This window comes from Scyliorhinus canicula, unplaced genomic scaffold, assembly GCF_902713615.1.
Source record: "Scyliorhinus canicula unplaced genomic scaffold, sScyCan1.1, whole genome shotgun sequence".
Lineage (NCBI taxonomy): Eukaryota > Metazoa > Chordata > Chondrichthyes > Carcharhiniformes > Scyliorhinidae > Scyliorhinus > Scyliorhinus canicula.
The window spans coordinates 3,108-75,196 of record NW_024055928.1 but is presented as its reverse complement, the minus strand read 5'-3'; the positions used below and the strand labels follow the sequence as shown (position 1 = coordinate 75,196).

At 46.9% G+C, this 72,089-nt stretch overlaps 1 protein-coding gene, 1 long non-coding RNA gene and 1 pseudogene across 2 annotated transcripts; 1 reads left to right on the top strand and 2 right to left on the bottom strand.

Moving 5' to 3' along the window:
* Positions 1-11,886: 11,886 nt before the first annotated feature.
* Positions 11,887-13,236, top strand: LOC119961340 (annotated as a pseudogene).
* A 7,391-nt stretch (positions 13,237-20,627) lies between these two features.
* Positions 20,628-21,632, bottom strand: LOC119961341 (zinc finger protein 229-like; the record flags this gene model as incomplete). Its single annotated transcript, XM_038788729.1, has 1 exon — positions 20,628-21,632. A coding segment is annotated over one exon (1,005 nt), but the record flags the coding sequence as incomplete, so codon positions are not given.
* Positions 21,633-47,199: 25,567 nt separating this feature from the next.
* Positions 47,200-56,149, bottom strand: LOC119961339. The gene is made up of 2 exons (XR_005459643.1): positions 56,108-56,149; positions 47,200-47,749 (listed from the first exon to the last, which is right to left on the bottom strand). It is a non-coding gene; the product is annotated as an uncharacterized LOC119961339 (long non-coding RNA).
* Positions 56,150-72,089: the final 15,940 nt, after the last annotated feature.

Genomic DNA, 72,089 nt, shown 5'->3' with positions numbered 1-72,089 from the left:
GCCGGAATGTGGCGACTAGGGGCTTTTCACAGTAACTTAATTTGAAGCCTACTCGTGACAATAAGCGATTTTCATTTTTTCAAAACACTGGAAGCAACATTCTGGTTTAGTTAGGAAGCTTCCCTTTGATTTTGTTGCTAATTTTGTCTTCTTTCAGTTTGTTTGGACCACTTATTTGGGGTAACAAGCAATAAAAGATTAGTCCACAGAAACTGGAATTGTCTATTCTGAATTTCTATTGCTATACAGTGATGATGTTTGTAAACTTCTTTTACAGGGTATTAGGAGAAAGAATTTTGCAAGTGGAAACTCAAACAAAACAACGCAGAGATGTAACAGAATCATTCACTACATCAAAATCTGAATAACTTCGGAGAATGTGGAAGGAGAAATGTTTCTCTGTTCTATTGGTGGGAAAATATTTCAAACAGCAGTGTGATTGGAAAGCACTGAGATACACACACACCCAAGTGAGAGTGTTCCAGTGAACTGACTGTGGAAACATCAGTGTGATTGGAAAAGCACCGAGACCCACACAACACACACCCGAGTGCGAGTGTTCCAGTGGACTGACTGTGGAAACATCAGTGTGACAAACATCAGTGTGACTGGAAAAGCACCGAGACCCACACAACACGCACCCGAGTGACAGTGTTCCAGTGAACAGACCGTGGAAAGTTTTACCCAGTTACACAACTGATCATCCAACCTGGGGAGAGACAACAATTCCAGCACCATGGAAAAACCGTGGACGTGTGAGGACTGTGGGAAGGGATTCAATTATCCATCCCTGCTTGAAAATCATCGACGCAGTCACACTGGGGAGAGGCCATTTATCTGCTCCGTATGTGGGAAGGGATTCATTCAGTCCTCCCACCTGCTGACACACCAGCGAGTTCACATTGACGAGAGGCTCTTTAACCCCTCAGGCTGTGATAACAACTCTAAAAGCTCCGAGGACCTGGTCACACACCAGGTTGTTCCCACAGAGAGACAATTCAGTTGCTCTCACTGTGCAAAGCAGTTCATACGATCACAGACACTCATCGAACATGAACGTACTCACACTGGGGAGAGGCCATTCACCTGCTCTGTGTGGGAAAGGATTCACCCGATCAGCCTACCTCACTACACACCGACTAGTTCATACGGATAACAGACCTTTCGAATGTACTGAATGTGAGAAGAGTTATAAAACCACAAGTGAATTGCTGATACACCAGAGAGTCTACACTGGGGAGAGGCCATTCACCTGCTCTAAATGTGGGAAGGGATTCTCACGATCATCCTACCTTGCTAAACACCAACTGGTTCACACGGATAAAAGACTTTTCAAATGTTCTGAATGTGAGAAGATTTACAAAACCTCAACTGATCTGCTAACACACCAGCGAGTTCACAATGAGGAGAGGCCATTCAGGTGTACTGTGTGTGGGAACGGATTCACTCTGTCGTCCAGCCTCCAGAAACACCAGCGAGTTCACACTGGGGAGAGGTCATTCACCTGCTCCACGTGTGGGAAGGGATTTATTCATCCATCCAATCTTCTGACACACCAGCGAGTTCACACTGGGGAGAGGCCGTTTCTTTGCTCTGACTGTGGGAAGACATTCGTCCACTCGTCCCACCTCTTGAGACACCAGAGAGTTCACAAGCAACAACTGGAATTGGATTCTGTTGTTAATGCTGCTGTTAATCACATCCAGGACTGAACATGTTCATTCTGACAGTTGGAGAATGTTCATGCTGATGTTAATCACCCCACAACTTGTTGCAGTTTAATATTCTGATATGTGTCAAATAAATTTATATTGTTTCAGACACACAGCCGGGACAGTAATTTCTCCAGGATAAGAGGAAACTAATTGGTGTCCTGTTCCCGACTGCCCCATTTTAGGATCTTTTCTCCTTTTTAATCCAGTTCTCATACCTTCAGTTACTCCCATGGACAGGTCCGAGCTCCCCATACCTTCCAGAGTGTTTCCTGACCCTCGGATCCAGGGAAGGTATCGGGAACACTCCCGGGACCACTAAACATGAGCCAGTCTTTTGGACTGATGTATTGAATCTCATCATTAAGGGTGGGATGTTTGCAAAGCCTCCTCTTCCTGTGGTTACACTTTGGGCTGAAATTAATGAAGCCGCAGATCTCTGTTTGGGAAGTGGATCATTGTAAACAGGAGTTTAGGGTTACATTGTGCAGGAAGAGAAACAGAAACCAAAACCGCACAAGAGGCTGAGTTGTTGCTGATTTTAGTGAACTCCTTTCCCAGGATATTCTAAACTAACTGGTCTGTAATTGCTGGAACAGTCCTTTTTGAACAAGTGCATAACATTTGTAATTCTCCAGTCCTCTGGCACCTCCAGGAATGACTGGGAGATTATTGCCAGCACTCCTGTAATTTACATTCTCACTTCAAAACGTCCTCAATTTTGAGCCGATCTAGGGACAGGGTTTCCTAATCTGTCTCCATGGGCTGGGTAGTGTTCTAACTCTACAGGAGGCCCAGGGATCTGCAACCTCAGAGCCCCTGTGGCCTCACCTGAGTATTATTTACCTAGGTGAGGTGAGGGGGAGCTGCCCCACCTTTTCCAGGGACTGTTGGAACATAAATATCCCGCCCCAGGTGTGGGCCGGCGTGGAAGGCCCTTTGGTAAGTAGAAGGTGTAAATAGTAAGAGGAATAAATCTAAACTTTTCTACAGTCATCGCTTCCGAGTGGTCGCTTGCCTGAGACTTTACAGATAGCATCTATCTCCTTGGTAAAGACAGTGAGTTTAGTTTGATTTTGAACAAGGTGACAGTTACTGTGACACGATCTTTGAAAGCTCCTTCTTCATGAGGGGGATGAGAAAAATATCAGCCATGATTGAATGGCGGAGTAGACTCGATGGGCCAAGTGGCCTAATTCTGCTCCTATGTCTTATTTCTTATCATCATTGATGATTTCAAAGTAATACCTGCCTCTCTAGAACATTTAAACCTGTTGTCTTTATTTCAAAAACGATTTATCTTATGGATGTTGTTTGGAAAGTTAACCAGGGTTATCTATATCAGGATTGGTAGTTGATAAATTGTTCACTGTGTGTTTATAAAATGTTAACTGGATTCATAGAATAAACATTGTTTTGTTTTAAACATACTTTAGCTCTCTGTTGCGTCACACCTGTAAAGTGGGCCCTTGTGCTCCCCATAACCACAATCTATTTAAAGTTGTGGGTCAGATGAACTCCATGATGTACTTTGGGGTTCTCTAAACCCTGGACCATAATAGGCTGGATTCTCCGATCGCCAGAATCGCATTCGGCGATCGGCCGGACAATCCATTTTGACGCTGGAATCAGAGGGGGCACCGTTTTTCCGATGCTCCGCCCCCTAAAATGGTATTCTAAAGCCGCACGGCATATGGACGGCCCCAGGACATCACTTGGGACCCTCCCCCGATGCTCCACCCCGATTGGCCGACTCCCTGATGGTGTGGGACACGTGTCCTCACAACTTTCAGGGACCATGCGTGGCGGCTGCGGACTGTGTCCAGCGCTGTCACTGTCGGGGGGTGGGGGAGCCATTCCGCTGGCAGGGGAGGCTTCGGGGGGGGGGGGGGGGGGGGGGGCTGGGGGGATGGTCTGGGGGTGGCGAGGGGGGTTATAGGGGGGCAGATTTGAGCAAGCTGGGTCCGCACGTGGCCAGTGCCATGTTGTACACCGCGTCCGTCACAGGCCACAGCCCTGTGCATGCACGGCCATTGACCCAGCCATTCTGCAGCATATCCACAGGTAGAGCCGGCGGCTTTACGCGGAGTGGCTGCTGACCCCCACCGGGCAGAGGATCAGTGTGGGGGCGGCGCCGGCTTTTGGTCATAACGGATCCTGCGGACAGAGAATCCAGCCCATAATCGTTCATCACCAGAAAATGCTGGACATATTCGCTGCTCTTATATGCTGTGTCTCACTTAATATCGATGTCGTGAACATAGAACATACAGTGCAGAAGGAGGCCATTCGGCCCCTCGAGTCTGCACCGACCCATTTAAGCCCTCACTTCCACCCTATCCCAATAACCTCTCCTAACGTTTTTGATCACTAAGGGCAATTTATCATAGTCAATACACCGACCCTGCACATCTTTGGACTGTGGGAGGAAACCGGAGCACCCGGAGGAAACACACACACAGGGAGAACGTGCAGAATCTGCACAGACAGTGACCCAGCCAGGAGTCATCCTGGGACCCTGGAGCTGTGAAGCAATTGTGCTAACCACTATGCTACCGTGCTACCCTGTGTGCCTTTTCAACCACCTCATCTACCTCTCCTGCTGCATTCAGGGATCTGTGGGCCTGCACTTCAATCTCCCTCTGTGCCTCTACACTTCTCACTCACACCAGTAATATTATTTCTCTTTGCCTTGTTTGTCCGCCTCAAGTGTATTTATTACTTTACAATGCTACAGATTAATCTCCGTTTGTTACTTGTCTTACCACCTGATCAGTCGGCTGATATTTTCCTGCAGGTTACAGCTTTCTTCCTCACAATCGCAAGATTGTCACTGTCTTAAACATATCCCCTGTCAAAGTTTAAATCATTGATATATACCACACAGAGCATGGAATCTTATCCTGAGAAATACTCCTCTTTGCTTCCTGCTGCTGCAGCTGATGACATTTCCTGCACGCGTGATTGTCCAGCCTATGAGAAAGATGCTGCTTTTCCCACAGGGAACTGGATGCGCATTCCACGGGACTAGGATGCCCTGCTGTGTCTTTGTTTATCTGATTATTAACTGACTGAACCAGAATCAATTTGATATTAAAATAAATGAAGGTTCATCAGCTACTCACCAATCAGCTTCTTCCATTGTGCTGAAGTCACCTTGTTTTATAGAATTAACTGAAATGATTATTATTATCTAAACACCTCAGAATTTAGTTTACTGAAAAAATGAGATTTCCAACTGTTACAATCCTTTGTTAGTTAGTGTTATCTTTATCCTCTAGATTTGATTAACTGAACAATGAATGTAACTATATGATAAATTATGAATTTATTTTAAGATTTACATTAGTTGATTCATATATCCTTACTTTATAGTTGATTCATGTAGTGACCAGAACTGTACTCAGCAATCTAGCTGTGCTCTATGTTTTATAAAGTTCAAACATAATCTCCCTGTTCTTTCATTCTGTGCCTCAGACAAGAAAGAAGTGTCCCAAATGCCTTCTTGACCACCTGATCTACCTGTCCATCCACCTTCAGGAATCTGTGGTTTTTGAATCCAAGGTCATTGTTCCTGTATAATTCTCAGCATCATTCCGTTTATTCTTCATTCCCTTCTCTTCTTTACCCTCCAAATTCTTGATGTCATACTGCTGCAGATTGAATCCCATTTGCCATTTTTCTGTCCATCTGACCCAGTCCATTGATATCTTCTTGCTGTCCATGGGTTTGTTCTGCATAATAATAATCTTTTACTGTCACAGCAGGCTGACATTAACGCTGCCACACTATGTCGCCTGTTCAGTACATTGAGGGAGAATCCAGAATGTCACCTTTAACAAGCACATCTTTCGGGACTTGTAAGAGGAAACCGGAGCACCCGGAGGAAACCCACGCATTGTCAAACACATGAAAAACTTCTGTACCTTCTGCCAACTTCTTAATCGTTGCTCCTACATTTAACTCAAAATCATTGATATATACCACAAAACTGTGGAATCCCACATGAAATAGGTGCACAAATAAATTTCACTTCTGCATGTGATTAACATTAGGGGCAGCAGGGTAGCATGGTGGTTAGCATAAATGCTTCACAGCTCCAGGGTCCCAGGTTCGATTCCCGGCTGGGTCACTGTCTGTGTGGAGTCTGCACGTCCTCCCCCTGTGTGCGTGGGTTTCCCCCGGGTGCTCCGGTTTCCTCCCACAGTCCAAAGATGTGCGGGTGAGGTGGATTGGCCATGCTAAATTGCCCGTAGTGTCCTAATAAAAGTAAGGTTAAGGGGGGGTTGTTGGGTTACGGGTATAGGGTGGATACGTGGGTTTGAGTAGGGTGATCATGGCTCGGCACAACATTGAGGGCCGAAGGGCCTGTTCTGTGCTGTACTGTTCTATGTTCTATGTTCTAACAGCAGCAATAACAGCAGAATCCAAACCCTGATGCTGCCTGTGAACCTGCTGGTGTCTGAGCAGGTTGTTTGACTGAGCAAATGCCTTCCACACGTGGGGCAGTTGAATGGCCTCTACCCAGTGTGAACTTGCTGGTGTTTCAGCAGATTCTGTTTACTTTCAATTCCCTTCTCACAGTGCGAACATTTAAACGGTCTCTGATCAGTGTGAACAAGTTGGCGTATCAGAAGGTTGGATGAATCAATGAATTCCTGTCCACACACAGGGCAGGTGAACGGTCTCTCCCCAGTGTGAACTCGATAGTGTCTCAGACGGTGAGCTGAGTGAATCCCTTCCTACACATCGAGCAGGTGAATAGCCTCCCCCAGTGTGTGTGTTGGTGTTTCAGAAGATCCCGTTTGTTTAAAAGTTTTCTCACAGTCAGAACAATTAAATGGTCTCTGATCAGTATGAATACGTTTGTGTGTCAGGAGATGGGATGACTGAGTGAATCCCTTCCCACACACGGAGCAGGTGAATGGCCTCTCCCCAGTGTGAGTGCGTTGGTGCAACAGTAAATCTTTTCTGCTTTTAAAGCTCTTCTCACAGTCAGCACATTGAAACAGTTTCTGATCAGAGTGGCCGGATGGTTGGATAAAGCAACCCAGACAGGTGAATGGCCTCTCACCAGTGTGAACATGCTGGTGTGTGTACAGGCTGGATGACTGAGTGAATCCCTTTCAACAAGCAGAGCAGGTGAATGGCCTCTACCCAGTGTGACTGCATGGATGATTTTCCACTTCAGATTGTTAATTGAATCCCTTCCCACAATACCCACATTTCAACTTTTTCTCCGTGGGGACGGTGTTCTTATGTCTGTCCAGGGTGGATGATGAGTTGAAGCCTCGTCCACACACAGCCTGAGTACGGTCTCTTCCTGATGTGAAGCCTGGGCCACTCACACAGCCTGAGTACGGTCTCTTCTTTATGTGAAACTTGGGCCCCACACACAGCCTGAGTACGGTCACTTCCTGATGTGAAACCTGGTCCACACACACAGCCTGAGTACGGTCACTTCCTGATGTGAAACTTGGGCCACACACACAGCCTGAGTACGGTCACTTCCTGATGCAAATGGTACAACATGTTTTCAGGCTCTCTGATTGGTTAAAGCTCTTTGCGCAGTCAGTATGCTGGAATAATCACTCAGTGTGTGTGTGCCTCAGTGCTTTTCCAGTCACACTGATGTTTGCAATCTTTGATCCCTGGCAGGACAAACATTTCTCCTTCCACATTGAAAGGCTGATAATTTTCAACACCTGATGAATCGATAGACTCTGTTAGAACTTGACATGATGTTTGGTTTCAATCTCCCATCTGCAATCTTAATATTGTGTAAAATAAGTTTACATTGAATTACTTAGATTCTACAATGCACAAACAGGCCAGTTGGTCCAACTGTTCTGCTGCTGATTATACTTGACACATCGCCTTTCATCCCATCCATCTCATCTCAGCCTGTCAGCTGATCTTTCCATTCCCATTCTCATGTGCTTGTCCCATTTCCTTTTGGAAACATCCCAGCACTTTCCTCAACTCCCTCCTTGGTAACAAGTTGCACATTCTAATCCAGTGAATAAAGAAAGGTGTCCATATCCCCCTCTTGGATTTATTAGTAACTCTCTTGTATTTATGACCTAGTTTATAATAATAATATTCATTATTGTCACAAGTAGGCTTATGCAAAGAAGTTACTGTGAAAAGCCCCCAGTTGCCATATTCCAGCACCTGTTCGGGTTCACAGAGGGAGAATTCAGAATATCCAATTCACCGAACAAGCACATCTTTAAGGATTTGTGGGAGGAAACCCGAGCACCCAGAGGAAACCCAAGCAGACACGGTGAGAACATGCAGCCTTTGCACAGACAGTGACCCAAGCGGGAATTGAATCTGGGATCCTCCCACTGTGAAACAACACTGCTTGTCAGCCTCCTTAGTGTCAAGCGCGAAATCAGCAAATCCAGCACCGTTTCTCAGTGCTAACCACTGTGCTACCATGCCGCCCATGTTTATTCCTGGCTCCTAGTTTTCGACTCCTTTACAATTGGCAGCATCCGCCCCACATCTCCCCTGTCCAACCCACAGATCATTTTAAAGACATGTGCCAGGTCACGACTGAGTGACTTGTTTTCTCAAGAAAATAAGGCTCAATCTGTTTAATTTTTGCCTGATAGCTGTAATCTCTGTTGACAAAAATCATCACTATGCATCCAGGTTAGATATGGAGGAGAGGAACCTTTCTTTCTTTGTTTATGTTGGCACGTGCGCCTGCGCGGTTGCTTCTTCTGTGAAGATCCGGAACCCGAGAGCCCCGCCCCTCATTCACTGATTCCTCCAACCAATCTCCTTCTCCTCCTATTGTTCCGGAGCTGCCGTCAATCATTGCCCGGGCATTGTGACGTGTCAAGTGAGAGGTCAGTGCCGGGGGGGCGGGGTTTACAAATCCCGTAAATGTGAAACAATGTTATTGTCAGCCTGAGCCTGTGGACGCGCTCACCGTCTGTAACCGTCACAATGCCCGGGTAATTGACGGCAATTCCCGACCAATAGGAAGAGGGGAGGCGGAACTGGAGGACCGACCGGGAACAGCTGGTCCTCCAACCAATCGGAGTGAATGAGGGGCGGGGTCCGCTGTGATTGAAGCATGCGCAGTGTGGGTAATGGCGAAGGAGAAGGGCTGCGTCTTCACATCCGAAATTGGTAAATGGCGTTTTACAATCTGGAGGAAGTGAGAGATCGCGGGGTGCGCGGAAATGTTGTGTAAAGTTGTTGTAAGCCGCAAACTTCGGAAAACTTTACGGGACTCCGTTTGTACCGAGCGGAGCTGCAGCTCCTCATATTCTGCTCGGGTTAACGGCCGCCATCTTTATTGGATGTGCAGCAGGGCGCATGCGCGTTTCTCATCTTTGTCGGGGCGATGTTTCAATGAGTGGGAGGAGCTTAGAACATAGAACAGTACAGCACAGAACAGGCCCTTCGGCCCACGATGTTGTGCCGAGCAATGATCACCCTACTTAAACCCACGTAACCCGTATACCCGTAACCCAACAATCCCCCCATTAACCTTACATTACGGGCAATTTAGCATGGCCAATCCACCTAACCCGCACATCTTTGGACTGTGGGAGGAAACCGGAGCACCCGGAGGAAACCCACGCACACACGGGGAGGACGTGCAGACTCCACACAGACAGTGACCCAGCCGGGAATCGAACCTGGGACCCTGGAGCTGTGAAGCATTGATGCTAACCACCATGCTACCGTGAGGCTTGTTCCCCATTGTTCAGAATGGAGACAACTTGTTCATCAAACTGGATTAGTCTTTGAGTCCCAATGTAGAACATAGAACAGTACAGCACAGAACAGGCCCTTCGGCCCTCGATGTTGTGCCGAGCCATGATCACCCTACTCAAACCCACGTATCCACCCTATACCCAGAACCCAACAAACCCCCGCCCCATAACCTTACTTTTTAGCACACTACGGGCAATTTAGCATGGCCAATCCACCAAACCCGCGCATCTTTGGACTGTGGGAGGAAACCGGAGCACCCGGAGGAAACCCACGCACACACGGGGAGGATGTGCAGACTCCACACAGACAGTGACCCAGCCGGGAACCAAACCTGGGACCCTGGAGCTGTGAAGCATTTATGCTAACCACCATGCTACCGTGCTGCCCTTATTGATCTTATGTTTTATTGATGATGCAAAGCGATGGCAGAGATGGAAAGAAAAGGAAGCCAATCCTAGTGAATGAAAGAAGGACAAGTGTATTGATTAGAATGAGGGGCAGCACGGTAGCATGGTAGCATGACAGCCCTGAATCAGAGGTCACCCACCCCCCCCCCCCCCCCCCATTACGGAATCAGCCATAAGGGACTATCCAGTAAATCTTCAAAAATTACGGGCCAAGGGTCCACCAAGGTGACAGCCACACACATCAGCTATCAGCTAGCTAATCCATCCCACCCCCCCCCCCCTTTTCCCATCAGCGCCCGACCTAGACACACAAATTGAATCCAGACCCACGCTCCCAGATTCCGACCCAAAAGCTAAGCTTTTTTTAAAATTTAGAGTAGCCAATTAATTTTTTCCAATTAAGGGGCAATGCAGTGTGGCAAATCTACCTATTCTGCACATCTTTGGGTTGTGGGGGTGCAACCCACGCAACCACAGGGAGAATGTGCAAACTCCACACGGACAGTGACCCAGAGCCGGGATCGAACCTGGGACCTCGGCGCCGTGAGGCAGCAGTGCTAACCCACTGTGCCACTGTGCTGCCCCCCCAGAAGCTAAGCTTGTCGAACCAGCGAAAACTGGTTCAACCGCTGCAGCTTCACCCCTTCTCACTCCCGTTCACCAGCCTATCTGGTGAAAACATTTTTCTGTCGGCGGCATGGTGGCACAGTGGTTAGCACTGCTGCCTCACGGTACGCAGGACCCGGGTTCGATCCCTGCCCGGGTCACTGTCCGCGTGGTTTGCACATTCTCCCCATGTCTGCGCCTCCACAACCCAAAGATGTGCAGGGTAAGTGGATTGGCCACGCTAAACTGCACCTTAATTGGAAAAAAAAATTGGTTACTCTAAATTTTTTTTATTTTTAAATTGTTTCTTTCCTAATGTTCTCAATTAAAGGGGTGAGTTCCCCAGGAGATGGGTGACATTTCACGGGACATTAAAATAATATTGGACAAAGATATGTCTCGTGTTCATATATGGAACAGATTAGATATATTATTTGCGGTTCTATAATAAAGTAAACGTATTATTATTTCTCTTCTTGTAATATAAGACTGTAGCTACGTTATAGATTTCTAGTCATCTCTTCCCTCAGAGGGTTTTCCACAGGGACCAGTTGTATCTGGGGATCATTGAATATATTGAAGCACAAGTTTGACATATTTTATTGACAATGGAGTTAAGGGTTATGGGGAACAGATAGGAAAGTAGCATAAAAGCTGAGAATAAGCGGGATTTCTTCACTCGAGGATGTGATGAAGCTTCTGAGTTCTCTACCTCAGAGGAATATGGAGCCTCAGTCACCAAGTATGTTCAAGACAAATATTGATAGGTTTCCAGATATTGAAGATATTGAAGGATATGGGGATTGTGTGGGAAAATGGTGCTGAGGGAGATCGGCCAAGGGTCTCATTGCATAGTTGAGCAGACTCGGTGGGCCGAATGGCCTACTCTTGCTCCTATTCAAATCTCTGTGTCCTGGTCAGGAAGCAGTGAGCTGAGCTGGGATCTGTCAATCAACATGAATCAGCATCTTCAGGAGAATTGGGAGGGTGAATAGTAGATACAGCAGAGTGAGAATGGAGGGGGATTGTGTGGGATGGAGATTTACAGCTTTTGGAGAACGAGAGAGGAACTAGAGTTGCCTGTTCTGAATTTCTATCCTGAACTAACAATGAAGACTTTTGTAAATTGTTTTTAAAGGATACTGGAAGAGGAGGAATTATGGACAGAAATCTCAAACATCACGTCTCGATGTGACAAACTCACTCGATTCCTTCTGATCTGAAAACAACGGGCTCTGAATATCATTGGTGAGAAGGAGAAATGTTTGTCCGATCTGTCGGCTTCAAAAGATCTTAAACATGAGTGTGACTGGAAAAGCACCGAGACCCACACAGCACACACCCGAGTGAGAGAGTTCCAGTGAACTGACTGCGGAAAGAGCTTCAACTGGTTACACAGCCTGAAAAATCATCACACCATTCACAGTGAGGAGAGACAGTGCACATGTTCCGTGTATAGACAAGGCTTCCACTGATTGTCCAATCTGGAGAGACACGAGGAGACCCAAAACATGGAGAAACCGTGGAAATGTGGGGACTGTGGAAAGAGATACAAAGTCCCATCTAAGCTGGAGATTCATCGACGCAGTCACACTGGGGAGAGGCCGTTCACCTGCTCTCAGTGTGGGCAGGGATTCACTCAGTTATCTCACCTGTAGACACACCAGCGAGTTCACACTGTGGAGAAACCATTCATCTGCTCTCAGTGTGGGAAGGGATTCACTCAGTTATCTTACCTGCAGTCACACCAGCGAGTTCATACTGGGGAGAGGCCATTCACCTGCTCTCAATGTGGGAAGGGATTCCGTGCTCTATTCATCCTGCGGAGACATCAGCGGGTTCACACTGGGGAGAGGCCATTCACCTGCTCTCAGTGTGGGAAGGGATTCATTGATTCATCCAGCCTACGGAAACATCAGCGAATTCACACGGGGGTGAGGCCATTCAACTGCCCTCAGTGTGGGAAGGGATTTATTGATTCATCGACCCTGCAGTCACACCAGCGAGTTCACACTGGGGAGAAGCCATTCACCTGCTCTCAGTGTGGGCAGAGATTCCGTGCTTCATTCACCCTGCAGAAACATCAGCGAGTTCACACTCGGGAGAGGCCATTCACCTGTTCGCAATGTGGGAAAGGATTCATTGATTCATCCGCCCTGCGGAGACATCAGCGAGTTCACACTGGGGAGAGGCCATTCACCTGCGCACAGTGTGGGAAGGGATTCATTGATTCATCCATCCTGCGGAAACATCAACGAATTCACACTGGCGAGAGGCCATTCATCTGCTTTCAGTGTGGGAAGGGATTCATTGATTCATCCACCCTGCAGAGACATCAGCGAGTTCACACTGGGGAGAAGCCATTCACCTGCTCTCAGTGTGGGAAGGGATTCAGCGATTCATCCACCCTGCAGAGACACCAACGACTTCACACTGGGGAAAGGCCATTCACCTGCTCTCAGTGTGGGAAGGGATTTATTGATGCATCTACCCTGCGGAAACATCAGCGAATTCACACTGGGGAGAGGCCATTCAGCTGCGCTCAGTGTGGGAAGGGATTTATTGATGGATCCACCCTGCGGAGACACCAACAACTTCACACTGGGGAGAGGCCATTCACCTGCTCTCAATGTGGGAAGGGATTCACTCAGTTATCCACCCTGCAGACACACCAGCGAATTCACACTGGGGAGAAGCCATTCACCTGCCCTCAGTGTGGGAAGGGATTTATTGATTCATCCATCCTGCAGAGACATCAGCGAGTTCACACTGGGGAGAAGCCATTCACCTGCTCCCTCTGTGGGAATGGATTCACACAGTTATCCAGTCTGCAGACACACCAGCGAGTTCACACTGGGGAGAGACCATTCACCTGCTCTTAGTGTGGGAAGGATTACATAGAAAATAGGCGCAGGAAAAGGCCATTTGGCCCTTTGCGCCTGCTATGCCATTCATTATGATCGTGGTTTATCATCCCACTCAATATCTAAATCCCGCTTTCCCCTCCATATCCTTAAATCCCCTTCGCCCTCAGCGCTATATCTAATTGCTTGTTGAAAACATACAATGTATTGGCCTCAACTATTTCCCATGTTAAAAAATTCCACAGGGTCACCACTCTGACGTTGAAGAAATTTCTCCTCATCTGTGTCTAAATGGTCTCCCCGTATCCTCAGATTGCGACTTCTTATTCTATACACTGCCACCATCAGGAAAATCAAGTCCTGTTAGAATATTATGAGCGATCATAACATGATAATTTTTATCACGATGGAGAGTGAAGTTGTTGATTCGGAGACTTGGGTGCTGAATCTTAATAAAGGGAACTATGAAGATATGAGGCATGAGTTGGCCTTGATAGATTATGGAGAGTTAATTAAAGGGATGACAGTGGATAGGCAACAGCAAATATTTAAGGACCGCATGGGGGAACTACAGCAACTGTTGATTCCTGTCTGGCACAAAAGCAAAATGGGTAAGAGGGCCAATCCATGGCTTACAAAGGAAATTAGAAATAGTATGCGATCCAAGGAAGAAGCATACAGATTGGCCAAGAAAAATAATAGGTCTGAGGATTGGGTGCAGTTTAGAATTCAGCAAAGTAGGACAACGGGATTGATTAAGAAGGGGAAAGTACAGTATTAAAGTAAGCTTGCAGGGAACATAAAGACTGACACTCAGAGTTTCTATATGTGAAGAGAAAGAGATTGGTAAAGAGAAATGTAGGCCACCTACAGACAGAAACAGGGGAATGCAAAATAAGGGGCAAAGAAATGGCTGAGCAATTGAATACATACTTTGGTTCTGTAGAGAGAAAGCAGGGAATTATGGACCAGTAAGCCTAATATCGGTAGTGGGGAAAATTCTTGAATCCATTATCAAGGGCTTTGTAGCGGAACATTTGGAAAGTAGTGGCAGGATCAGTCAGAGTCGGCATGGATTTATGAAGGGGACATCATGCTTGACAAATCTATTGGAATTCTGTGAAGATGTAATCAGTACAGTTGACAAGTCGATCTGGTATATTTGGACTTTCAGAAGGCGTTTGACAAAGTTCCGCATGAGAGATTATTGTGCAGAATTAAAGCACATGGGATTGGGGGAAGTGTATTGAGGTGGATAGAAAACTGGTTGGCAGAGAGGAAACAAAGAGTAGAAATTAATTGGCCCTTTTCAAATTGACAGGCAGTAACTAGTGGGATACCACAGGGATTGGTGCTGGGACCCCAGCTATTCACAATATATATTAATAATTTGGATGAGGGAACAAAATGTAACATCTCAAAGTTTGCAGATGATACCAAGTTGGGTGGGACGGTGAACTGTGACGAGGATGCAGGGATCCTGCAGCATGATCTGGACAGGTTGGGCGAGTGGGCAAATCAATGGCAGATGCAGTATAATTTGGATAAGTGTGAGGTTATTCACTTTGGAAGCAAAAACAGGAAGACAGATTACTACCTGGATGGTTGTAAATTGGGAGAGGGAAGTGTGCAGCGGGACCTGGGTGTCCTTGTGCACCAGTTGCTGAAGGTAAGCATGCAGGTGCAGAAGGCGGTCAAGAAAGTTAATGGTATGTTTTGTTTAAGATAAATAGAGTATTCAATTATTTTTTTCTCCAATTACGGGGCAATTTAGCATGGCCAATCCACCTAACCTGCACATCTTTGAGTTGTGGGGCTGAAACTCAAGCAGACATGGGGAGAATGTGCAAACGCCACAGTGACCCAGGGCCGGGATTCAAACCTGGGTCCTTAGCGTCACAGTCCCAGTGCTAACCACTGCGCCACATGCCGCCCCGGCTAATGGTATGTTGGCCTTCATTGCAAGAGGTTTCGAGTACAGAAGCAGGGATGGGTTGCTGCAATTGTACAGGGCCTTGATGAGGCTATACCGAGAATATTGTGTGCAGTTTTGGTCTCCTCCTCTGAGGAAGGGTGTTCTTGCTTTCGAGGGAGTGCAGCGAAGGTTTACCAGGCTGATTCCAGGGATGGCAGGACTGTCATATGAGGAGAGATCGATGAGGTTGGGATTGTTCTCGCTGGAGTTCAGAAAAATGAGGGGGGATTTCATAGAGACTTTAAAATTCTAACAGGACTAGACAGGGGAGATGCAGGGAAGATGTTACCAATGATGGGGGTGTCCAGAACCAGGGGTTCTGAGATTCATTTTTTCCAATTCAGGGGCCTGAGGATTCAGGGTAAACCATTTCGGACAGAGATGAGGAGACATTTCTTCACCCAAAGAGTGGTGAGCCTGTGGAATTCATTACCACAGGAAGTAGTTGATGCTAAAACATTGAATATATTTAAGAGGCGGCTAGATATAGCACTTGGGGAGAATGGGATCGAAGGCTTTGGGGAGAAAGCAGGATTATGATATTGAGTTGGATGATCAGCCATGATCATGAAAAAAAGGCGGAGCAGGCTCAAAAGGCCTCATGTCTTCTACGTATCTATATGTATTATAGGTTTCTATGAGAGCCCCCCTCATTCTTCTGAAAGCCAGAGAATACAATCCTAACTGATTCCATTTCTCATACGTCAGTCCCACCATCCCAAGAATCTGTCTGGTAAACCTTCGCTGCACTCCCTCTCAAGCAAGACGATCCTTCCTTCGATAAAGAGACCAAAACTGCACACAATATTCCAGGTACGGCCTCGCCAAGGCCCTGCACAATTGCTGCATGATATCCCTGCTCCTGTCCTCAAATCCGCTCACAATGAAGGCTAGCATAACATTTGCCTTCTTTACCGCCTGCTGTAGCTACATGTTTACCTTCAGTGTCTGGTGTACGAGGATACCCAGGTCCTGTTGCACATTCCCCTCTCCTAATTTATGGCCATTCTATGTGGCCTGGCCGACACGTGACTCCAGATCCGCAGCAATGTTGTGGTTGATTTGTAAGTGACCCTTGAAATAGCCTCACAAGACACGCAGTTCAAGGGCAATTGGAATGTGCAGTAAATGCTGGTCCAGCTAGTGACGCCCACCTCCCATGAATGAATAATTTTTAAGAAGGCTCATTGTTCAATCTGATCATTAGTCAGAAACTGTCTCTTTGATTGGATTTGATTTATTGTCACGTGTACCAAGGTACAGTGAATAGTATTCTTCTGCGTACAGTCCAGACAGATCGTTCCATACATGAAACAATCTAGGACAGCCGATAAATACACAATGTAAATACATGGACACAGACACCGTGTGAAGCATACTGAGTGTAGTACTACTCAGTAGATAACCAGTGTATGTCTAAACCAAATGTATAAATTAAATATTAATGTATTAATTAGCTACAAGTCTGTAACATGATTCAATAAGTAGTGATCCTTAATTGAGTTACAATTAATTAAACAATAATGAATCAGTAGTTATAGTAAAAGTCTGAGTTTTATTTGTTGTAAAAATATAAAAGCTTAATCGCTGTGCATTTAAAGAATGTGCGATGAGGATAAATGTACCGGCAAGGGAGACCTTCCAACTCTGATTAGCCTCAACATTTGAAACTGTTTGAATAAGGGGTTGTACAGAATCAGGTAAAGGGATAGTATGAAACAGTTCAATTGCATTCCTGTCAAAGGTAATGAGAGAAGGTGGTGTCAGTAATTAAAGATCCAATTAAATTAAACTGGAGCCCAATTGACCAATGGTCATGTTACCACAGGCCCAACTCTGACATGAGGTAATGGTCACTTTGGGGGTAAAAGTCGAGTTTCCAAAGGTCTTCCTTGTTGGCCAAGTACTGAAGACTGTCGAGGCCGAGTTCCAAGGAAATTAGTGTCAAAGAAGGAGCCAGGGAGGGTTACGCTTCTACAGACTGATCACCACCTTGAAGTAAACGTAAATGTCTTCAAGTTAGTCAGTAAAGTTTCTCTTTAAAAAAACTCCTTTTTAAATTTACTGTCCAGAATTCTGCCTTTGCTTTAATTGGTTAAAGTCTTGTTCGAACCAAAGCAAATTTATTAATTGGGGATGTCTGAAATCAATGAAGGATCAGAAAGCATCAATCTTCAATTTAAAACTTGCACTTCTGTAGCGCCTTTCACAATCACAGCATGTCCCAAAGAGCTTCTGAAGTGTCGTCACTGTTATAGGAAATGCAGCAGCCAATTTCCACAAAGCAAGATGCCACAAACAGCATGTGGCAATGAGCAGATGATCTGATTTTGGTGATGTTGATTTTTAAAAAAATACATTTTGTTAAGGTTTTGTAATTTTATCATAATAAGTGACAACAGTAAACAATGCAAATCCACATAAAACATCGTGCATAAATCATCTCCATCCCTAACAAGTCCCTCTTACCCTCAACAGAGAATAGCCTAACTATCCCCCTTTAAGTTTTTTGCCTCTGCTGACAGTTACTTTTCTCTAAAGAAGTCGACAAACGGCTGCCACCTCCTGATGAAACCGAGCGTTGACCCTCTGAGGGCAAACTTGATTTTTCAAGTCTGAGAAATCCAGCCACTTCGCTAACCCAGCTCTCTGATTCCGGGGGCTTCGAGTCCCTCCACGCTAGCAATATCCGTCTCCGGGCTACCAGGGAGGCAAAGGCCAGGACATCAGCCTCTCTCGCCCCCTGGACTCCCGACACTCCAAAATCCGGCACCTCTGGGCTCAGCACCACCCATGTTTTTAGGGCCATGGACATGACATCTGTAAAACCCTGCCAGAATCCCCCAAGCTTAAGGCAGGCCCAGAACATATGGCCATGATTTGCTGCCCCACCCCCGCAGACATGTCCTCTACCCCAAACCACCTGCTCACCCGGGCCACCGTCATGTGTGCAGTGAACGGGGCAGCACGGTGGCACACTGGTTAGAATTGCTGCCTCACGGCGCTGAGGTCCCAGGTTCGATCCCAGCTCTGGGTAACTGTCCGTGTGGAGTTTGCACATTCTCTCTGTGTTTCCGTGGGTTTCGGCCCCACAACACAAAGATGTGCAGGATAGGTGGATTGGCCACACTAAATTGCCCCTTAATTGGAAAAAATAAATGTTGTACTCTATAAATTTGAAAAACAAATTGTGCCTGGTGAATGACCTGAAATTGCATCAGGCTGAGCCTGGCACATGATGAGGGCGTATTGACTCTGCTCAAAACCACAGACCTGCCTCTATCCCTCCCCAGAGCTCCTCTTCCCGTTTACCCTTTAGCTCCTCTATCTGAGTTTCCCCCAACTCCATGAGTTCTTTGTAGATATCCGATACCTTTCCCTCTCCCACCCCTGTTCTGGAAACTATCCTGTCCTGTATCCCCGTGGCGGTGGGAGTGGAAAGGTCGAAACCTGCCTTCGCAAAAAATCCCATACCTGCAGATCCCTGAATCCGTTTCCTGCTGGCAATTCAAATTTCTCCTCTAAATCTTTCAGACAGGGGTAGCTCCCATCTATGAATAAATCTCCCATCCTCTCGATCCCTGCTCCCTGCCACCTCCGAAACCCCCCATCCAGCCTTCCCGTACAAACTGGTGGTTGATACAAATTGGGGGCCAGACCGATGCTCCCTCCACTCATGCGCTTCCTCCACTATCCCCAGACTCTCAGGGCTGCCACCACCACCGGGCTTGTGGAGTACCCGGGCTGGTGAGAATGGCAGAGGTGCCATTATCAATGCTCCCAGACTTGTGTCCTTACACAATGCCACCTCGACCCGCTCCCAGACCGACCCCCCCCCCCCCCCTTCCCCCCCCCCCCCCCTCCAACTACCTAATCATGGTTTTATTTGCCACCCAGTAATAGTTGCTAACGTTCGGCAGTGCCAGACAACCCTCCCCTCGACTACGCTCCAGCAACACTTTCTTCACTCGCGGGGTTTTACCCGCCCACACAAAACCCAAACTCACCTTGTTTACCGGTTTTAAAAAGGCCTTTGGAATAAAGATGGGGAGGCACTGGAAAAAAAACAGAAATCCCGGGAGGACCGTCATTTTCACGGTGTGTACCCTCCCCGCCAGTGACAGCGGGAGCATGTCCCACCTTCTAAAGTCCTCCTTCATGCGCTCTACTAGCCGGGTCAAATTTAACTTATGTAATGTCTCCCATTCCCGTGCCACCTGGATTCTCAAATAACGGAAGGTCCCCCCCCCCCCCCCCCCAACCATTCTAAATGATCACCCTCGGAGGTTCATATCACTCGCGGCTTCTTGCAAGCGCTCTATCTACTTCCAAGGGTTGAGAAAACGCCCCATCTCCCATCAGTTTTTCCAGCATATTTGTCACACATGCCCTTGCGTCCGACCCTTCACTGCCCTCCAGGAGGCCGACAATCCTCAGGTTCTGTCTCTGGGACCTGTTCTCCAGCTCCTCCTGCAACTTTTTCTGGTGGTCCCTCATCAGCCCCTCCAAAGCGGTTAAATGGTCCTCGTGCTCGGCCACCTTCTGGATCGCCGCTCCATGGCCTTCCAGCCCCTGTTCCATCCAATCAATCCTTGCCTTAATTAGGTTGCCTTCATTTGCTTGGTGAAGCTCTCCTGAATGAACTCCACCCGCAGTAACATTGACCACTGTGCCACCAAACCGGGATCCTGCGCCTCTGCCATGCTTTCCCGTGCTGCAGGTTCTACAGTCAGCTTCGCTGCTCAACTAATTCTTCTTGGACGACCGTTTCTGGTCCACGGCTCCACATACTGGTGGGGGATTTCTCCTCACTGTCTCACTCTCCACCGATGTTTCTAATAGAATTCCGAAAAAAATCGGGAGAATAGGTTCAAAATGTCCGTCACGAGCGGGTGCTCCCAAATGCGCGACCTCCGACTCCATGGCCGCCACCAGAAGTCAAAAGGATGAAATTTAGAGACAGTTTGGTCCGGTGGGCTCGTGGAAGGGAGGGAAACAGCAGAGGCAGCTGATCGGATTGACTCAATCTCAGTCACAAAGAAGCTCCACAAGCTCCTCACACTTCTTGTTGGAGGTGAGGATGGAAGAGACAGGGGAGAGTGAGAGTACTTCAAAAGGAAATAACTTGTGTCAGAGATATTAAAAAGTTTCAACACTGCGTATTTAACATAATTCTAATTTATTTAACTTTCAGCCAGAATATTAGCCCCTGTAAATGGGCCGGAGCTTGTCATCAGCAGAAAGAGACCCAAATGAACACGGTTCAGTCCTGAATGTGAGGAACAGCAAAATCCAATCACTGTGGTTACTTGTGGCCTCGTTGGTGTTTCAGCAGGTGGGATGAAGTGGTGAATCCCTTCCCACACTTGGGGCAGGTGAATGGCCTCTCCCCAGTGTGAATTCGCTGATGTACAGTGAGGTAAGATGATTGTCTGAACCCAGTCCCACACTGAGAGCACCTGAACGGTCTCTCGTCAGTGTGAATACGTTGATGGCACATCAATTCCCCAGAACTTTTATAGCTCTTCCCACAGTCTGGACATTGAAACGGTCTCTCCCCTGTGTGAACCCGTTGGTGTCTCAGCAGGTGGGATGACAAAGTGAATCCCTTCCCACACGTGGAGCAGGTGAACGGTCTCTCCCCTGTGTGAACCCATTGGTGTCTCAGCAGGTGGGATGACAGAGTGAATCCCTTCCCACACTCGGTGCAGGTGAATGGTCTCTCCCCAGTGTGAACACGCTGGTGTTTCCGCAGTGTGGATGACTCAGTGAATCCCTTCCCACACATGGAGCAGGTGAATGGCCTCTCCCCAGTGTGAACTCGCTGGTGACTCAGCAGGTTGGATGACTGAGTGAATCCCTTCCCACACGTAGAGCATGTGAACGGTCTCTCCCCAGTGTGAACTCGCTGGTGACTCAGCAGGTTGAATGACTGAGTGAATCCCTTCCCACACGTGGAGCAGGTGAATGGTCTCTCCCCAGTGTGAACACGCTGGTGTTTCAGCAGTGTGAATGCCCGAGTGAATCCCTTCCCACACTCGATGCAGGTGAACGGTCTCTCCCCAGTGTGAATTCGCTGGTGTTTCCGCAATGTGGATGACTCAGTGAATCCCTTCCCACACGTGGAGCAGGTGAACGGTCTCTCCCCAGTGTGAACTCGCTGGTGACTCAGCAGGTTGGATGACTTAGCGAATCCCTTCCCACACGTGGAGCAGGTGAACGGTCTCTCACCAGTGTGAACTCGCTGGTGACCGAGCAGGGCGGATGACTGAGCGAATCCCTTCCCACAGGTGGAGCAGGTGAATGGTCTCTCCCCAGTGTGACTGCGTCGATGAGTTTCCAGCTTGGATGGGGAAGTGAATCCTTTCCCACAGTCCGCACATTTCCACGGTTTCTCCTCAGTGCGGCTGCATTTCTGTCTCATGGGGCCTGATGACGTGTACGGTTTCTCCCCACTTTGAACGATGCTTTCTCCTTCCATGTTCAAAATTCGCTGATATTCAGGATATGATAAATTGAGGACTCTGTCAGATCCTGATGTGATGCTTGGTTTGAGTTTCCGGACTTTGAAGCCTCCCCTTCGAACACCCTGTGAAACTGATTGAAAACAGAAAAGAGGGAGTGAGGGAGAACCCACAAAAACACAAAGGCAGGTTGTGAAATTGAGCTGAATGAATCTGGTCATTTGTGGGGCCGGCACTGGGAAAAAGTGACCATGAAAACTGCTGGATTGTTATAAAAACCCAACTGGCTTCTTTGGGAGAAGAGAGAAAGAGGCGAAGAGAGATTTTGTACATCTACAAGTCATATTAAAGAGAATAGATGGCAAAGCAAATTCGATCTTGAGCTTCATAAACAATAACCGAAGAGATAATGCTGGAACATCTCAGCACGTCTGGCAGCATCTGTAGGGAGAGAAAAGATCTCATGTTGAGTCCAGATGGTCCTTTGTTAGTTCTTTTCTCTCCCTACAGATGCTGCCAGACCTGCTGAGATGTTCCAGCATTTTCTCTTTGGCTTCAGATTCCACCATCCGCAGTAATTTGCTTCTATTCATAAACAGTAATATTGATACCAAAACTATGCTTCTGGTGGCACGACTATTAGCACTGCTGCCTCACAGTGCCAGGGACCCGGGTTCAATTTCGGCCTTGGTGACTGTGTGTGTGGAGTTTGCACTTTCTCCCCATGTCTGCGTGGGTTTCCACCCGGTGCTCACGTTTCCTCTAACAGTCCAAAGAAGGGAAAGTTAGGTGGATTGGCCTTGATAAATTGCCCCTTAGTGTCCAGGGATGTGCGGGTTTGGTGGGGCTATGGGGTTACAGGGACAGGGTAGGGGTGTGGGCCTAGACAGTGTGCCCTTGCAGAGAATCACTGCAGATTTGATGGGCTGAATGGCCTCCTTCTGCACTGTAGGAATTCTATGGCTCCAATTCTATTCTATGAATCTTTATAAAGCTCTGGTCACCACTCTTCAGGAAAAATGTGAAGGTTCTTGGAGAAGGTGCAGAGGAGATTTACCAGAATGGTTCCAGCAAAGGAGGCTGATGGGGGATTTGATTCAGGGACACAAGATTATGCCAGATTTCCATCAGGTGGACAGAGAAACTCTGTTTCCATTCACTGATCGTACAGTCGGGACACAGATTTAAAGTTTTGGGTAAAACCTGGATTGAACGATATAAGGTCCTGAGGGGTCTTGACAGGGTGGATGTGGAGAGGATGTTTCCTCTTGTGGGAGAATCTAGAACAAGGCGTCACTGTTGCAAAATAAGGGGTCACCCATTTCAGATGGAGATGAAGGTATTTTTTTCTCTTGAGGGTTGTAAGACAGGAGGTGGCACCGTGGTTAGCACTGCTGCCTCACAGCACCAGGGACCCAGGTTCAATTCCGGCCCTGGGTGACTGTGTGGAGTTTGCACGTTCTCCCTGTGTCTGTGTGAGTTTCCTCCGGGTGCTCCGGATTCCTCACAGAGTTCAAAGATGTGCAGGTTAGGTGGATTGGCCGGGTTAGGTGGATTGGCCGGGTTAGGTGGATCGGCCAGGTTAGATGGATTAGCCAGGTTAGGTGGATTGGCCGGGTTAGGTGGATTAGCCAGGTTAGGTGGATTGGCCAGGTTAGGTGGATTGGCCGGGTTAGGTGGATTGGCCGGGTTAGGTGGATCGGCCAGGTTAGATGGATTAGCCAGGTTAGGTGGATTGGCCAGGTTAGGTGGATTGGCCAGGGTAGGTGGATTGGCCAGGGTAGGTGGATTGGCCAGGTTAGGTGGATTGGCCAGGGTAGGTGGATTGGCCGGGTTAGGTGGATTGGCCGGGTTAGGTGGATTAGCCAGGTTAGGTGGATTGGCCAGGTTAGGTGGATTGGCCAGGTTAGGTGGATTGGCCAGGGTAGGTGGATTGGCCAGGGTAGGTGGATTGGCCAGGTTAGGTGGATTGGCCAGGTTAGATGGATTGGCCAGGTTAGATGGATTGGCCAGGTTAGATGGATTAGCCAGGTTAGGTGGATTAGCCAGGTTAGGTGGATTGGCCAGGTTAGATGGATTGGCCAGGTTAGATGGATTGGCCGGGTTAGATGGATTAGCCGGGTTAGGTGGATTGGCCGGGTTAGGTGGATTGGCCAGGTTAGATGGATTGGCCAGGTTAGGTGGATTGGCCAGGTTAGATGGATTGGCCGGGTTAGGTGGATTGGCCGGGTTAGATGGATTAGCCAGGTTAGATGGATTGGCCGGGTTGGGTGGATTGGCCGGGTTAGGTGGATTGGCCGGGTTAGGTGGATTGGCCAGGTTAGGTGGATTGGCCGGGTTGGGTGGATTGGCCGGGTTAGGTGGATTGGCCAGGTTAGGTGGATTGGCCGGGTTAGGTGGATTGGCCAGGGTAGGTGGATTGGCCAGGTTAGGTGGATTTGGCCTTTCTAAATTGCCCCTTCGTCTCCAAGGACGTGGGTGTTGGGTGGGGTTATGAAGATGGAGTGGGCATGGGTGGGGTGGGCCTGGGTGGGGTGCTCTTTCAGAGGGTTGGTGCAGACCTGATGGGCCGAATGGGCTCCTTCTGCACTGTCGGGATTCTATGACTTTGGAACTTCCGTCCTTAAAATGCAGTGGAAGCAGAGTCCTTAAATATTTTTTAAAAAATAAATTTGAAGTGCCCAATTCATTTATTAATAATTAAGGGGCAATTTAGCGTGACCAACCCGCCTACTCTGTGCATCTTTGGGTTGTGGGGGGCGAAACCTACACAACCACAGGGACAATGTGCAAACTCCACACAGACAGAGACCCAGAGCCTTAATCGAACCTTGAACCTCGGCGCAGTCAGGCAGCAGTGCTAACCACTGCACCACCGTGCTGCCCCGTCTTTGAATATTTTTAAGGCAGTGATGGATAGACTCTAGATAAGCAAGAGGGTGAAAGGTTATCGGGGTCGGCAGGAATGTGGAGTTGTGGTTAAAATTTTTGATTGATGGAGCAGGCTCGAGGGACCGACTCCTAGTTTGTGTGTAAGGAGCAGGCTCGAGGGGCCGACTCCTAGTTTGTGTGTAAGGAGCAGGCTCGAGGGGCCGACTCCTAGTCTGTGTGTAAGGAGCAGGCTCGAGGGGCCGACTCCTAGTTTGTGTGTAAGGAGCAGGCTCGAGGGACCGACTCCTAGTTTGTGTGTAAGGAGCAGGCTCGAGAGGCCGACTCCTAGTTTGTGTGTAAGGAGCAGGCTCGAGGGGCCGGCTCCTAGTTTGTATGTAAGGAGCAGATTCGAGGGGCCGACTCCTAGTTTGTATGTAAGGAGCAGACTCGAGGGGCCGGCTCCTAGTTTGTATGTAAGGAGGAGGCTCGAGGGGCCGACACCTAGTTTGTATGTAAGGAGCAGGCTCGAGGGGCCGACTCCTAGTTTGTATGTAAGGAGCAGGCTCGAGGGGCCGACTCCTAGTTTGTCTGTAAGGAGCAGGCTCGAGGGGCCGGCTCCTAGTTTGTATGTAAGGAGCAGGCTCGAGGGGCCGACTCCTAGTTTGTGTGTAAGGAGCAGGCTCGAGGGGCCGACTCCTAGTTTGAGTGTAAGGAGCAGGCTCGAGGTACCGACTCCAAGTTTGTGTGTAAGGGGCAAACTCGAGGGGCCGACTCCAAGTTTGTGTGTAAGGAGCAGGCTCGAGGGGCCAACTATTTTTTTCAGAGACCCAAAAATCTTTTTTACTGTTCTAATGATTTTAGAGACCAATGCATGAATCTCACCAAGGCAGAAGGTAAAATTTTAATTCATTGGAAGTCTGCTGATGACCATGATGGCATGCGCTGCGAGCCTGGACCGGATGCCAACTCTCCCGGATTGACTGACTGGACACTCCAGGGTTCTATTTTATGATTTGTGGGAGTCACTGGCTGGGCCAACATTTATTGCCCATCCCTAATTTCCCTTAAACTGAGTGGCTTGCTCAGCCAATTGTTGATTGTTATAATGACCCATCTGGTTCACTCATGTCCTTCAGTGAAGGAAATCTTCTATCCTTACCTGGTCTGGCCTATACGTCACTCCAGATCCACAGTCAGCTGGTTGACCCTTAAAATGCTCTGACATGCCCTCAGTTCAAGGGCAATTAGGGATGGGCAGTGAATGCTGGCCCAGCCAGCGACTCCCACATCCCGAGAATGAACTGAAAAGAAAATCTGCCGTCCTTACCTGGTCTGGCCGACATGAACATAGAGTGCAGAAGGAGGCCATTCAGCCCATCGAGTCTGCACTGACCCACCTAAGCCCTCATTTCTACCCTATCCCCGTAACCCAATAACCCCTCCTAACCTTTTTGGACAATAAGGGCAATTTAGCATGGCCAAACCACCTAACATGCACATCTTTGGACAGTAGGGGGAAACGGGAGCACCCGGAGGAAACCCACGTAGACACGGGGAGAACGTGCAGACTCCGCACAGGCAGTGACCCAGCGGGGAATCGAACCTCGGACTCTGGTGCTGTGAAGCCACAGTGCTATCGACTTGTGCTACCCAATCCATTCTCTTATTTCCTCTAGAACCAACTATCCTAACACACCCTCAGATGACCTCCCATATTCAACCTCCCTGTAATATTGAGTTAATCCAGTGGCTCAGTGACCTATACAATTTCGCTTTTAAGAAGCACCTTTTCCTCCAGGGTTGTGTCTCCCTGTCTCTGTCATCTCAACCAGCCACCGAGATGTTTGCTCTCATCTAATTCTGGACTCAGACTGAGATAGACAATTACTAATCAGGAAGGGAATCAAGGGAATTATGGGGATAAGACGGGAAAGTGGAATTGAGGATATCAGATCAGCCACCATTTCATGGAATGGCAGGGCAGACTCGATGGGCCGAATGGCCTACTTTGCTCTACATCTTACATGTTATGGTCATGAGCATTCTCAACATTTTTTGCTTTTTAAAAAATAAATTTAGAGTACCCAATTCATTTTTTCCATTAAGGGGAATTTAGCGTGGCCAATCCACCAAAGATGGGTTGTGGGGGCGAAACCCATTCAAAAACGGGGAGAATGTGCAAACTCTACACGGACAGTGACCCAGAGCCAGGATCGAACCTGGGACCTCGGCGCGGTGAGGCAGCAGGGCTAACCCACTGCGCCACAATGCTGTACTTAGCATTTGCAATATTAATCACTATTACTGGTGCCTGTTTTTTCAGTTGCCTGAGAGCCAAGCTGTGGAAATTCTTCCTTAAACCTCTCCTGCTCACTCCTTCACTTTCCTATTTTCAGAATCTCCTTAAAACCTACCTTGCAGACAAGCTTTTGTCCACCTGCTCTGATATTCCACTGTGTGGCTCAGTGACAAATGTTGCTGAGAATTGAGCGACACCTCGATGCCTCATAACAAAAATGCATCGAATTGGGGCATGTTTCTCGCTTTCAAATCCTCGACATGTTGCATAATTACTCTCGGTGGCTGAGGATGCACCAGGATGTCCATCACCACCTGAATCAGTGTCGCCTCTGCGTCCACCTGAATCCAGCTCTGAGAACAGAAAGGTCGCAAAGGAAACTCACCCCGGGTCACCGGAACCCTGAAGCCCCGCCCACACTATTGCGTCACATAACGGCGCATGCGCTTCACCCCACTGATCCAAGGTGGCGGCCGGCCACCTGGGCCTGCCCCTGGGGAAAAGCCTGGGTGTTACAAATCCGGGGCCTCCAAGTTCCTATTGAGGTTGTGAGACCTGCACTGGGTGTTTATGAAGCCTCGGTTCCCTCCCCACCCCCACTCCCGGCTCCATTCCTCCCTCCGGCCCACCGACTCTCACCCGTTCAGAAAAGCGTCTCCCACACGCACAGGGCCCCAGCAAAGTGACACTGCGCATGCTCCACATACAGCCCAGCATTGCGCCTGCGCGGTTGGCTCCTGTGGAGTGAATAGGGCACTTGCACATACAAAGGGAATACTGGGTAATTACAGCGCCATTGAACCGTGACACTGCAGTGAAAATAAATTTGTTACCCAATTGAGATCAATTGCTTTTCAAAAAAAATCACACCCATTTTTGTGAATAGGTGCTCGCTATATACATTTTTCCAATTAAAGGGCAACTTAACGTGGCCAATCGAGTTAACCTACATATAGATATAGAACAGTACAGCACAGAACAGGCCCTTCGGCCCTCAATGTTGTGCCGAGCCATGATCACCCTACTCAAACCCACGTATCCACCCTATACCTGTAACCCAACAACCCCCCCTTAACCTTACTTTTATTAGGACACTACGGGCAATTTAGCATGGCCAATCCACCTAACCCGCACATCTTTGGACTGTGGGAGGAAACCGGAGCACCCGGAGGAAACCCACGCACACAGGGGGAGGACGTGCAGACTCCACACAGACAGTGACCCAGCCGGGAATCGAACCTGGGACCCTGGAGCTGTGAAGCATTTATGCTAACCACCATGCTACCCTGCTGCCCTATATATTCTTGGGATGTGGGGGTAAGACCCATGCAGACACTGGGAGAATGTGACCCGGGGCCGGGATTGAACCCAGGATCTGGGAACCATGAGGCAGCAGTACTAACTACTGCACCACCGTTCCGTCCCGGTACTCTCTTATATTTCATTTCTGGGAATAAGGAGAGATTTTTAAGCATTTCCAACCTTGTTTTCAGCTCCCCGGATTCTATTTGGACTGGGTTCTGTCTCGGAATCATTGCTTTCCCTCTCTTTTTCTCTCTATTCCCCTCTCTTTTTCTCTCTATTCCCTGATATTGACTGTTCATTCCATTATCGATGGAAATAATTTGGCCCTTCACCCCTGTGCTTGCTGATGATACGACCATAGTGGGCCGGATCTCAAATGACGATGAGTACAGAAGGGAGATCGAGAGTCTAGAGGAGTGGTGCAGCTGCAACAATCTCTCCCTCAATGCCAGCAAAACGAAAGAGCTGGTCATTGACATTAAGAAGCAAAGTACTGTACACACCCCTATCAGCATCAACGGGCCGAGGTGGAGATGGTTAGCAGTTCCAAATTCCTAGGGTACACATCTCCAAAAATCTGTCCTGGTCTGCCCACGTAGACGCTACCACCAAGAAATCACAACAGCGCCTATACTTCCTCCCGAAACTATGGAAATTCGGCATGTCCACATTAACTCCTACCAGGTTTTACCCGATGCCGGTGTTTATGTAGTTACATTGTGTACCTTGTGTTGCCCTATTATGTATTTTCTTTTACTTCCTTTTCTTTTCATGTACTTAATCATCTGTTGAGCAGCTCGCAGAAAAATACTTTTCACTGTACCTTGGTACACATGACAATAAACAAAATCCAATCCAATCTTTGGATATTCAATCAAATTATTTACACCAGGTGGCACTGTCAGAACAATATCTATCTGACATATCAGGAAATGAAATGAAATGAAAAATGAAATGAAAATCGCTTATTGTCACGAGTAGGCTACAAATGAAGTTACTGTGAAAAGCCCCGAGTCGCCACATTCTGGCGCCTGTTCAGGAAGGCTAGTACGTGGGGACTCTGGAGCGAAGCACTGCATAGGGTCAACTCCACCTCCACGTGCGCAAGGCTCAGCCTGACGCAACTAAAAGTGGTACATAGAGCCCACTTAACAAGAACCCGTATGAGTAGGTTCTTCCCGGAGGTGGAAGACAGATGTGAACGGTGCCAAAGAGGCCCGGCCAACCACGCCCACATGTTCTGGTCCTGCCCCAGACTCGTGGAGTACTGGACAGCCTTCTTCGAGGTAATGTCCAAAGTGGTGGGAGTGAGGGTGGAGCCATGCCCGATAGTGGCGGTCTTCGGGGTTTCAGAACAGCCAGATCTATTCCTGGGGAGGAGGGCGGATGCCCTTGCCTTTGCCTCCCTGATCGCCCGCCGTAGAATCCTGTTTGGCTGGCGGTCAGCAGCACCGCCCAGAGCTGCGGACTGGCTGTCCGACCTCTCGGAATCTCTCCAAATGGAGAAAATCAAATTTGCCATCCGAGGGTCGGACGACGGCTTCCACAGAACGTGGGAGCCATTCATGCAACTGTTCCGGGACCTATTTGTGGCCAATGTACAAGAGGAAGAATAGTCGGGGGAAGGTAGCGGGAGGGGGGGGGGGGCTACAGGTTCGTTACGGGGGTTCGATGGCTAGCTAAGGCCCAAAACCAAGCTAAATAAACATGTTGAGGGGGGGAGGGGGGGGGGGGGCGCAGTTACTACTACGAAGATGCTTACCTGTAAATATGTATGTTAATTTTTGCGTGTTTGTTTTTGTTTGTTTTTTTTTCTCTCTCCTAACAATTTGTAATTTGTTCAATATAAAATACGAAAACTGAATAAAAACATTTATAAAAAAAAAAGGAAGGCTAGTACGGGAATCGAACCATGCTGCTGGCCTGCTTTCAAAGCCAGCGATTTAGCCCTGTGCTAAACAGCCCCAGGATGTGAACAGGATGTGAAGATGCCGGCATTGTACTGGGGTGGGCACAGTAAGAAGTCTTACAACACCAGGTTAAAGTCCAACAGTTTAGTTTCGAATCACCATCTTTCAGAGCGCAACTCCTTCATCAGGGAAAAAGGTGAATGGAGAAGGTCTTTCCAACATATCAGAACTAAGATCTGCAGTCCTGCCATATCCAATCGTGAATTGTGGTGAAATTAAACAACTCACTGGAGGAGGAGGCTTCACAATATCCCTATCCTCCATGATGGAGCGGAAGGGAAAGTGAAAGCGACAGGGAGCATGGAGTTAAATGGCAAGATACGCAGGAGGATAACATGTAGGCAGGTGGATTTAAGCTTGAGGCAGACTAGGAATTCAACAAAAAGGAAGGATAACTTTGGACATCTTAGGACTTCCAATATCTGTAATGATAAGAAAGTTAGCATTAAGGCACTTTACCTGAATGCTCGTAGCATTTGTAACAAAGTAGACAAACTAATGGCACAGATCATCATGAATGATTATGATGTGGTAGGCATCACAGAGACATGGCTGCAGGGGGTTCAGGACTGGCAGTTAAACATCCAAGGATATACAACCTATCGAAAAGACAGGGAGGTGGGCCGAGGGGGTGGGGTTGCCTTGTTAGTTAAGAACAAAATTAAATCTATGGCACTAAACGACATAGGGTCGGATGATGTGGAGTCTGTGTGGGTAGAATTGAGGAACCACAAAGGCAAAAAAACCATAATGGGAGTTATGTACAGACCTCCTAACAGTGGTCAGGACCAGGGGCGCAACATGTACCGGGAAATAGAAAAGGCATGTCAGAAAGGCAAGGTCACGGTGATCATGGGGGACTTCAATTTGCAGGTGGATTGGGTAAATAACGTAGCCAGTGGATCCAAAGAAAAGGAATTCATGGAATGCTTACAAGATGGCTTTTTGGAACAGCTTGTCATGGAGCCCACAAGGGAGCAGGCTATTCTGGACCTAGTGCTATGTAATGAACCAGACTTTATAAAAGATCCTAAAGTAAGGGAACACTTAGGAAGCAGCGATCATAATATGGTTGAGTTCAGTCTGCAGTTTGAAAGAGAGAAGGCAAAATCGGATGTAATGGTGTTACAGTTAAATAAAGGTAATTACGAGGGCATGAGAGAGGAACTGGCGAAAATCGACTGGAAGCAGACCCTAGTGGGGAAGACAGCAGAGCAAAAATGGCAGGAGTTTGTATGCATAATTGAGGACACTGTACAGAGGTTCATCCCCAAGAAAAGAAAGATTATCCGGGGAGGGATTAGACAGCCATGGCTGACAAAGGAGGTCAGGAAATGTATCAAAGAAAAAGAGAGCTCCTTTAAAGTGGCCAAAAGCACTGGGAAATCAGAAGATTGGGAAGGCTATAAAAACAAACAGAGGTTAACAAAGAGACAAATAAGGAAGGAGAGGATCAAATATGAAGGCAGGCTAGCCAGTAATATAAGAAATGATAGTAAAAGTTTCTTTCAATACATAAGAAACAAACGACAGGCTAAAGTAGACATTGGGCCAATTCAAACTGATTCCGGAAGGCTAGTGATGGGAGACGAGGAAATGGCTGGAGAACTTAATAAGTACCTTGTGTCTGTCTTCACAGTGGAAGACATGAGTAATATCCCAAAAATTATAGAGGGTCAGGGGGCTGAGTTGAGTATGGTTGCCATTACAAAAGAGATGGTGCTAAAAAAGCTAAAAGGTCTTAAAATTGACAAATCTCCTGGCCCCGATGGGCTACACCCTAGAGTTCTGAGGGAGGTGGCTGAAGAAATAGCGGAAGCGTTGGTTGAGATCTTTCAAAAATCACTGGAGTCAGGGAAAGTCCCGGACGATTGGAAGATCGCTGTTGTAACCCCCTTGTTCAAGAAAGGATCAAGACAAAAGATGGAAAATTATAGGCCAATTAGCAATTTGTTGGTAAAATTCTAGAATCAATCGTTAAGGATGAGATTTCTAAATTCTTGGAAGAGCAGGGTCGGATTAGAACAAGTCAACATGGATTTAGTAAGGGGAGGTCGTGCCTGACGAACCTGTTAGAATTCTTTGAGGAGGTGACAAGTAGGTTAGACCAGGGAAACCCAGTGGATGTGGTCTATCTGGATTTCCAAAAGGCCTTTGATAAGGTGCCACACAGGAGGCTGCTGAGTAAGGTGAGGGCCCATGGTGTTCGAGGTGAGCTACTGGCATGGGTTGAGGATTGGCTGTCTGACAGAAGGCAGAGAGTTGGGATAAAAGGTTCTTTTTCGGAATGGCAGCCGGTGACCAGCGGTGTCCCACAGGGTTCAGTGTTGGGGCCGCAGCTGTTCACCATATATGTTAATGATCTGGATGAAGGGACTGGGGGCATTCTAGCGAAGTTTGCCGATGATACGAAGTTAGGTGGTCAGGCAGGTAGTGCTGAGGAAGTGGGGAGGCTGCAGAAGGATCTAGACAGTTTGGGAGAGTGGTGCAGGAAATGGCTGATGCAATTTAACGTGAGAAAATGTGAGGTCTTGCACTTTGGAAAAAAGAATCCAAGCATAGACTACTTTCTAAATGGTGAGAAAATTCATAATGCCAAAGTACAAAGGGATCTGGGAGTGCTAGTCGAGGATTCCCTAAAGGTAAACATGCAGGTTGAATCTGTGATTAAGAAAGCGAATGCAATGTTGTCATTTATCTCAAGAGGGTTGGAATATAAAAACAGCGATGTGCTACTGAGCCTTTATAAGGCTCTGGTTAGGCTCCATTTGGAGTACTGTGTCCAGTTTTGGGCCCCACATCTCAGGAAGGACATACTGGCACTGGAGCGTGTCCAGCGGAGATTCACACGGATGATCCCTGGAATGGCGGGTCTAACATATGATGAACGGCTGAGGATCCTGGGATTGTATTCATTGGAGTTTAGAAGGTTAAGGGGAGATCTAATAGAAACTTACAAGATAATACATGGCTTAGAAAGGGTGGACGCAAAGGAACTGTTTCCGTTAGGCGAGGAGACGAGGACCCGTGGGCACAGCCTTAGAATTAGAGGGGGTAAATTCAGAACAGAAATGCGGAGACATTTCTTCAGCCAGAGAGTGGTGGGCCTGTGGAATTCATTGCCGCGGAGTGCAGTGGAGGCCGGGACGCTAAATGGCTTCAAGGCAGAGATAGATAAATTCTTGATGTCGCGAGGAATTAAGGACTACGGGGAGAATGCTGGTAGGTGGAGTTGAAATGCCCATCAGCCATGATTGAATGGCGGAGTGGACTCGATGGGCCGAATGGCCTTACTTACACTCCTATGTCTTATGGTCTTATGGTCTTATGGAGGAGCTCAGCACATTTGTGCAAAAGACAAGGCTGAAATATTCACAATAATCTTCAACCAGAAGTGTCGAGTGGGTGACCCAGCTTGGTCTCCTCCAGAGGTCCCCAACATCACAGATGCCAGTCTTCAGCCAATTTGATTCACATCACGTGATACCAATAAATGGCTGAAGGCAGTGAATACTGCAAAGACATTGGGCGAGATTCTCCCATCGGGAAACTAAGTCCCAACGGCGGAGTGAAAACCAGAGTGTTTCACTCCGACATCGGAGGCCGCTTCTCGCCCCCTATTCTCCCACCCCCGGGGGGCTCGGAGCGCCGCCGCATCATTTACACAGGCCGGTCATTGGTGCAGTGTAAAAGCGGCGCCGCAAAAATTATGCAGCCGTCACCCGCGCATGCGCAGGTTGGCCAGTGCCAACCCACGCATGCGTGGTTGCCGTCCTCCCCTCGGGTGACCCGCAAGAAATGTTGGATTGATCTTGCGGGGTGGGGGAGGAAAGGAGGTCCTCCTTCAGAGGGGCCGGCCCGCCGATCGGTGGGCACCGATCGCGGGCCAGACCCCTTTTGAGCCCACCCCCGGTGCTGCATCTCCCCCCAACTGTTCCCACCGGCAGCAAACAGGTGTGGACAGCGCCAGTGGGAACCCGTCATATTGGGCCTGCCGCTCGGCCCCACCGGGCTGGAGAATCGCCGCTTGCTCATTACAAACGGCGAGCTGCGATTCTCCCAGCAGCCAGCCGTAAATCGCGCCACGCCGGTTTGGGGGGCTGGGAGAATCATGTGCGGGTGCCGGGGTGGGACTCACGTGGCACCCCCGCGATTCCCCCACCCTGCGTGGGGGGAGGGGGGGGGGGAGAATTCCGCCTGTTATTCTGGCAATAGTATTAAAGACTTGTACCATACTCCTAGCCAAGCTGTTCTAGTACAGCTAGAACACTGACATCTACCCGGCAACTGGAGGATAGCCCAGTGGTTAGCACTGTTGCTTCACAATGTCAGGGTCCCAGGTTTGATTCCCGCTTGCAGCACTGTCTGTGTGGAGTCTGCAGGTGCTCCCGTATCTGCGTGGATTTCCTCCGGGAGCTCCAGTTTTCTCCCACAAGTCCTGAAAGATGTGCTGTTAGGTAATTTTGCATTTCTGAATTCTTCATCTGTGCACCCGAACAGGCTCTGGAATGTGGCGGCTCGGGGTTTTTCAAAGTAACTTCATTGTAATATTAATGTAAGCCTAAGTTGGTATGAAGTGTGTAGTGAGGAGTGATGACTGAATGAATTTTTTTTACCACAGATGGAACAGGTGAATGGCCTCTCTCCAGTGTGAGCTTGCCTGTGTGTCCGAAGATCAGATGAATTTGTGAAACCTTTCCCACAAATAGACCAGGTCTACGGTCTTTCCCCAGTGTGAAGTCGCTTGTGTATCAGCAGGTGTGATATGCGATCTGGAGGAGCATGCTCCACACTCCAAACACACTCAGAGCAGATAAATGGTCTCTCCCCTCTGTGAACTCGCTGGTGTGTCAGAAAATCAGATGAATTAGTGAATCCCTTCCCACATACAGAGCAGGTGAACAGTCTTTCGCCAGTGTGATTGTGTTGATGAATTTGCAGTGTGAATGGATAACTGAATACCTTCCCACAGTCCCTACATTTCCACGGTTTATCCATGCTGCAGGTGTCTCTCCAGTTTGGATGATCACCTTGATTCTTGTTTACACACAGATCACCTGCATGGTGTCTCCCCACTGTAAACGGTGCAATGTTTGTTTCAGGCTGTGTAACTGGTTAAAGCTCTTTCCACAGTCAGTTCACTGGGACACTCTCACTTGGTCTGTATGCATCTCGGTGCTTTTCCATTCACACTAATGTTTAAGATCCCTTCCCACAGACAGAACAAACATTCTCCTTCCACATTCAAAGGCTGATGATAGTCAGGTCCTGGTGTCAGATTTCCTGTCTGCAAATTACACAGAATATACAGAACATTCCCGTACCAGCCTCCCCGGACAGGCGCCGGAATGTGGCGACTAGGGGCTTTTCACAGTAACTTCACTGAAGCCTACTCGTGACAATAAGCAATTTTCATTTGATTTCACATTGATAGATCTACCATGCGGTTTTAGCAGCACTTTGCGATTATTAGAACTCGGTAGAAATTTAAGTTAAAACTTCTCAGGTGCAAATAAGAATCGTTTAATTTGTCTTCTATTGATTGCAATTGAGAGTCATTTAAAAGGCAACTTGTAGACAATTGAAACTTTCAAAGAATCACATAAATGATTTTCTTGCTTAGGCAAACAGCTGGCAATAATTTCAAAAGTCAAGTCAAGTGAAATATGAAAGACAGCGAATAGTTAAGTCAAAGAATAGATTGAGTCCGGAAAGAGAGAGAGAGAGTAATCCAGCTAAAAATGGCCGAACAAAACTTCACAGTTATACTGTATCATATCTGTCTTTAGCCAACTAATTAAACCCTAACGTAATCCTAATTGGTTTAGGTTAACATCAAATAAATTTGATTCGAGGGTTAGTTGTCACTCATTTAATAGAAAACATTCTTATCTGTATTGGCTGTTAGCCACCTCGTTGCCATAGAGCTTCCCCTTGCCCTTGGAGAAATGTATTCATTAAAGCACATGCTTTATCAGAAACTATGTATTTAAAGTTGTGTTAGAACAATGGCATGCTATCTTGTAAGCTGTATGTTTTAAAATGAATTGTGCTGAATGTGTGTTTTGCTATGAGTGAGTTTAAAAATGGTATTTAATTCTAGGGTATTAATGCTCACTTTTACCCATCATAGATTATCAGGTGCACTAGAAAATAGCTGGCTTCTACAATTCGTCCCTTTGATAGTTTGAAAGGATAAGTGAGGTATTATCACAATAAGATATGCGATAGGATAGGTAAAAGCGCAAAGATTAACTCATTGTCATTGCAGTTTTAAGCATTGTATCAGGCATTTCAGCAATAATCATTATAATTCTCAAGAATAACAATTAATAAATTAATCAAATTTGATACGACTGATTCAGTATTAATAAATTGTACAATATGTTAATATAGTCAAATAATAATTTCCGTGTACAAATAAAATGATTATACAGTAAAATGTTGAGTATATGATTTAGTAATAATGGTAAAATTATCAAAGTTGATAATGTGATTTAGTAATAAATTATTAATAATAATTCACTAATAAATGAATAATAATGCAGTAAATAATACTTCAGCAAAACCTTCCATTTTGATGTTATTGGCTAGTGGTGTATTTGAATAAATATGAACCATGTGGATTGGTGGGGCACTATGGGTAGGCCTGCATTAGCTAAAGTATCTGATCAGCAGCATGAGTAAGTAAATGATAAGTCCAAATATGCAAAATAGGAAAAGTCCCTAAATAATGTTAATTCCTGTGCTACCCAACCAATTGGAAAGTCAACCCCAACAAGTGTAATCAAAGGGTTGGTCAAGTTTTTTTTAAACTTTGTATTGGATGTGAATTGCTAAGTCTTTGACATCTTCTGGATTATACACAAAAGCTTGTTGAAAGGGTTAATTTTCCTGCAGAGACAAAAAGGGCGGACAGTGGGTGGATAAATTGGAATGATGCCATTTGCATCTCTAAACGTTTTTCATATATGTCACTCAAATGGACTGGGAGTAAAAGTTGGATTGCTGCCAAATTCCCGTTATCAAATGTTCTAGAATTATGTGTTCTTTTGGAATATAGATTTGATTTTAATCAGAGTTTTGTTTTTAACAAAACAACTTCCTCATTGTCTGAAGTTTTAATTTCCAGGCTAATTTTAAACATTTATTTTAAAATATCAAATACAATAACATATTGAATATATGACTGAACCAATCTTGCGCTGAATCTTGGTTTTCTGCAGATGAATTCATCGATTCTGTTAAAGGAGGCACAACTAACAAGATATGTTAATTTCTTAATTTTCTTTTATAAATTTAGATTACCCAATTATTTTTTCCAATTAAGAGGCAATTTCAGTGTGGCCAATCCACGTAATCTGCACATTTTTGGGTTGTGGAGGCGAAACCCACGCAGACACGGGGAGAATGTGCAAACTCCACACAGACAGTGACCCAGAGCCGGGATCGAACCTGGGACCTCAGCGCCGTGAGGCAGTTGTGCTAACCACTAGGCCACTGTGCTGCCCTTAATTTCTTAAAATTAATAAAGCAACATTCAAAATAATGACAGTTTTCTCAAGTTGACAGTTCTTGGCAACTTTTTAGCGATACGTGACTTATCCCATATCCCTGAAGCCAGGAGGCGGGCCTTCATCGTAAGAGTCCAGTGCGTAAGCATGAAATTGGAAACTCGCTAAATGGTCGTCTTCGCAAAATAGTCATCTTCAAAACGAGAAAGGAATCTTCTGGATTTATTTTTTTAAGTGAGTGTAAGGGCTGGATTTGTCATTAATGGAGGAGGAGAGGCAACAATTAACGTGTCTTTGTTAGCAGTTTAGGTTTCGGACTGAGGTCAGGGTAGGATCAAGTTTAAAGCTGCAGACAGTTCTGGTTTTAAACCAGTGACAAAAACAACTCCAAGCTGTTTGGTGCTTAATGGGTTAAGTTGTATTACACTTTGTTTGCCATTAGGCTCGTCGCTTAACTGAACAGGCTTTTCTTGTTTAAAAATCTCACAGTCTATTAAAACTGCCATGAGAGGCTTTTGGATCGGGGCCAGCAGCATTTTGTGGTCGGTCTCAGAATAAGATAACGGTTTGTTCTGGGGTTTACAAGTTTGAACTTCTCTCCAAATTTCATCATCATATGGTTGAATACATGATTCTAAACATGTCCATTTTTCTTCCACTGTACAAACATCCTGCATTTCAGGTAAATCCTGCAATAAGGTGGTTACTCCCAATTTGTAAATGTGACTGGATTCCTGATGCCATTGAGAGGCACAAAGGGAGGCAGCTTCCCTTGCTGCTTGGTCCGCAAGAGCATTTCCTCTTACTTCCATAGTGTCCTCATGAGTAGGGGCTTTACAGTTTAGAACTGATACTTCTTTGGGCAAGGTCATAGCTTCTTGAAGATCTCGTACTTCCTTTGCATTTCGCATAGGTGTACCCGCTGTTGTGAAAAATCCTCTTTTTCTCCCCAGATGGCCAAAATCATATGCTACTCCAGAACCATATCTGGAGTCAGTATAGATGTTAGCAGTTCTATCTCTTGCCATATGGCATGCTTCTGTTAGTGCTTTTAATTCGGCCTGCTGAGCTGATGTACCTGGGTTCAAACTTCCTTTAGCTAATACTTCGTGTGGGCTTGTGACTACCCACCCAGCTTTTCTGATACCCTTGTCAATAAAAGAGGAACCATCAGTGAACAGGATTAAATCTAGGTTCTGCAGTGGCTCTTCTTCTACTAAGCATATTTCTTACATTTCCTCAATTATTTTCACACAGTCATGCCCTTCTCCCTCCCCTCCCTTTTGTTCCTCGGGAAGCAGGAGCAAAGATGATGGGTTTACAGGACTGGCTTTGCATAAATGTAGGTTGGGAGCTTCCAAAACTGCTGTCCATCTAGCTCATGTAACTTGTGACACTGTTCATGGATAATAGAGAATGGACTGAGTGTGCACATTTAATGGTTAACTTTTAGTTCAGGACAAGCCCTGATGTTGCCATTACAGCTCGACATGTGGCTTCCATGGCTCGTAAACAACTGCCAAATGCTAGTGCCACATTGACATGTTTAGTATCCAATCGGTCTTAACTGATCACCATGTTCCTGAGCTAGTACTGCAGTAATGTAACCATCTCTTTCATTTTTTTTTATAAATGTTTTTTATTCAGTTTTCATGTTTTATATTGAACAAATTGTTAGAGAGAGAGAGAAAAAAAAGAACACGCAAAAATTAACATATTTATTTACAGGTAAGCATCTTCGTAATAATAACTGTGGCCTCCCCCCTTTAGCCGGCGTACATATTTTACATTCCCCAATATGGCCGAGGCACATGTTTATTGGCATTTATTTAGTTTGGTTTTGGGCCTTAGCTAGCCATCAAACCCCCGTAACGAACCCGTAGCCCCCCCCCCCCCCCCCCCGCCCCCACCCCGGCTACCTTCCCCCGACTATTCTTCCTCTTGTACGTTGGCCACAAACAGGTCCCGGAACAGTTGCATGAATGGCTCCCACGTTCTGTGGAAGCCGTCGTCCGACCCTCGGATGGCGAATTTGATTTTCTCCATTTGGAGAGATTCCGAGAGGTCGGACAGCCAGTCTGCAGCTCTGGGCGGTGCTGTTGACCGCCAGCCAAACAGGATTCTACGGCGGGCGATCAGGGAGGCAAAGGCAAGGGCGTCCGCCCTCCTCCCCAGGAATAGATCTGGCTGGTCTGAAACCCCGAAGACCGCCACTATCGGGCATGGCTCCACCCTCACCCCCACCACTTTGGACATATCCTCGAAGAAGGCTGTCCAATCCTCCACAAGTCTGGGGCAAGACCAGAACATGTGGGCGTGGTTGGCCGGGCCTCTTTGGCACCGTTCACATCTGTCCTCCACCTCCGGGAAGAACCTACTCATACGGTTTCTTGTTAAGTGGGCTCTATGTACCACTTTTAGTTGCGTCAGGCTGAGCCTTGCACACGTGGAGGTGGAGTTGACCCTATGCAGTGCTTCGCTCCAGAGTCCCCATCCTATCTCCATCCCCAGGTCGTCCTCCAATTTCCTTCTTGTTGCGTCCAGTACGGTGTCGTCCCTTTCTACCAGTCGGTCATACATGTCGCTACAGTTCCCTTTCTCTAGGATACTTGCATCCAGTAGGTCTTCCAGTAGTGTCTGTCGTGGCGGTTGTGGGTACGTCCTTGTCTCCTTTCGTAGGACGTTTTTGAGCTGCAGGTACCGTAGCTCGTTCCCCCCTGGCTAGCCGAAATTTCTGTCAGTTAGTCCAGTGTTGCGATCCTGTCGTCCGTGTATAGGTCCCTGACTGTCAGTGTCCCCCCGTCCTGCCTCCACCTTTTGAAGGTGGCGTTAGTCAGTGCTGGTGTGAACCTATGGTTGTTGCAGATGGGACCCTTGTCCGACATTTTGTTCAGGCCAAATTGCTGCCGCAGTTGGTTCCAGGATTGGAGGGTGGCTGTCACCACTGGGCTGCTGGAGTGTTTTTTGGGTGGGGATGGGAGTGCTGCCGTGGCGAGGGCCCGGAGGGAGGTCCCCATGCAGGAGGCCTCCTCCGCACGCACCCACTCGGCTTCTGGCTCCTGGATCCATCCCCTTACTCGCTCGGCTGTTGCCTCCCAGTAGTAGAATTGTAGATTCGGGAGGGCTAGCCCCCCCCTGGATTTTGTTTTTTGTAGGACCTTCTTTGGGATCCTAGCATTTTTACCCCCCCCATACGAACGCCATGATAAGTTTGTCCAGCGCTTTGAAGAAGGCCATGGGGATGTAGATCGGAATGGATCTAAACAGGAAGAGGAACCTGGGCAATACGTTCATTTTGATCGTCTGGACTATCCCCGCGAGGGAGAGCGGGAGTGTGTTCCATCTTTGCAGGTCCTTTTTTTACTTCCTCTGCCAGGCTGGTGAGGTTCCATTTGTGGATCCCTTTCCAGTCATGGGCTATTTGGATCCCCAGGTAGCGGAATTTATGTCGGGCTTGTTTGAACGGCAGCCCCTTTAGTGCTGCCCCCGCCCCCCTTGCTGGTGTATTGAGAAGATCTCGCTTTTGCTCATGTTGAGTTTGTAGTCCGAGAAGGCTCCAAACTCTTTCAGGAGCGCGATGATTCCGTCCATGCTGCTTTGTTGGTCCGAGATGTAGAGGAGCAGATCATCTGCATAGAGTGAGACTCTGTGCTCTCTGCCTCCCCTTCAGATCCCCCTCCAATTTTTTGCTGCCCTGAGTGCGATTGCTAGCGGTTCGATTGCTAGTGCGAACAGCAGCGGGGACAGTGGGCATCCTTGTCTGGTGCCCCTGTGCAGCTGGAAGTATTGGGAGTTGGTATTGTTGGTCCGTACACTCGCCATGGGGGCGTTGTATAGGAGCTTTACCCAAGCGGTGAACCCTGTTCCAAGCCCGAACCGCTCCAGTACCTCTATGAGGTATTTCCATTCGACTCTGTCGAAGGCCTTTTCTGGGTCCAGGGAGACGATCACCTCTTGTGTCACTCAGTAATAATAACGTCCCTTTTTCAGCAGAGACTCCAGATCAAATCCCAATTGTTCTGTTCTCTTGTAGCTGGCGTGTGGAGAAGATCATGTTCACTGTAGATCTGTCAGCCCAGAAACCGCACTGTGCTTCTGGATAAACTCAGTCTGCAAGTAGATGAATCTTTTAAACGTGACCCTAGTGAAGGAGTTCCCAATGATGCTTAGGAGTGAGATGTCACTGTAGTTGTTGTAATCTCCTCTGTCACTGCTTTTTTTTATCAGTTGTGATGATTTTAGCATCATGCACGTGGAATTGTTCCGATCTCCCAATAGAGGAGGTGGTCGTGAAGGTGTGACAGTCAATGGGACTTTGTGTTTGAGCAGTTCAGCTGGAATTTCATCCTTGATGGGCACCTTTCTGCTTGCTCAGCAATCAATGGCCTTTTCCAGCTCAAGTGATGAGGGTTCCTTGTCCAACTGAACCATGACAGGAAGCTGCAGGACAGTCAAACAGTGACTGGGAGATGTCCATCTGATGGAGTACAGCTGACAGTCATGTTCAACCCAGCGGGACATCTGTTTACATCTGTCAGGATGTCACCATTTGGGATTTCAGGGGCACAACTTTGGTGATGGTCAGACCCAGAACCCTCTTCTTCCCATCACACACAGCACATTGATTTCTGTTATCACAGGCAGTTTGGAATTACTGGTGTTGGCTGTCCAGTGTTTATTTATACAATCGCTCCGTCTTTTACACATCTGTCTTGGCTACTTTCAGTGATGCAGTGTTCTCGGTGTTGGGTTGATGTTGTGTGGTGAATTTAACATGGTAATTCACACTGTATCATTGTAAGCGCAGTAGCGTTATCCGACCACTAGGGGGAGTAGCTCTGGGAATACTCAGGAGCTTGTACAGGGCTCCACCCTTGGCTCCGCCCACGACTCCTTCCCCTTGTGCTGCTGTATAAATACCCTTGTCCAGAGTCAGCCTGCAGTTCACCGAGAGCTCATCAACGGGTAACAGGCTGGCTCTGTAGTAAGTAGATTAAAGCCTATATTCATATCGGAAAACACATGTCTGGTGACTTGATGGTTCCATCATGTTGTACATCAGGTCGGCTTTGTTTTTTTGCTTCAATGACAGATGTAATCTCTGCTGAGTGGGTCTCAAACCAGTCTTTGTTGTGGGTTTCATCTTTACCATGGAATCCTGTAGGATCTTTACAGTGCAGAAGGAGGCCATTTGGCCCATCGAGTCTGCACCGACCCTCTCAAAGAGCACTCTACCTTGGCCCACTCCCCTTCTCTATCCCCTAACCCTGGCTACTGCTGTGTGAGAAATGATTGAACTCAGTGACTTCCAACTTTCATCAATGTTGATTGATGAAGTTTTTATTGATGTGCCTGTGAAATATTTCACAGTTTAGTTTAATGCTCTTTGATAATGTAATTTCACAATGGACATGTTACGGTGAAGAATGTGTGAGTCAGTAACAATTGTCAGCAAGGATTAATCAGCACTTTCTAATTGGAGTTGTTAATTAGTAGAACCTGTCAAACTCTGAATTGTAGATTTTGGATCAAACATCAATTTAGGACGATCCTGTTAAGAGTTCTTGAATGAAGGAGAATATCACACATGATACTTTGAAAATGGACATCGCAGCGCAGCCCGAGAATCAGTGACATCTGAAAATATTAAACTGCAGCCAGTTCTAGGGTTTGTTAATATCAACAGAATCAAACCAGATATTGTCAGACCATCAATCCTGGATGTGATTAACAGCAGCATAAACACCAAAATTCAACTCTTGCAGTCACTTGCCAACTTGCTGATGTCTCAGCTCATATCGTGACTGAGTGAATCCCTTCCCACAGTGTCGATGGTCGGTCTTGTCCCTTTGTGAATTTGTTGGTGCGCACTGAAGGTGGACGGCTTCCCGAGCGTCTTTCCAATGAAACTGCAGCTGAACGGCTTCTCCATAGTAACTTCGCTGGTGTCTGAGCAGACTGGATGATTGAGTAAATCCCTTCCCGCACACTGAGGAGATAAATGGTCTCTCCCTGGGGTGTGAACACAATTGTGTATACTGAGATGAAAATGTGAACCTCATTCCACAAGGCATGCAGCTGAATGCTCTGGTCTCAGAGTGAATTCATGGTGTAACATGAGTCGAGCTGGCTTAGTGAATCCCTTCCCACTCACAATAGGTAAAAGGTCTCTCCTCAGTATGAACTCACTGGTGTAACATGAGACTGGCTGACTGAGTGAATCTCTTCCCACACACAGAACAGGTGAACAGCCTCTCCCCAGTGTGAATCCGCTGATGTGTACAAAGGTTGGATAACTGAGTGAATCCTTTCCCACAATTGTAGCAAGTGAATGGCCTTTCTCCAGTGTGAACTCGCTGATGTTCAGTGATGGCGGAAGAACAAGTGAATCCCTTCCCACAAGTGTAGCAGGTGGACGGTCGCTCCCCAGTGTGAGTGTATTGATGTACTGTGAGGGAAGAGGAATGCCTGAACTTTCTTTCACAGGAAGTGCAGCTGAATGGTTTGTCTTCTGCATGGATTCGCTAGTGTAACAGGAGGCCAGCTGATTGAGTAAATCCTTTCCCACATTCAGAGCAGGTGAATGGTCTCTCTCTTGTGTGAATACGTCGGTGAGTTTCCAGCAGGCATCGATAATCGAATCCCTTCCCACATTCCCCACATTTCCATGTCTTCATGATCCAGGTGTCCTTGTATCTCTCTAGTTCAGGCAACCAGTTGAAGCCTTGTCCACACAGAATACATGGATGTTTCCTCCTCCACGCGAATGGTGCAGGCTGTATTTTTGGTCCAAGCACTTTGCACAGTAAGTGTACTGGAACATTGTCACTCAGATGTGTCTGTGTCTCTGTGCTTTTCCAGTCACACTGCTGTTTAAACTGTTCTCCCACAGATAGAACAGACAAACATTTCTCCTTCCACATTCAAAGGCCATTGATTAACAGCTACTGATGAAGCCATTAACTCTGCCAAATGCTGTTGTAATATTTGAGTTTCCAGTCTTTGAATCCTCCCCTTTAATACCCTGTAAAAGGAGTTTACAAAATCCATCACTGTCAGTCCAGGATAGAAATTCTGAACAGACAATTCTAGTTTCTCTGGAACATTTTTCCCTCTCTTGTTCCCCCAAAGCTGTAAATCCCCGTCCCACACACTCTCCCTCCTCCCTGGGCTGAAATCCAAACCCATCTCACCATCTCTTTCCTCCACTCCCAGTTTTCTCCCTCCCTCTCCTCTGCCTGGGTTCAGTTCTCCAGCTCCTGTCTGCAGACTGACAATAAAACCAATGGGTCTTATTGGGGGTTTGGGGCCTCCAGCGGGTGTTTGTGAATCCTCCCCGCCCACCTGCCAGGGTTTCCTTCCTTCCCAGAGTCCTCATTGATTTGGGTGCAAAGTGTAAGCTCTTAATTATTATCCCCCCCCCCCCCCCATCCTGTGATGTGAACCACCCTCCAGTGTGTGAAGCAGGATGGTGCCCGTTAACCTGGGCCTGTTCCCGGGAGGGAGGGAGAAGCTCCACAGCTGCAAACCAGGGAGCTGACAATGATGGTGAACACAGTAAGAAGTCTTACAACATCAGGTTAAAGTCCAACAGGTTTGTTTCGAATCACTAGCTTTTTGAGTACTGCTCCTTCATCAGGTGAATGAAGAATTAAATTCCAGAAATATATACAAAGTCAAAAACGCAAGTCGATACTTTGAATGCGAGTCTTTGCAGTGTAATGGCTTCTTCGCAGCCTTCAACACGTTATCGATGAAGACGAACATCTTGAGAAGGTAATCCCTACACCCCCACAACTTGCCTTCAAACAACCGCGCAACCTCAAAGCATTGTTTACAGCAAACTCCCCAGCCTTCAGAACAACAACCACACCACACAACCCTGCCATGGCAATCTCTGCAAGACGCGCCAGATCATCGACATGGGTACCACCATTACACATGAGAACACCACCCACCAGGTACGCGGTACATACTCGTCCGACTCGGCCATCGTTGTCTACCTCATACACTGCAGGAAAGGATGTCCCGCGGCGTGGTACATTGGCGAGACCATGCAGACGCTGCGACAACAGATGAACGGACATCGCGCAACAGTCGCCAGACAAGAATGTTCCCTTCCAGTTGGGAAACACTTCAGCAGTCAAGGGCATTCATCCTCTGATCTTCGCGTAAGTGTTCTACAAGGCGACCTTCAAGATGTGCGACAACGCAGAATCACCGAGCAGAAATTTATAGCCAAGTTCCGCACACAAGTGCAGCCTCAACTGGGACATTGGATTCATGTTGCATTACATTCACCCCCCCACCATCTGACCTGGGTTTGCAAAATCCTAACCAACTGTTCTGGCTTGAGACAATTCACACCTCTTTAACCTGTGATTATCCCTCTCTCCAGTGGCTCTGTCTGGACCTGTAGACTTAGTTATCTGCAAAGACTCACATTCAAAGTATGGACTTGCATTTTTGACTTTATTTCTGAAAGCTACCTCTTCATTCACCTGAGGAAGGAGCAATGCTCCGAAAGCTAGTGATTTGAAACAACCCTGTTGGACTTTGACCTGGTGTTGTGAGATTTCTTACTGTGCTCATCCCAGTCCAACGCCGGTCTCCACATGATGATTGTGAAGTGTTTGCTCCAGCTCACAATGCCCAGGCAGTGATTAACAGCAGCTCCAGACCAATAAGGCGAGGGGGCGGGACTGGAGGACCGATTGGGAGCGGTGATCCTCCAAGCAATCAGAGTGAATGAGGGGAGTGGCTGATCCCGGATCTCCCTCATTGGCTGAGAATCTACATCATTTTGATTTCTTCCCATTGGCCACGTGGGTGCAGATTCCACAACCTCATTTCCTGCCCGAGGTGTTAGCCAATGGAAACATTTGGAGGACCGGATGGATTCAGTCCTCCAGCCAATCAGACTGTGTGAATGACGATTGAGCTTCACACAGAGTGAAACTTATTCCGGAGTCAAACTTTTGAGTTTGCACTTTCTTTCCACTTCAGTGGACTTTAAAAAAAAAGTCCATTGACCCTTCTACATAACTGTTACAAGGAACAACAAACGTTAACCCGGTTTCTCTCGCCACAGATGTGGCACAGTATTGAGCACTGCTGCCTCACAGTGCCAGTGACTATCAATTCTGGCCTTGGATGACTGTGTGGAGTTTGTGCATTCTCCCCGTGTCCACATGGGTTCCCTCCGGGTGATCCAGTTTTCTCCCATGTGCAGGTTTGGTGGATTGACTATGCTAAATTGGCCCTGCTAAATTGCCCCTTAGTGCCCAATGATGAAGTGGGGTTACGGGGAGAGGGCAGGGGAAGTGCACCTGGGTGGGGTGCTCTTTTGTAGGGTAAGTGCAAACCCGATAGGCCGAATAGCCTCCTTCTGCACTGGAGGGGTTCTATGATGCTGCCTGACCTGTTGAGTTTACCTCGCATCATCTGTTTTTACTCTACATTAAACACATTTTTAATCCACTGATATTTATTGAACCACTGTACCATCAACTACTAGGAGCAGTGTGTTGATGTTTCAGCTACTTTGTAGTAATTTTCTCTCTCACAGTCTGATCTGATGGGACTGTCTGGTGGTATTTCCTTTGTGGGTACAAACCCAACACTTACTTATATTCAATTTTTCAGCATAAAGATATGACATAAAAAGGTATGAGAATGCGGTTCCCTGGTAGTTCATTTTTCTACTATCGAGTGGCCATTAAGGCTAAATAGTCCAGAGAGTCCAAAAATTATAATGAAGAACTTCATCCTGAGTTCTCGTCTGCGTTGGAGACTATCTTCTTGCAATCGGATAGATGTATCCAACTGGAACGTCCTTCAAGCTTGACCGAAGTTGGTGTCGTCAGTAGTACCAGGAAAGGTCCACTCCAGCATTGTCCTAGTTTCTTTCTGTCCCAATTTTTCACCAATACGTAATCTCCGGGTTTGATTACTGGATATCGAAGGACGGCTGTCCCTGTTGTCCCCAGGAGATGCGCCTGTTTCACCTGTGAGTGGAGAAACTTCAGAGAAAGTGTTAATTGCTTTAAATAGTTCTGCATTTGTTCACCCATCACATGGAGGTCGACGCCCTCCAGGGGTTTTTTGTTGGCATCCCAGGGAGTCCTCCTTGGCCGACCATAGACTATCTCTGCAGCTGACAGTCCAGTCCGCGAATGTGGAATCACCCCCATGTGAAACAGCGCCAAGGGTAATACCTTTAGCCAATTTAATCCAGTTTCTTCAGTCAATTTAGATCATTTTTCTTTTGAAGTCCCATTGGCTCTTTCCATCATTCCTGCTGCCTGCGGGTGATCCGCGCAGTGCAATTGCTGTTTGATTGCGAGTGCTTCGCACAGTTCAGTATTAATTCGAGCCACAAAATGTGGTCTGTTGTCTGAGCTCACCATTTTGGGTACCCCAAAGCGAGGAATAACTTCTATTAACAACGACTTCACCACTGTATGCGCAGTACAATTTGTGGTGTGAAAGGCTTCAACCCATTTACTAAACACATTGATTAATACTAAACAATATTTGTAACACTGTCATTTTGGTAATTCAATAAAATCAAGCTGTATACAAGCAAAAGCGCCATCTGGCAAGGGAGTGGTTCCTGGAGGGCATTTAATACCTTTACCCTTATTATGTTTAAAGAAAATGAGGTATCGATCCAGCCACGTTTGCGCTGCTGTATTCAAATCTGGGTGCCACCATGTTTTCAGGAGCAGCTGTATCATTCCCTCCTTGCCAAGATGGGTACAAGAATGCAAATAATCAACAAGTACTGGCAATAAAGAATCCGGAATACAAACTTGAGCAACTGGAGTAAGCCAGAGGTCCCGTGTCAAGGAGTGCGAACACCTCATTGACTTCCATATTGTTCGCTCAGAATCAGAGGCGTCCCTCTGTAAACTTTGAACTTCAGTTATCTCTGGCATGTCCTTCGTTCCTAATGCAGGTACCTGGTTTAGAGCCTGATTAGCCCACTGGGAACAATTAAAGAGGTTGATGAAGCTGCAGCTTTAGCAGCTGAATCAGCACAGGCATTCCCTAATTGAACAGGAGTGTCCCCCTTCGTGTGCGCAACACATTTAATAATTGCCAATTGACGGGGAAGCTGAACAGCATCAAGGAGATTTTTAACCCAAATTGCGTTTATTTTTTAATAAACAATTTTATTGAGGTAGTTTTTGGCTTTGTAAACAGTTACATACATCAACAGAAAGCAAGCAACAAAGGCAAAAATGTGCAAACATCCACGTACTTTCAATACTTCAATCGTAACATACTGCACAAGCCTCTCCCACTGGTACTACCCGCCATTTTATCCCTCCTACTCTACTCGCCCCCCCCCCCCCCCCCCCCACCCACCCCCTGCTGACGCTCACTCTCCCGCAAAGTCGTCAATAAATGGTTGCCATCTCCGGGCGAACCCCTATACAGATCCCCTGAAGGTGAACTTAATTTTTTCCATACCCAGGAAACTCAACATGTCCGCAAGCCACAACTCAGTCTTCGGGGGCTTTGGGTCCCTCCACGCCAATAGTATTCGTCGTCGGGCTATCAGGGACGCAAAGGCCAAAACATCGGCCTCTTTCTCCCCCTGGACTCCCAGGTCTTCCGAAACCCCAAAAATTGCCACCCCTGGACCCATCGTCACCTTTGTTTTTAGCACCCGGGACATGACGCCCGCAAATCCCTCCCAGTACCCCCTAAGCTTAGGGCATGCCCAAAACGTGAACGTGGTTCGCTGGTCCTCCCGCGCACCTAGCGCATTTGTTCTCTATCCCAAAGAATTTGCTCATCCGAGCCACCGTCATGTGGGCCTGGTGAACGACCTTAAATTGAATCAGCCCGAGCCTGGCACATGTCGCGGTCGAATTTACCCTACTCAGGGCCTCTGCTCACAGCCCGTCCTCCATTTCCCCGCCTAGCTCCTCCTCCCATTTAAGTTTCAGTTCCTCGGTCTGGGATCCTTCCTCCCTCATGAGAACCCAAATTGCGTTTTGAATGGGAGCCCCCGTAGAGGTGAGAAAGCCTCGTTGTTGCCAGAGACGGCCAAAATCGTGGTCACGTCAAAGGCATACCTGGAATCGGTGTAAATGTTTACACTTTTGTCAGTGGCCAAAATACATGCTCAAGTAAGGGCAAATAGCTCGGCTTTTTGTGCAGAGACGGGGGTCTGGAAGGCTGTTGCTTCCCGAACGTCAGTGTCCGTAACCACGCCATAACCCGACTGTGAGACTCCAGTGAGAGAATTGGAGGAAATGCCCATCAACATTAAAAAATTAGTTCTGGATGTTCCAGAGGGCGATCAGTTAAATCTGGGTGTGGTGCGGTAAGGAAGTGGTTCCTAAGCAAGCAGTCGTGCGGTGCGTCATTAAGGTTATCGGGGGGCTGATCGAGGAACACAGCAGAATTTAAGGTTGAACAATAATAAAAAGAAAGGTAGGGGTTCTGCAGCAGTGAAACCTCATAACGGCTCAAGTGAGCTTGAGTCAAATGTTGGGTTTGCTGAGACGTTAGGAGAAACGCCATTTTGACGGTCTTCCTATCTTAGGAACTGGAAGAATCGGGGTGTTACAGGGCGATTGACATGGTATCAAAATTCCCTGAAGGAACGATTGAATCATGACCGAGACTCCCTCTTCAGCCTCGGGGGGTAATGGATACTGTGAAATGCAGGGTAAGGGCATATCAGGCTTGACTTTAATAACGACAGGAGGTACAGTAGTGAGACCAACTTCATGTTTGGAAGCGGGACCATAAGTCCGCGGGGACTTCCGAAATTGGAGTTTGGGCTGATCGATGGTGATGTAATGTGCCGGTGATACAAAATGGCTGTGAAAAGTATTCTGAAGTGCCGTTGGGGAAGGTTTGCTTTGCTGTAAGGATCAGCATGTCGGCGTAATGCGGCTGCCAGAAATCCCAAGGATTTGGCACTGTAGCCTTCATTGACAGTAAGGGTCACGTGGGATGATACGAGTCCGGACTGATGCCACAGGCCATGGGGTACCTCAACAAGAAAGGCAGAACTTTCCTTTCCTTCTGCCATGCCGACAAAGTAAACACGTTGCAGAGACCCTAGGGCTTCTTGGTAAATGCTCTCCAATTTAGCTGAGCATCCCGTATGATCGTAGCATAGACTCACATGTGGATGAGGAATATTTAAGGGAGGTGGAAAGTGGGAGGGATCAAAATCAATCGACCACCACTGTGGGGCAGTGAAAAGTGGAAAGTTCCAAAGTTGGGCTTGTGGGATAGGTGAGATGGCTGTGCCATTATCGAGGCAAACTATCTCCACCTGTAAGGAACACAGCAAGTCAGCCCTGCGAGGTTAACGCCGAGGACCCGGGTAACCGTGAAAGGAATGCAACATTCCCGGCCCTCGGCTTCGTAAGTGAGTAAACAGCACCTTCCCCCATAAAACCAGCAAATTCCACATGGTTATCAGAAAGGGGAAATCTATGCTTCAGAACTAATGTCCAATCCAATGTAGAATAAGTAGCACCCGTGTCAATCAAAAAGGAGATGGGCACGCCTTCTATGTAAATCATAGCTGTGGGCCCGTCAGAGTGGTCTGCTGAAAGGACCGGAAAGTTCGATCGGGCTAGTCAATAGGGGTTAGAGGCAGTGAAGGGTGTCTGCCGACAGGGTGAAATCTACCTTGTCGTCGGGGTGATGGGCAATCCCTAGCGTAGTGGCCTGGCCGTGGACAGTTGAAGCAAGTGACATTGTATTTTGCTGGAGGACGGCGCGGAGGAGCCCTGTCGAAATCCTCCGTGTGTGCAGTAGGAGCCTGCGGACGGTAACCGAATTCAGGAGGATCAGCGCAGTCTGGACGATAGTAACGCAAATCTGTCTGAGAGTTTTGACCTTTAGGATGTCTTCTTTGAGAGGGACGTTGGACAAATTCGGATTTAATTCTCGGCATATTGTCTTAATAACGGGTCTCCTGGTTGCGGCCGTTGCTCCAGTAATAAGAAACAGCTCGTTTCATTTGAGATTTTGAATTATTAGACCAGTCCATATTATTAATTTTAATACTGGATGCTACCCGGTCAGGCAATACCTGCATTAGTAGAGCGTTAAATTGGGGAGACTGATTTCCTGCATTGAAAGCAAGGTCACCAGAGTAAAAAGAGTGTATACGCTGCAGAAGCAGTCAAAAAAGTCTGGACCATCTTCCTTAGAAGTAGGGGTACACTCCAGAAGCTTGGCGATATCAAGGGATTTACGGAGAGCCCGTTTTGGAGCCGGGAACATTAAGGTATGCTGATCGTCCTCAGTTTGGTCTGCGGCGCTGAAGGCAGTCCACGTGTCACCATGAAGTCCTAATTAATTTTTCCACTTCTCCCCTATTTCAGGGGGAAGTGATGAATGAATCAGTGAATGTTGATCACGTGCAGTAGCATTGTACATGGTAGGACCGTCGTCTCAAACATTCAATGGGTCAGTTTTGCAGGAGGGACACTGGGACATGATTAAACAAAGCTCCTGGGGTTTAAAAGCCTGCCAAACCTCTATGAATGGCTCATCATTGTCGCCCGCATGTGGGTTGATGACGCTCCTAATGGGATAATTTGTGGGAGGAGGTGGTGGCAGGAAAGGCTCCTCCTCCGTAGGTTGAAGTGACAAATCACGAAGAGCTTGATTGACAGAGGTGAAAGGCTGTTCCATATTTAGGAGTTGAGTTTGCGAACGAGTGGGTGATGCGACGGGAGATGTCGCAGCGGGAATTTCATTGGCGGAGGGTCCGTAAGGGGGAGGCTGTACTTGGGGCGGTTGCACTGACGGAGCGGGGAGGCTGGACATAGGGGAGGTCTAGGGGTCAACTCCTCCTCTTCCCCAGTGTCGCCTGAAAAGGGAAACATTGGCATGCCAGAGCAACTGGAAGGATCCTCCGTTCGTTTAACCAGTGGGCTAGCCCAACTTGCCTAGTGGTAGGAGGTCTCTTATTGCCGAATTGCTGTTTAGTGTTTTCATGTTTTCTATCCCAAAGCTCAGATTCCAATTTTAAAGTTTCCCAATTTTTTACTTTACCGTCCACACACTCATCAATCCCTTTTCTGTGGGCGTTATCCCTCCAACTCATCAAGAGTGATTGCTCGTGGCGTTTAGTGGACTGTTTCTTTCATTCTGAAATTAAGCTTTCCATTTGAAGGCTGTGTTTTTTTCCCCAAATCACTTTTTCTGCAGCAATGCAGTTGTCAAAGTTCCAAGTGCCAGCTAGTGACCAGATATCGTTACCTAATTTATTGTTCAGAGCTGATGATCTACGAAAATTACATTCTTGAGAAGGGGTTTCTGAACACAAAGAACAGAGGAGAATTGCCCCCAATCTTGTCTAAAGTTTGTCCCATAACGTCAGTGTATTATGCACCTGGCAAAAAATGTTTCAAACAATTCCTTTTTGCAAAATCATATCACAGGGTCCCTGTAAATGGGCTGGAATTGTTATCAGGAGAAAGAGACCCAAATGAACATGGTTCAACCCTGAATGTGAGGAACAGTAAAATCCAATCACTGTGGTTACTTGTGGCCTCGTTGGTGTCTCAGCAGGTTGGATGAAATGGTGAATCCCTTCCCACACTGAGAGCAGGTGAATGGCTTCCCCCCAGTGTGAACTCGCTGGTGTGACTGCAGGGCAGATAACTGAGTGAATCCCTTCCCACACTTGGCGCAGGTGAATGGCCTCTCCCCAGTGTGAATTCTCTGGTGCCTCTGCAGGTCAGATAAAGTGGTGAATCCCTTCCCACACTCCGAGCAGGTGAATGGCCTCTCCCCAGTGTGAATTTGCTGATGATGTATAGTGAGATTCGATGACTGTCTGAACCCAGCCCCACAGTGCAAGCACCTAAACGGTCTCTCATCAGTGTGAACACGTTGATGACTCATCAGATCCCCAGAACTTTTATAGGACTTCCCACAGTCTGGACATTGGAATGGTCTCTCATCAGTGTGAATTCGCTGGTGATTCCGCAGGTTGGATGACTGAGTGAATCCCTTCCCACACTCGGAGCAGGTGAATGGTCTCTCCCCAGTGTGAACTCGCTGGTGTGTGGAGAGAGCAGATGGCCACGTGAATCCCTTCCCACACTCGGAGCAGGTAAATGGCCTCTCCCCAGTGTGAATTCGCTGATGTACAGTGAGATGAGATAATCGTCTGAACCCAATCCCGCAGGGAGAGCACCTAAACTGCTTCTCATTAGTGTGAACACGTTGATGGCTCATCAGTGCCCTAGAACTTTTATAGCTCTTCACACAGTCTGGACATTGAAACGGTCTCTCATCAGTGTGAACCCGCTGGTGACTCAGCAGGTGGGATGACTTAGTAAATCCCTTCCCACACTTGGAGCAGGTGAATGGTCTCTCCCCAGTGTGACTACGTCGATGAATTTCCAGCTGGGATGGGGAAATGAATCCTTTCCCACAGTCCGCACATTTCCACGGTTTCTCCTCAGTGTGACTGCATTTGTGCCTCGTGAAGCCTGATCGAGTGAATCCTCGTCCACACACAGAACACGTGTGTTTCTCCCCACTGTGAACAATGCTCTTTCCTACATGTTCAAAGTACGATCATATTCAGGATATGATAAATTGAGGACTCTGTCAGATCCTGATGTGATGCTTGGTTTGAGTTTCCTGACTTTGAAGTCTCCCCTTCGAACACCCTGATTTGAAAACAGAAAATAGGGAGTGAGAGAGAACCCACAAAAACACAAGGCTGGTTGTGAAATTGAGCTGAATGAATCTGGCCATTTGTGGGGCCGGCACTGGGAAAAAGTGACCATGGAAACGGCTGGATTGTCAGAAAAACCCAACTGGCCTCTTTGTGAGGAGAGAGAAAGAGGTGAAGAGGGATTTTGTATATCTACAAGACATATTAAGAGAGTAGTTGGCAAAGCAAATTCAATCTTGAGCTTCATAAACAGTAATATTGATCCTGAAAATATGGACCTGGTGGCACAGTGATTAGCACTGCTGCCTCACAGCGCCAGGGACCTGGGTTCAATTCCGGCCTGGTGACTGTGTGGAGTTTGCACTTTCTCCCGTGTCTGCGTGGGTTTCCACCCGGTGCTCAGGTATCCTCCAAAGAAGGGAAAGTTAGGTGGATGGCCTTGATAAATTGCCCCATAATGTCCAGGGATGTGCAGGTTAGGTGGAGCTATGGGGTTACAGGGTCAGAGTGTGGGCCGAGGCAGGGTGCCCTTTCAGAGAAACAGTGCAGACTTGATGGGCTGAATGGCCTCCTTCTGCTCTGCAGGAATTCTACGGTTCTAATTCTATTCTATGAATCTTTATAAAGCTCTGTCAATCACTCTTCAGGAAGAATGGAAGGTTCTTGGAGAAGGTGCAGAGGGGATTTACCAGAATGGTTCCAGCAAAGGAGGTTGAGGGGAGATTTGATTCAGGTCCACAAGATTATGGCAGGTTTCCATCGGGTGGACAAAGAAACTCTGTTTCCATTCACTGATCGTACAAGCAGTCGGGACACAGATTTAAAGTTTTGGGTAAAACCTGGATTGAACTATACAAGATCCTGAGGGGTCTTGACAGGGCGGATGTGGAGAGGATGTTTCCTCTTGTGGGAGAATCTAGAACGAGGGGGTCACTGTTGCAAAATAAGGGGGTCACCCATTTCAGATGGGGATAAGGATTTTTATTTCTCTTGAGGGCTGAAAGACTTTCGAACTCCCGTCCTTAAAAGGCAGTGGGAGCAGAGTCCTTGAATATTTTTAAGGCAGAGCTGGATAGATTCTTGATGGGCAAGGGGGTGAAAGGTCATCAGGAGAGGCAGGAATGTGGAGTTGAGGTTAGAATGAGATCAGCCGCAATCTTATTGAATGCTGAGCAGGCTCGAGGGGCTGAGTGGCCTGATCCTAGCTTGTATGTAAAAGGTACAGGAGATATGAGGTGATATGAGATATGTTTTTACCACAGCGAGCGGCAATGACCTGAAATTTGCCGCCTAGGAGGGAGTTTGAAAATAGATACGATTCATTTGATTTCAAAAGGAAATTGGATGGACATCCGAGGGAAATAACCTGTGAGGATACAGGGAGAGAGCAGGAGCATGGACTGATGGATTGCTCCAGAGAGCTAGCAGGGATTCAATGGCCGAATACCATTCTCTGTGCCATCATGTCTGACTCTTTTGTGTAATTTAACCCCGGGGGGGTTCAGATATCACTCAGGTAAATCTGTGCTACACTCCCTCCGAGGCAATTCTCCTCCTTCCTCAGGTTTGTTGCCCAGAACTGAACACAGTTCTCCAGGTTTGGTTATAACCAGGTGTTTGTGAATCACGAGGGCTTTTCCAGTCACACTGAGACCTGAAATCTTTCCCTCACAGACAGAACAGACAAACCTTTTACCTTCCACACCCAGATGCTGCTGAAATTCAGGTTCTGATGAATCGTAGTGACTGTCAGATCGCGATGTGACGTTTGGTTTGAGTTTCCCGTCTGTTCAACCTCCACTTCCAGTATCCTGTAAATTTACAGAAACCTCACTGTCAGTTAGGATAGAAATTCACAACAATCTCTCCTCACCAACTTTGATTAAATGTATTCTTGGAGGTTTGATCACATGACCTGCCCCCCATCCTCCAGCCATTAATTGGTCAACACATCCATCCTTGTGACACACTGCCTTCCTCGGCCAATTGGGAAGCAAAAGGACTCATTACCTTACAGGACAGTGATTGACTGTCAGCCAACAACCTTTATCCCATTTTCAATATTTTATATCCACTGAAGAGAATATTCAAAGAAATTACATTAAAATCTTCTTTCCTGTCCTAATGAATTCCCCAAAGACCCCAAAATTGTTTTAAACATTCCTAATGATTTCCCAGACATGAATCTCGCCAAGACAGGGTAAATTTTGAATTCATTTTAATGTCTACTGAACACCCTGAAACCATCATCAATGTTGCAAAGCCCCATCTGGTTCACGCATGTCCTTCAGTGAAAATAATTCTTTATCCTTACCTGGTCTGGCCTACATGTGACTCCAATCCAGAGTCAGCTGGCTGACCCTTCAAATGCTCTCTGAGATGCACTCAGTTCAAGGGCAATTAGGGTGGGCAGTGAATGCTGGCCCAGCCAGCGACACCCACATCCCGTGAATGAATAGAAAAGAAAATCTGCCATCCTTGCCTGGTCTGGCGACACGATTCCAAACCACAGCAATGTGGTTTGATTCTTTAAATGCCCTCAGAGATGGCCGAGCAAGCCGCTCGGTTTAAGGGAAATTAGGGATGGGCAAATAATGTTGGCCCAGCCAGTGACTCCCACAAATGAAGAAATAAAATCCTGGAGATTCCAGAGTCAGTCAATCCGGGAGAGTTGGTATCCGGTCCGGGCTCGCAGCGGCATGCGCCCTACGGCACCTTGTCCTCTGTAAAGATGGCGGCCGGTAACCCGGGCCTGTCACCGCTCAGCTCTCACTCTGTTCGGTGCTGTTTAAGACGGGACCGTTAACATTTTACTCGGGAGTTGAAGCCTCCACGGGGTTATTTATGAAGTCTCCCGGCTCACTCCGCAGCTTCTATTGCTCCCCGGCCACCCACCGGCTCCAATCCTGAAGTCGCTCGATTGTTTCTATCCCACTCCTTGCACCATCAGCGACAACCTGAACCGCGCATGCGCTGGGCACAGCCCAAACGGTGCATGCCCCATTCACAGCCGGACTCTGCGCATGTGCGCGGAAGTTCTGTGATGTGGATCGAGCACATTCTCAGCTGTAACGCATGTTGGGTACTAATTCCACCATTGAAATAGATATTATTGATAGAAATTTATGCTTTGCTAACCGATTACAATTGGTACCGTTGGGCCAGGGAACAAATGTATTAATAAATTAATACAGCAACTAAAGAGCACAGGCCCTTCCACCAGTCTGTCCTGGGTGTGATTGACAACAGACCAAACACGGACAGTGAGTTGTTAACGGGTTGGGTCTGAGCAGGTTCAGGTGAATTGATTTTTGTCTTCCGGGACCAGAACAGTTAAACTACCCCTCGTCAATAACAATGTGCTGAAATTTGATCAAATGGTTTGGGCTTTTAAAGTTGGAGTGTTAACCAGTGGGAAAACTAAGGAAATCCCTTTGCACACGTGAAATGCGAGTGATCTCCCTCTGAACTACTCCTGAACTGCACATTAGATTAATAATGACGAACTCATATTTATTCTCATCCAGTGGAAACACCTTCCACTTGTCTATCATAGCCAAACCTTTTCATAATCTTACAGGATCAGGTCATCCTTCATTCCCTTTTCCAGAGAAAAGGTTATGCCATGTATAATCTTTTCTTGCTGTGGTATAACCTGCCAGTCCAGGCATAATTCAAATATCTTTTCCTGCATCTTCTCCAGTCCTTCTAGATCTATTTTACAACATGGAGACTTTAACTAATCTGAGCAGCACATACTCTCCGTTGTCCCCAAAATGCCTGTATGTTGCAGTATTTTAGTCATTTTACTGTCAGCTGAATGTAAGATGGGACAGAATAAGATCCAATGAGCCAGTCTGTAACACTGCAGAACATCTACAAACCTGCCTCTTCCCCCTTACTGCTAACAGTTGACTTTTTCATTCTTAACTTGTCAGCTATGTTTAAGAATAATGTGTCAGAGAAAGACTGGATGTCAGCTTGGTGACACCAGGCCAGACTAAATTTTAGTTCATAGGATTGTTGAGCTAATTTCTCCATATCATAAGATGCCACTGACAGTTCCTGAATTGTCAAAACAACAGAAGGAATTTATATTTACCCTCTGTTCATCTTAAAAGAGTTGATTCTGCTGCTACTGTCACTGATAATCACACCCAGAACTGAACTATCTTAATTCTGACAATTGGGGTTTATTTCAAATCTCTGTAACTGAGCTGGGCTAGAGTTTAATATCCAGTTGTTTGTGAAATAAATCAGCTTTGTCTCAAACACACAGTGTCAAGTCCTTGATTTCTCTTGGAGGAAAGGAAATTAATTGATGGCCACGTGCCACCAGGCCATACCAGTCAGTTTTTAAGACAGAGATATATTGGTTCTTGATTAATAAGGGGCTCTCAGGTGTCATGGGGGGAAGGCCAGGAGAAAGGGGATGAGAAACATATCAGCCATGATCGAATGGCAGAGCAAACATGATGGGCTGAATGGCCTAATTCTGCTTCTCTAACAGGAGTGGACAGAGTAGATTCATAAAGAACGTTCCCAATGGTGGGGGAGTCCAGACCCAGACGGGTCATAGTTTGAGGATATGGGGTAAAACTTTTAAGACTGAGGTGAGGAGAAATGTTTTCGCCCAGAGAGTGATGAGCCTGTGGAATTCATTACCACAGAAGTTCGTTGAGGACAAAACATTGTGCAATTTGAAGAAGGAGTTAGATACAGCTCTTGGGACTAACGGGATTAAAGGACATGTATGGGTCTGTGGTGCAATGGATAGTGTGTTGGACTTCTACTTAATGGCAAGTAAGGAAGTCAAAGGTTGTGGGTTCAAATCCCACCAGAGGCACTGGTTGGTGTGGCACAGTGGTCAGCACTGCTGTCTCACAGTGCCAGGGACTCCTGTTCAATTTCAACTTTGGGTGGCTGTCGGTGTGAAGTTTGCACCTTCTCCCCACGTCTACGTGGGTTCTGCCGGGTGCTCCGGTTTTCTTCCACAGTCTAAAGATGTGCAGGTTAAGTGGACTGGCCATGGTAAATTGCCCTTCAGTGTGCAGTGGGTTAGCGGGGACAAGGGCAGGGTAATGGACCTCGGCAGGATAATCTTTCAAAGGGTCGGTGCAGACTCGATCGGCTGAATGGCTGCCTTCTGCATAGGCAGCTATGAGACGGTTCAGGGTATTGAACTCGAATATCAGCCATGATAATAATGAATGGCGGAGCAGGCTCGAATGGCCGACTCCTGCTTCTATTTTCTATGTAGGCCAGACTGGCACATTTTCTTCTCTCAAGGGCATTATGAAATGAAATGAAATGAAAGTCGCTTATTGTCATGAGTAGGCTTCAATGAAGTTACTGTGAAAAGCCCCTAGTCGCCACATTCCGGCGCCTGTCCGGGGAGGCTGGTACGGGAATCGAACCGTGCTGCTGGCCTGCTTGAAAAGCCAGCGATTTAGCCGAGTGAGCTAAACCAGCCCTGAACCAGATGGATTTTTACAACAATTGACAATGTTTTCATGGTCACTATTAGACTTATAATTGCAGATTTATATTTAAATGAAATGTCCCCATCTTCCATTGTGGGATTCGTACCCCAGTTCCCAGAGTTCCCAGAGAATTACCAGAATTACTGGATTACTAGATTACTAGTCATGTGATATTACCACTATGTCACTGCCTCACCGAGTGATGCAGTGTATATTACACACATTTTTAATCCAGTAATATATATGTGTACATGGCCAGCAGCCTATATGATCCTTTTCAGGTCTCTTTGCCCTGCACAGGAATTAGTGAACATGGATCTGTTCATCAGCATGAATTGTCATTCAGAAGAATTGGGACGGTGTATATTAGGCACAGCAGAGAGAATGGAGGGAGTGTGTGTGAGATGGAGATATACAGGTTTTGGGGATGCGAAAGGAAGGAATATTCCATAGAAACCAGCACTATGTATTGTGAATATCTATCCTGAATCAAAAGAGAAAATGGTGGATAATCTCAGCAGGTCTGGCAGCATCTGTTAAATCAGGGGCTGGTTTAGCTCACTCGGCTAAATCGCTGGCTTTTAAAGCAGACCAAGCAGGCCAGCGGCACGGTTCGATTCCCGTACCAGCCTCCCCGGACAGGCGCCGGAATGTGGCGACTAGGGGCTTTTCACAGTAACTTCATTGAAGCCTACTCGTGACAATAAGCGATTTTCATTTCATTTCATTTCATCTGTAGGGAGAGAAAAGAGCTAATGTTTCGAGTCCGATGACTCTTTGTTAAAGCTTTGACTACGGCACGGAGGACTGACCTCATTAACACTAGGCCCTGTATGCTTTATCCGCTGCCAGTGTTTATGTAGTTACATTGTATATCTTGTGTTGCCCTATTATGTATTTTCTTTTATTCCCTTTTCTTCCCATGCACTTAATGATCTGTTGAGCTGCTCACAGAAAAATACTTTTCACTGTACCTCAGTACACATGACAATAAACAAATCCAATCCAATATGCATACTTACAGCTTCTTACATTACAGTGAATATGTTTCAAAAGTAGAAATGTACATTTGTTCTAATACTCTGCAAACTAGGAGAAACCCCTGTCTCTGGATCTGTAAAGCATTGTCTTGCATTTTTGACTTTGTCTATATATATGTTTCTAGAACATACCTTTTCATTCACCTGAGGAAGGAGCAGTGCCATTGATTTGAAACAAACCTTTAACCTGGCGTTATCAGACTTCTATCTGTCGGGTGATTCTGAAAGGTTTGCTCCAATTCAGGAGGCGGGGCTGGAGGACTTACCGAGAGCGGCTGGTCCTCCAGCCAATCAGAGTGAATGGGAGGCGGGGCAAAGCCGGGGCTCTCGCTCCCTCCGCATGCGCCCGGCCACACGGGCCTGTTTCAAGGAAAAGCCCGAGCAGCTTTCGCCGGTTCAACTGCCGTTTCCGAGTTTCGTATTCGGGGCTTGGGCTACACGGAGTGTTTATGAAGCCGCCGGCTTCATCTCTCCCTCATCACTCACCGAACGGGATCTGCCCAGCGGAAGATTTCCACCCAACCGCCTGAATCGTCAGTTGTCATCGACACTGCGCATGCTCCAATCACGTGGGAGACCGGGCTTAGCCCCGCCCCTCATTCACTCCGATTGGTTGGAGGACCAGCCGTAACGTTCTGTCCTCCAGGCCCGGTCCGCTCTCCTATTGGTCCAGAGATGCCGTCAATCACTCACGGGGCATTGTGAGCTGGAGCATGCGCAGTGCCGAGCCTTCAGTGAAACCCGGTGGAGGTTCCAAACCCCAATAAGAAGTTTCCGGACCCGGGTTTGCATCGAGCGGGGGGACAGCTGCGGCCTGCTCCCGGTGACAGGCCTGAGTTAACGGCCGCCGTCTTTATAGAGGCTGCAAACCCGCAGGGGGCAAAACATCAGAGATAGAGTTTGTTGTGAAACCAATGGGATATTGTAAAACAGGAGGTCAGGGTTACAGTCAACAACAACAACAACTTCTATTTATATAACACCTTTAACATCATAAATCATCCCAGTCAACTTCACAGGAACATTATAAAACAAAGTGAGACACCCAGACACAAAAGGAGATATTAGGGCAGGTGACCAAAAACTTGGTCAAAGAGGTGAGATTTAAAGAGTCTGAAAGAGGTCAGTGAGGTGGAGACGGGGAGGTTTAGGGAGGGAATTCAGTGCTTGGGGCCGAGGGAACTTAAAACCATGGCGGGGTAATTAGAATCGGGGGTATACAAGAGTCCAGGATCAGAGCTGTGCAGATATCTCGGGGTTGTGGAGCTGGAGGAGATGATGGTGAGAGGAGGCCATGGAGGGATTTGAAAACAAGGGTGAGAATTGACTGGGAGCGAATGCAAGTCTCGGAGCACAGGGATCATAAGGGAATGGAACTGGATGTGAATTAAGACATGGGTAGCAGACTTTTGGATGGCTTTAAGTTTACAGAGGTAGCATGTGGGAGAGCAGCCAGGTTTGTTGAATCGGGAAGTGACAATGTTAAATTGCCTCAGTATCTAAAAAGGTTTGGGGAGGGGGGGGGGGGGGGGGGGTTAAGGGGATAGGGTGGAAGTATGGGCTTAGCTAGGGTGCTCTTTCCAAGGGCTGGTACAGACTCAATGGGCTGAATAGCCTCCTTCTGCACTGTAAATTCTATGAGGTCAGAAACTCATACTGGATCAAGTTAAACATTAAACCAAGTTTACAAAGAGACTGGATAAGTCTCAAACTGTTGCCAGGGAGAAGGATGGAGTCGGTATATCAGGAATGGAGATTGGAGCAGGGACCGAACAGTGGATTCAGTCTTCTCCATATTTGATTGAAGTTATTTAGTCAGCAGGAAGAGAACCAGAATGGGCCCTAAGTCTGATATCCGGTATAACTTAGTTTGAGATGGAGAGGAAGAACGAAGGAAACCCTGGAAGATTTGGGGAAACGACCTTTGCGATTGCTCATCAAATCTCCACAGAGTCAGTTCTGGACACAAGGTTAACATCTGTTATTCTGTCTGCTCAGTCAGGGTGATTCAGATTAATGTCTGTCACAAGTCATGAATGAAGTGATTTATGAAACATACATAGAACATATCTGACCTTTAATTATATAAAGGATACAGAAATAATTATCTAATACTTTATTTGGATTTCAGCCCCAGGGAGGAGGGGAGGTGTGATTTACAAATTTGGGGAAAGAGAGAAAAAAATGTTCCCCAGAAACTGGAATTATCTGTTCTGAATTTCTAACCTGGACTGATAGTGTGGCCTTTGTAAACTCCTCTTGCAGGGCATTCGGAGAGGATTTTCAGACAGGAAACAAATCAAACATCAGATTAAGATCTGACAGTGTCACTTAATTGATCAGGACCTAAATAACCTGAGACTATGAATGTAGAAATTGTGTATGTGGGAACTGTGGGAAAGTATTTCAAACATCAGTGTGACTGGAAAAGCACCGAGACACACACACACCCGAGTGAGTGTGTTCCAGTGAACTGACTGGGGAAAGAGCTTTAACCAGTTACAGCCTGAAAAAACACCACACTATTCACGAAGGGAAGAAACCATACACGTGTTCTGTGTGAGGATCATGCTTCACTTGATTATCGAAAGAGGAAACGCTCAAATGCACTGACTCCATGGAAATACCGTGGAAACGTTGAGATTGTGGAAATTGGGTTCAACAGTTGAATAGAATCGAGCCAAAGGCGCAAAAGGTAAGTATCAGAGACAGGATGAGCTCTGAGAGAGCATGATGGGTGACAACAGGAAAAGAGAGAAAGTTGTGAGTTCAGAATTTGGACAAGAAAGGTCTTTGAGGCAGTTTTACTGAGTGGTTTAGTGGAAGAGGAGCTGTAGAATCAGCTGATCGGATTGTTTCAATGGCCGAGGTTTTCCAGTCCTTCCTGCTGGTTGGATCTTCCAGCCTCACAGATCTCTCAGTCTGCTGTTTCGGTTCATTGGTTGTTTCATTGGATTCGCTGTTGGTCTCTTGGGGTCTGTGGAAGAACTTCCGGAGCCTCATTCGCCTGATGAATTTCCTGGAGTGGAGAAACTACATCTTCGCACCCTTCGACACGTCATCGATGGCCAAGGCCATCCCTACACCCCTCCTGCCTTCAAACAATCGCACAACCTCAGACGATTGTTTGCAGCAACACAGCCTTTAGAAGAACAGCGACCACAATACCACACAACCCTGCCATGGCAACCTCTGCAAGTCGTGCCAGATCATCAACATAGGGATCACCATTGCATGTAAGAACTCCACGCACCAGGTATGTGGTACATACTTGTGCGACTTGGCCAACGTTGTCTACCTCATATGCTGCAGGAAAGGATGTCCCAAAGCGATGTATATTGGGGAGACCATGCAGACGCTGCAACAACGGACATCGTGCGACAATGGGCAGGCAGGAATGTTCCGTTCCAGTCGGGGAACACTTCAGCAGTCAAGGGCATTCAGCCTCTGATCTTCGGGTAAGCGAAGGTGACCTTCAGGACACGCCACAACGCAGAATCACTGAGCAGAAACTGAGAGCCAAGTTCCGCACACGAGTACGGCCTCAACCGGGACCATGGATTCATGTTGCATTACATTCACCTTCACCCCCCCCCCAACATCTGACTTGGTTTGCAAAATCGTGCCAACTGTCCTGGCTTGAGACAATTCAAACCTCTTTAACCTGTGATTATCTCTCTCTCCATTTGCACCATCTCCTGCAAAGACTCGCATTCAAAATACCATCTTGCATCATTGAATTTTTCTGTATATATGTTTGTGTAAACTACCTCTTCATTCATCTGAGGAAGGAACTGCGCTCTGAAAGCTAATGATTCTAAACAAACCTTTGGGATTAACCTGGTGTTGTCAGACTTCTTACTGTGCTCACCCTAGTCGAATGGCAGCATCTCAACATCGTAAATGAGAAACATTAAATGCTTCTGCCGTTTCGAATCAGACACCTTTTGCACGTTAGGTGAATGTGATAAATGCTACACTACAGAAACAGCTGGCAGTGCAGTACCAATGGATCTGTGCAACATTCAACTCACAGCCTTGCTGCAGCTTTCAATGGTTCAGCTGGGAGGCCAGGTCACTGATCACATGAAGACAGCTGTTCCTTTAAAACAGATGTCTCAACTTGTAAGACCATAAGATATCAAACTTATATTGAACTTTAGCATTTGTTCAGTTAATATCTAATGGAACAATGCTCTCTGTTCAATCATTAGTACATCATTCTTATCTTCCTCCAGAATATTTTACTCATATTTGTTTCATTATTTAATGTTGAACCTCAGTATATTTATTTGTATATATGACTTCATTTTGAATTGAATAGATCTCGAGTCTTCACTCTGAATAACTCTGAATATACACCATTTAATTGCAAACATGACTGACCAAGAAGAGAAAGTGTATCACTGGGTAACAGAAATCTGATGAATCTTTGTTCAGTTCGACCACAGTCAGCTTTTAAACAAAGTCAAATATAGTTAAATGGAAGTGAATTGAGAATTATGTGTTGCTTATATTTGACCCCTCTGTTTTGGTGTGAAACATTCTGCAGCCTAAATACTGTTCATGTATAAGAAAGGAGGGGTGACAGCAAATCCGCACTGAGCCTGGATTTCCTCATCTCCCTGAGAGGCTTTTCCTGTTTCTCCATCATTAAGGCCGAATCTTTCAAAAATGTGGTTCAGTTAAATCTGCCATTTCCTCTAATTGAATTACGTATCGTTTGTGACTATATATATGAGCATACATTACTATTAGGTATGTTTTGGATGGCGATTAACATGTTAATCTGTGTCTACAAAGTCATTAAATTCTTTTGTGAACTGAACAAACTGCCAAGATATGCACTTTGTTTTTTTCATGTATGGAATGATCTCTCTGGACTGTACGCAGAACAATACTTTTCGCTGTACCTCGGTACACGTGACAATAAATCAAATCCAATCAAAGAGACAGTTCCTTACTAATCTTCAGATTGAACAATGAGCCGCCTTAAAAATTATTCATTCATGGGAGGTGGGGGTCACTGGCTGGACCAGCATTTGAAATGAAAAATGAAATGAAAATCGCTTATTGTCACGAGTAGGCTTCAAAATGAAGTTACAGTACTGTGAAAAGCCCCTAGTCGCCACATTCTGGCGCCTGTTTGGGGAGGCAGTTACGGGAATCGAACCATGCTGCTGGCCTGCTTCCAAAGCCAGCGATTTAGCCTTGTGCTAAACAGCCCCTACTGCTCATTCCAAATGCCCTTGAACTGCGTGGCTTTTGAGGCTATTTCAGCGGGCACTAACAAATCAACCACAACATTGCCGTGGATCTGGAGTCACGTGTAGGCCAGGCCACATAAGGAGAGCAGATTTCTTAAAGGACATTAGTGAACCAGGTGAGTTTTCACAACAATCAAGAATGTTATCATTAGACTTCTAATTCAAGACTTTTATTCAATTTCAGCATCTGTCAGAGGCAAATTCGATCCCAGATCCCCAGAGCATTAACCTGGGTGTCTGGATTACTAGCCTAGTAACAATACCATTACTCCAATGCCCAGCCCACATATTCTTGGCAGAATATGATGTCTTGTAACTTCTCAAAATTAAACGTAATTTTTTTTTCAAACCAATTCTGATAGCTCTACAGTTTCTGGAAACATTTTGGTTGGAAGTGTTATTTTTAAATTAAAGAACTAGTCTTTACAAGATAACTACCTCACACCAATTCATGTATGACGATCTATGTTCACTACTGAATAATCTAATTTAATTATTGCTTTTTGCTACGAAATCAATATATGGCTAATATAGAAAAGGTACAGAAGGTGAAATGGCTGCAGGAAGCCACATGTTTGAGGTATAAAAGGGCTTCCTTGACCTTGTTACTAACGACAGTAACAATTTTGAAACTAAATGTGATTACACATACGTACTTACACCTTCCTACATTACAACAGTGAATATGTTTCAAAAGTACTCCATTGGCTTTAAAACATTTTAGGAGGTCCAGTGGTCGTGGGAGGTTTGATAGAAATGTTGATTTATTCTAATTGTCCGCATATATTACACTCGGTGTCCTCACCATAATCATTGACAAAGATTGAGTCTTAATTTTGTGTAATAACACAGCGTTGACACCATTTTGAATACTCTGTGAAACTCCAGACACACAATATGCACAATTATTTGTTGTAAACACAGCGAGTTGTTGTGATTAGGAATGCGCTGGCTATAAATAGTGCTGGAATCTCATTGGACTGTAACTTCCAAAAGGGAATTTGGTACATTCTGAAAAAGAAAACAAAATCGTCAAACTCTGGGATTAAATGGGTCACTGTACAAAGAGCTGGCATAGGAGAAATGGGCCAAATAAACTCTTCTGTGCTCTAGCAGCCTTGTGTACATGTAAAGGGAGTGGTAATGACCTGGAACCTACTGCCTATGAGGGTCGGAGATGCAGAGATGACGGAAGGATTTCAATAGGAAATTGGACAGGCACTGAGAGAAATAAACACACAGGGATTCGGGGAAAGAATGGGGCAATGGGCAGACTGGCTTCCTCCACAGGGAGCCGACACGGTCCCAAAGGGCTGAATGGCCCCATTCGCCATCCTCCAGGTGCTGTGATCTCAGGAGAGAAATTCAGCTGCTCCAGTCACTCCAACTAACTGGAGTCCCTCATCTCTGGTGCCATTCCCGTAAATGTCCTCTACATTGGGCAGCAGGGTAGCATGGTGGTTAGCATAAATGCTTCACAGCTCCAGGTCCCAGGTTCGATTCCCGGCTGGGTCACTGTCTGTGGAGTCTGCACGTCCTCCCCCTGTGTGCGTGGGTTTCCTCCGGGTGCTCCGGTTTCCTCCCACAGTCCAAAGATGTGCGGGTTAGGTGGATTGGCCATGCTAAATTGCCCGTAGTGTCCTAATAAAAGTAGGTTAAGGGGGGGTTGTTGGGTTACGGGTATGGGTGGATACGTGGGTTTGAGTAGGGTGATCATGGCTCGGCACAACATTGAGGGCCGAATGGCCTGTTCTGTGCTTTACTGTTCTATGATCTATGACCCTCTCTCAGAACTTCACATCTTCCTAAAGTGTGGGGCCCATATATAGGGTTCCATTCCAGAGGGCTAGAATTGAAAAGCACAGAGGAAATGTTCAACTTGTTTAAAACAATGGTTCAACGACACTGGGAGCTCTGTCAACATTGGTGATCTCCATTTCGACAAAGGAAATAGAGGCACTGGAGAAGATACAACAAAGATTCATAATATACAAACTGAGAGCATTTAACACTCAGGAAAGGCTGGGGCTGCTTTTTTCTGGAAAAGAGAAGACTGATGGGTAACCTGATGGACATCTTTCAGATTATGAATGGATTCAAATCCAATAGGAATTTCAAGAGACACCTCTTTACCCAGCGAGTGGTGAGAATGTGGAACTCGTTACCACAGCGAGTGGTTGAGATGAAGAGCATGAATCCATTGAACGTAAAACTAGATACATACACGAGGGAAAAAGGAATAGGAGATGCTGATTGGGGGTTGTGGGAGATGTAGATGGGTGGATGGAGGATCATGTGGAGCATAAATACTGATGCAGACCATGTCTAATCTCAGCCGGTGTGGGAATTTAACCTGTGCTGTTGGTGTCACTCAGCACAAACCAGCCATCCAGTCAACTGAGCTAACCAATCCCTGTGTAAATCTGTAATAATTCCTTAAATATTAGTGATTGCCTGTCTCCCACCATACTATTTAATGTAGTTTCCCAGTGCCCCTCATATAACTTGCCCCTCATACCCTAAAATTTCTTCTGTGAGAAACACCAAGATAAATTAAACAAAAGAACCATGTAACCACTACAGCCTATCTTCATGGCAATGTGGCATGATTTTGGGTGTTTCCAAACAGAAATGGTCATGAAACATCTTGTAACCTCCAAACACCCTTTCACTCTTTGATCCTTGTGAAATGTGAAACCAGATATTCGCAAGAAGGCTCAGAGAGAATCAGCCCACTGGAGACGAAGCCGTGAGACCGGCCGTCCAGCAGAAAGAAACCCTCTGACCATCCCCATTGACCAACAGAATGAACAAATGCAGTCCTGGATGTAATTGAGAACAGAAGCAAGAACAGCAGAATCCAATCCCTGTAATCGGTTGTGAACTTGTTGGTGTCTCCGGAAGTGCGGTGAATTACAAAATTCCTTCGCACATTGAAAGCAGGAGAATGGCCTCTCTACAGTGTGAACGTCCTGGTGTGACTGCAGACATAACCGAGTGAATCACGCAAATAGACGTGAACGAATCTAATGTCATCGGAGAATGGAGACATGGCTGCAGGATGACCAGGGATGGCAACTGAACATATTCTGTGTTTAGGAAGGACAGACAAAAAGGAAAGGCAGTGGAGTGGCAGTGCTGGTTAATGATAATAATATCTTTATTCTTGTCACAAGTCATTAACACAACAATGAAGTTACTGTAAAAATCCCCTAGTCGCCACATTCCAACACCTGTTCAAGTATATTGAGGGAGAATTCAGGATATCCAGTTCACCCAAGAGCACATCTTTCGGGACTTGTGGGAGAAAACCGAGCACCCAGAGGAAAACCAGCAGACACGGTGAGAATGTGTAAACTCTGCACAGACAGTGACCCAAGCCGGGAATCGAACCTGGACCCTGGCGATGTGAAGCAACAGTTCTCACCACTGTGCTACCCATGGTTAAAGAGGAAAATAACAATAGTGAGGAAGGATATTAGCTCCGACAGTGTGGAATCTGTTGGGTAGAGCTGAGAAACAGCAAGGGGCAAAAACATTAGTGGGCATCGTATATAGACCCCCAAACTGCAATGGTGTGTTGGGACTTGACAGGGAAGATGGAGGAGAGATTTCCCCGATGGGGGAGGGTACCGAACCAAGGTCGCAGTCTGAGGATACGGGATAGACCATTTAGACAGAGACGAGGAGTAATTTCTTCAAACAGAGAGTGGTGAGCCTGTGGAATTTGTTACCACAGGAAATAGTTGAGGCCAATGCAATGAATGCTTTCAAGAAGCAGGTGCATATTGCACTTAGGGCGAAGGGATCATAGGATATGGGGGGGAAAGCGGGATTAGGCTATTGAGTTGGATGATAAACCACGATCATAATGAATGGCAGACCAGGTGCAAAGGGCCAAATGGTCTCTTTCTGCTCCTTTTCTATGTTTCTATCTAATCTCTTCCCACACTTAAGAGTAGGTCGATGGACTCTCCCCAGTGTGAACTTGCTGTGTGTCTGCAGACTGGATAACTGTGTGAATCCATTCCCACAGAGGAGCAGGTGAATGGTTTCTCCCCAGTGTGAACTCGCTGATGTCTCTGCAGGATGGATGAATCAATAAATCCCTTCCCACACTGAGAGCAGGTGAATGGCTTCTCCCCAGTGTGAACTTGCTGGTGTGTCTGCAGACTGGATAAATCACAGAATCTCTCCGTGCAATGAGAGCAGTGAATAACGTCTCCTCGGTGTGAGCTCGCTTATGTTTTCGCAGGCTGGATGAACTGGTGAATCCATCCCCACACTTTGAGCAGGTGAATGGCTTCTCCCCAGTGTGAACTCGCTGGTGTGCCTGCAGACTGGATAAATCACTGAATCTCTCCCCACACTGACAGCAGGTGAATGATGTTTCTCCAGTTTTAACTCGCTGATGGCTCCGCAGGTTGGATAAAGTCTGGAATCCCTTCCCACACTGGAGCAGGTGAATGGCTTCTCCCCAGTGTGAACTCGCTGGTGTGTCTGCAGACTGGATAACTGTGTGAATCCATTCCCACAGAGGGAGCAGGTGAATGGCTTCTCCCCATTGTGAACTCGCTGATGCTTCAGCAGGGTGGCTCAATCAATACCTTCCCACACTGAGAGCAGGTGAACGGCCTCTCCCCAGTATGTCTGCGTCGATGAACCTTCAGCTCACATGGGAATCTGTATCCCTTCCCACAGTCCCCACATTTCCACGGTTTCTCCATGTTTGGGTCTCCTCGTGTCTCTCCAGATTGGATATCAGTGGAAGCTTTGTCTACACACAGAACATGTGCAATGTCTCTCCTTACTGTGAATTGTGTAATGTTTTTTCAGTCTGTGTATCTGGTTGAAGCTCTTTACACAGTCAGTTCACTGGAACACTCTCACTCGGGTGTGTTGTGGGTCTTGGTGCTTTTCCAGTCACACTCACGCTTAAAATCTTTTGAAGCTGGTAGATCGGACAAACATTTTCCTTCTCGCCGATGATATTCAGAACCCAGTGATGTTCAGATCAGAAGGAATCGAGTGAGTTTGTCACATCGAGACGTGATGTTTGAGATTTCTGCCTATAATTCCTCCTCGTCCAATTTCCTTTTAAAACATTTATAAAAGTCATTGTTCTTAGTACAGATAGAAATTCAGAACAGACAATTCAAGTTCCTGTGGAACATTATTTCTCTATACTTCTCCAAAAGCTGTAAATCTCCATCCCCCACAATCTCCCTCCATTCTCACTCTGCTGTATCTAATATTCACCCTCCCAATTCTCCTGAGGTGCTGATTCATGTTGATTGACAGATCCAAGCTCAGCTCACTGCTTCCTGACCAGGACAGAGATTATAATAGGAGCAAGAGTAGGCCATTCAGCCCACCGAGTCTGCTGAACCATTCAATGAGATCATTGAACATAGAACAGTACAGCACAGAACAGGCCCTTCGGCCCTCGATGTTGTGCCGAGCAATGATCACCCTACTCAACTCATGTATCCACCCTATACCCGTAACCCAACAACCCGCCCCAACCTTACTTTTAGGACACTACGGGGAATTTAGCATGGCGAATCCACCTAACCCGTACATCTTTGGACTGTGGGAGGAAACCGGAGCACCCGGAGGAAACCCACGCACGCACCCGGAGGAAACCCACGCACGCACGGAGGACGTGCAGACTCCGCACAGACAGTGACCCAGCCGGGAACCGAACCTGGGACCCTGGAGCTGTGAAGCATTTATGCTAACCACCATGCTACCGTGCTGCCCACAAATCCTTGGTCTATCAACTTCAGCACTATTTTCCCACACAATCCCATATCCCTCAATATCTTCAATACATAGAAACTTATCAATTTTTGTCTTGAACATACCTGATGACTGAGGCTACATTC